General features: G+C 34.2%; 1 pseudogene; it reads left to right on the top strand.

Moving 5' to 3' along the window:
• The first annotated feature begins 782 nt into the window (after positions 1 to 782).
• On the top strand, positions 783 to 58555 carry LOC114038423 (annotated as a pseudogene).
• Positions 58556 to 72089: the final 13534 nt, after the last annotated feature.

A 72089-nucleotide genomic window follows, 5' to 3' on the forward strand; every position in this document is an offset into this window, starting at 1 on the left:
ACAGCATCTTCCTGACAAATTTTCTCCAAAATATCCAGTTGGCCTCCTCAAACTCTTTCTCCTTTCATACAGCTGACCCCCACTGCTTTCTCCTTTTTGCATACTAACCTTTTTCTCTATTTTTTCTGGCTTAGCTTGCTAAGCCCTTGGCAGGGCTGGGGAATATGATGTCATTGCTGAAGCTTCACAGTTCTTAAGGTCAACCTCATTCCACTCAGTTTCTTGCTCACAAACTGTGTTTTCCTCTTTAAGAACTCTGAGGTAAAACTCAATTCTATCTTTTGTCTAAAATACACTGATAATGCCAAATGTCTCTCAAAGCTGAGAGGGAAAGATTGATCCTTTTCAACTACGAATCTCAAAGTTTCAGTCAATTTTCAAACCCTGTTATGCATACATATTCATTATAATAAGTACCATTGGTGAGATATTACCACTCCTATTTTATAGATGAAGGAATGGAAGCTCAAAGACATAGCTAATAAATATAAAAAGTAGGATTTAAACAAAGACTTCCTTAAGTAGTATTCTATTCTCTATGGCATGCTTACTTAGAAATAACCCTTACTTCTCAAATTTGGAATAGCTAAGGGAAAAATCTAATAGCTTCTACTAAGATGAAAAGTCTAGTTCTCCAGTGACCTGACAAAGATGTTTCTCCTGCTTTTCCTGTAGACCTTCTGGTGAATTTTACATCAACCTCAGTAAACTCTGCCTGATTGTATACCAGCTGCATGCTCTGTAACCCAGCTTCAGCAAGAACTTCCACCCTGTGAGAGGTGATGTACTTCACAGCCAAGGAGTCATGTTTGAGTGAAGAGCCCAACAACTGGAGGTAAGTTCCATGCACAAGGTCAATGTGTGGTTCTCTGGCTCAATGATGTTCTCATCTGCTTCACTGTATCCCTGAACCTCTGCCAGCAGGTCAAGATCATAATCTCAGTCTTCTCCAGCTACAGACTGTTCTGACCTAGAGATGCCTCTTACAAACTCCCCCCAATAAAGGAGGTGCCTAGCCCATGGATTTGGTCCATAAGGAGGCAGAGACAACCCCCAGGAGTGAATTCCTGGAGGCTGCAATATAAACAAGGTGCAGTATGGAGCTGGCTCTGCATGGACGCAATGCTTTATTTATTTATTTGTTTGTTTGTTTATTCATTTATTTATTTCCCTCATGGCCAGAGAAGCCCTCTCTGCCAGCCTATTAGAGTTGCATGAATGATAATGAACGTTTGAAAAGTGGGTGTGAGGCCAGAATAGGACCTGAAGGGAACTCTTCAGGTACAGCTGCATTTGGTGATGGAGGCCAGTGCTAGGGAGCTCTGTGCCACCAGAGACTGAGGACGGATATTGTGAAAATAGGAATCCAAAGGTTGAGGCTGAACTGAAGCCAGAGGGCCAGTCCTATATTACTAGCCATAGCTTTCTGGCATGTTGATGACCCAAAAGGAAGGAGAAGCACAGACAATTCTAGTTCTATTCCCTACTCCTTAACACCAGAGCTTCCCTGAAAACCCCAGAACCATGGGGATAGCACTACAAACTGGGATTGTACAGGGAAGAGCTGAGAGTGGTGACACAGCATGTAAAGTGGTAGCTGTCTGTGACTGAGAATGTTGTTTTGTAAAGGTATCAGTCATTCACTAAGATATAAAGAGTCAAAATGCCCCCCCGGAAAAAAAAATCTTGTCTAGTAACAAATCATGCATGTGTTTTGCAAGAACCAGTCTAATTATAAAGCAGATACTCCACAAAATGCTTCTGACCAAGTAATTACTTGTTTTTGGGCACCCTAACTCTTGAAATGGTTGTTGTTTTTCAGTCCTTCAATCATGTCTGACTCTTTGACCCCATGGACCAAAGCACACCAGGACCTTTTAACCTTCACTATCTCTGGAAATACATTCTATCTTTCCCAATACCAGGTTCTTTTCCAATAAGTCTTGTTTTCTCATTATGTGGCTAAAGTATTTAAACTTCAGTTTCAGTATTTGATCTTCATGTGAATAGTCTGAATTAATTTCTTTTAAAAATATTTATTTTGTTCTGAACTTGAGAAATAAAACAAGTGTTCCAATAAAATAGAACAGGAAAAAAATGGTTGTGCATGAAACTGCAAATCTATTATGTACAACTTGCTATTTCTAAATCAATTTCTTCAAGTATTGACTGATTTGATCTCCTTGCTGTCTAAGGGACTCTCAAAAAGCTTCTCCAACACCATAATTTGAAAGCATCAATTCCATAGCACTCCATTTCCTCAAAGCTCAACTCTCACATTCATACATTGCTACTGGAAAAGCCGTAGCTTTGATTATATATTATAAATCAAATGAGCAGATTTAACAAAGTTACACCTAAGCAAAAGCACAAGTAAAAGTTTCTCCATGGAAAGGCAAATAAAGGAATGAGGAGATTTGGTTTTATCATACATAGAAAAGTAACAGGAAATGTACAAAATTTCTAATTTAGAAGAGACATCTATAGTGCCATCTTATTCAACCCTCACTAGTATAAGAGCTGCCTAGATAAAATTGCGGAATCATAGAATTGAAGCCTGAAGGGACCTTAGATGAGTAGTAATGGCCATAATATTTAAGGAGTCAGCCTGGGCAGAATCACCAAGGAAATAAGTAGTAGAGATAAGATTGGAAACCCACTTCTTCACCTCCTTTTTCCTGCCCCATGCTGCCTCCTAGTGGTAATTGCCAATTGATAACTCCACTCTGCTTAACGAGAAATATGGAGAAAATCCACTATCTCACTTAGGCAGCTCCTTTCACCTTAGGCCAGATCTAATTTGGGGGAAGGTTGTTGTCATTCCAAGAAAGAATGCAGTAGCATGATTCCACTTTATTCATCCTGCACAGTCTACCTCTTGCATTATCTTAATACAGCCTCATTTGTTTGCTATGTCACAGTATTACATATCTTGGGTTTGCTGATCACTAAACCTGAGATTTTCTCTTTTTCATTTATTTTTACAGCAATAATTTCTCTGCCTTTTAGTTGTGTTACTAATATGTTTAACTATAGTGTAAGTTTTTATATGCATCTTTGTTAAAGTTCTTCTTCTTAGATTCAGATGACCTTTCTAGCCTAACGAGATATATTTCAGATTCTTTCTTTCATCCTATATGTTAGCTCTCCCTGTCAAGTGTGTCACTGGATAATTTAATAAGCATATCACCTATGACTACTCTCTGGTTATCATCATTGACCTGGATTTTAATCCACCTAACTGCATTATCCCCTAGGACACATTTCCCCATCTTATCTTAAAGAATAGCATGAGAGATTTTGTCAAATACTTTCCTATAAACTAGAGAGAGTTTATTTGATTTCTCTTTTCTCCAGGTTAGTAACCTTTCCAGGGAAGAAAATGAGGCTAGCCTGTCCTGACCTGTTCTTGATAACTGCTTTCCTTTTTAGATATTCACCAGGCATCTCTCAATTTTAGAGTAATTTTAGCAATGGAAATCAAATAAACTGGCTGATTTCAATACATATTTGATACCCAGTGACTTCAGTATAGATGTTAAAAACTATATTAGAACACGTCAGAATCAAAAAATCAAAGATTTAAAAAACTCATGAATTTACTTCATGAATGTTTTACTTAGAAACAGGATCCTGGATGAGGTGGAAACAAAATGATATCACTAAAATAGAATTTATTTTAACAGAATGAAATGATTGGTAACAAATATGGCAGTCGTTTAAGAATCAGCTGTCTCTGAATGATGAGATAATAAAATGATTCTAAAGCAAAGGCTAATATTAATGCAAAATTAGAAGAAATGATAAATACGAGAAGATACCACTGTGATTACATCAATTCATAGCCATTTTGTTTTAGCTGGCTTTCAATTTTCCAAAATATGGAAGAGAAGAAACATTTATTTAACAATGACTAGAATTTAAACCATGATAAATATTTTTTTTATATGAGGCAATCGGGGTTATGTGACTTGCCCAGAGTCACACAACTAGTGAGTGTTATGTGTCTGAGGCCGGAGTTGAACTCAGGTCCTCCTGACTCCAGGGCCAGCACTCTATCCACTGCACCACCTAGCTGCCCCCTATAAATATTTTATATCACTCATTTTTTTTTGAGATTTGCAATGCAAAGTGTAGTGTAGTTGATGCTATTCATCAGAATAGTAGAGAACTTCCAGAAGTAACAGATACCTAGGTTGTTGGATAAAACTCTGGTCTTGGAATCTACAGAGAAGGTTACAGTGACACTAGTGTTATGTCAGTAAAAGAGAACCAAGTCTGTAACTATTATCAATTTCTTTCATCCTGTGGAGATGTCCATGCAAAAGGTGCATATCCTCTTGTTTTACAACAAAAAGACAGTAAGGACAGATGAACTCGGCCAAGTGGCAAAGTGTTACTTAGTGAAAGCAGTAAGAAGATGGTCTAGTCATGCTTTCTACAATTTTCTATATTAGGAAGGAAGGAAGGAAGAAAAGAAGGGAGAGAATGCTCTTCAGTGACAGCTGGATAACATATTAAAAGTCAAACATTAGCCATCAATAATATCTCTGAAAATTAAGTTGCTAACGTGAGATTGTCCATGTGGCAAATCAAAGTGACAAACAAACATTATTGAAGTCACAGATGGTCATCATGTCAAAATGTGTGGTGATTGTGACGCTATAAAAGTGGTAGAACAGGACAACAAATATATGAATTTCATTTGAAAACAGACAAGCAAACAAACCTGTTTCCATGAAATACCTGAGTAAGTGTGCAAAATGTGATTCCTAAATAAATTAATTCAAAGAAATATATATATATACATATATATGAAAATATTTTATTTTTCCTTTCTGTGCAAATATATTTTATATGCAAATAACCAAAAATGGCATTATAATTTTACTATGAAATAAAGATTTTGATCCTATTATCTCTACCTTCTTTGGCTTATAAAAAGAGAAAAAAAGACACTGCATCAATTGACATTGTTTGATCTTTTTGAGTGTTCTTAAATTTAGGTTCTATAAGCACCTATTATGTGTCAAGTACCAAAACAATTCCTGACCTAGAGAAACTTACATTTTACAGGGGGAATAAAAAAATTCATGGAGTTTAGTGAAATTCAGCATAAATAATTAATGATGAAAGATTGATTTATTCAGAGAAAGTAGTATAATTTTGAAGGTATAACTTGTATGAATACTTCCTATAGAATTATACCATAATAGGTAACAAGAAACCACAGTGGAGGTGAATTAGGCAATGGATTCAGCAATCCAATTGAGAGGTGATAAAGGCATAAAGCAAGGGGGCAGGAGCTACAAAAAAATCTATTAAGGAATAATCTTTAGGGAAAAATGAGGAAGCAGATTCCTCATACTTGAATTTATACTTGCAAAAAAATCTATTAAGGCTAATTCTGGATTACATCAATAGTTCACTGAAGTGGACACATTATCTTTCCTCCTTTACAGCAAAATCAAGCACAATTGATGGCTGGCTAAGAACTAGTTTTTACTTATCTTGATATAAAAGACACTGGAATGAAAACTAAGGTGATATAAAAGGACAATTGTAATTTCTTTGGTTAGTTAAATCTAAGTTACAAGTTGTTTCTTTCTCTTTTTTTTTTTTACTAATTTTCAGTATTTAACCCAACCAGCTTCAAGTAAGAGATGTGCTCAGCACCAATTTTCAATTTGTAGCAGACAAAAAAAAAAAAAAAGCTGGGGAGGAGGAATATCTAGGGGTTGGAGAATTCTGCATAGAAACTGACTCTGTGGAAGTGACAGAATAGAGAGAATAAGGATGAAAGACAGAAATGGAAATCAATGCAGTTACCAAATAAATCTGACTTTCCTTGAGTTTGAATCTTTTCAAGTTCAGTCTCTACCCTGAAATTCTCTTCTTCCTTTCTCTTCCCCTCTTAGCCTTTGTAGAGCATTAAAGTCAGACTAGGTTCGAGGTGCGAGTGACATCTTTTAGTACTGCCAGCCTAGAAGGGTTTCATTCAAATTAAGCTGGTGATTTACTGGGTATTTCATGGTTTTGAGGGAGCTTATCATTGATAGGCTCCTGAGAATTTTTTTTCCTATTAAGTCAATGACATCTTCAGAAGAAGTTTCTTATATAATCTTTCATTTTCCTCTACTATGTAGACTTTTGTGCTGTTCAAGGATAGTTCTGCTAAAGAAATGTTATAATAAAATTCCACCACATTACAACAAACATTTAATAAGGGCCTAGGAAGGACAAAGCACTGTGTTAACTACTGCCAATAAAGGGCGCCTCAAAGAGCTTATCTTTATTGAAAGAGTATACTATGTATACATATTAGTAAAAAATAAGAATTTTTTGGGGAGGAGAGAAAACACACATATCTGGGAAATAAGGATAAAAGGTGGCCCTTATTTGCAGCTTCAGTGGAGCTAGGAATTTTATAAAACAGGGGAAAGAGAAAATGTATTCTACATAGAGGATAGCCTATGGAATAGCCCATAGATAAGAGGAGGAATATAATTTTTAGGACAACTAATAGGATATTAATCTGGAATTTAGAAAAGATGGAGAATAATGTTAGATAAACCTAGACAAGTGGGCTGAAGACAGATTATAGAAGGCTTTAAAAAGTAGAGAAGTTAATATTTGACCCTTGATATAACAAGGAATCTCTGAATGCTTTTGAGTGTACTGTGACATAGTCACACCTGTGTTTTGCAAATATTAATTCAGCAGCTGTGAAGAGAATTGATTGCAGAGAAGAGAGACTAGAGGCAGGGAGAACAATTGGGAAACTTTCAGTAATGAAAGTGAGAAGTGGTAAAGGCACAAACTGTTACTGACCTTGTGAATAGAGAAAAAAAGGGCAGCTTCAGGAGATACTGTGAAAGTAGAATTGACAAGGCTTGGCAACTAATTGGATTGGAAGGAGGCAAGAGAAATGAGGGTGTTGAACATGGTTCTGAGAAAAAGCTGAATGTATTGTAAAGAGGGTTCTTCTTCAATGATGGTTTGAGCTAAATGGTGACAAAGATCAGTTGCAACTCTGAAATGTCTTGAAAGAAAAAATATCTAGAGAACAGGTGTTTGAAGGAGAATGTAATGAGATGTCTGCATTACAAATGCCAACGGAGTATCCATTTGCAAATGTCTAACAATCAGTTGGTGATGCACAACCAATGTTTAGGAGAGATCATGGATTAGATTCATCCACAACTGTTCACTTTCACTATCCCACATATCTTATCAGTTGCCAAATATTGTCATTTCTAGCATCACAAAATCAATTATATGTACCCGTTTTTCCCCATTTACAAAGCAACCATCCTAATTTAGTGCTTTATTGCCTGGATTATTGAAATATCCTTTTAACTAGTTTATTTTCCTCAAGTCTCTGCTCACTACAATGCCTCCTCCATACAGTCACCAAAGTGATTTTTCCTAAAGCACAGGTGTCACAATTTCAAGCCTTACTCAACTCCCAGAGACTTCACATTACTTCTTGGATCACAAAAAAACTCTACAATTTAAAATTATTCATAACCTGGCTCTTCCCAACCTTTCTGACCTTTTGCACATTATTCCCTCCATGAATTCTGCAGTCCAGTTATATTCATCCTGCTCTTCCTCATACATAATCTCCATCTTCATTATGTGTACCTTTGTCCAAACTACTGGCCATGTCTAAAGTGCTTTCCTTCATTACCACCACCTCTTAGTACCTTTGGTTTCCTTTAATATCAAGCTGTATCATCATGTTTAGCATGCAGCCTCTTCTGATCTCCCCAGCTACCAGAGCCTTCCCCACAAGGTTGCCTTGTGTCTACTTTGTATTTCTTTTATTTATTATTTATATTTATTTATATTATTATATTATTTATATTATATATAATATATTATACATATTATATTATTTATAATATAAGCTCTTTGTATATAGGGAATGCTTTGCCTTTGTCTTTGTATCCCAATACCTAGCTGGCACATAGAAATAACATATTCTGGTTAATGAGTCAACACATGATGTTGTGAAAAGAATATTGGAGTAAAAGTCAGGAATGAGTGTTCTATTTCTAGTTGTACTTTAACTGTCTACAAAGGGAGAGGAATGGACTAAATGGGTAGCTAGTTGGCATAATGGATAGAGTACCAGTCCTGAAGTCAGGGAGATCTGATTATATATCTAGACTCAGACATTCAGTATCGTGTGACTCTGGGAAAGACACTTAACTTCTGTTTGCCTCAATTTTCTCATTTGTAAAGTGGAAATAATAATAGTATCTAGTTCCCGTGGTTGTTGTAAAGATCAAATGAGATAATAATTGTAAAGTGCTTAACATAGTGTCTAGCATATAATAAGGTTAATATAAATGTTCTTGCTATTATTACATTGTTTTAATGTTCTTGACATCTGTAAGGATCTACATGATTCTAAATATGAAAATATATCCATTATATTGAGGTCAGAGGTGAAAATTTCATTTTTTCTTTATATTGCCAGCACTTATTCTGCACAATGCTTGCATGTAGTAGGCACTTTATAATTGCTTGTTGACATATACCCCAAGTATCAATCTTGGGCCCTCTTCTTTCTCAGACCTCTCTCTTGGGAAACTCAAGATCTCATCAGCTCTCATGAGTCAATTAACATCTCTATCTGGATGACTCACACAACCATATATCCCACTCTGGAGCTCTAGTTGTTTATTTTTTCCTTTCTTCAAGAGTCAGTGTCTCTCTCTCTCTCTCTCTCTCTCTCTCTCTCTCTCTCTCTCTCTCTGTCTCTTTCTCTCTCTGTCTCTCTGTTTCTCTGTCTGTTTCTGTCTCTCTGTCTCTGTTTCTGTCTCTGTCTCTCTCTCTCTCCCATGCATGCATGCATACCAACATATATACATTGAAGAGTCAGGAATGTGAATAATTCTGAAGGGAGAGTTCCTTAGTGGGTGCTCAGTTCCACCCTGCAGCTCTTTGAAATTGTTTCCATCTTTTTCCCTGATTACTTCATTTTATGACTATCCTCTTTCAATATGGTATTGTTTGCTTCACTATACCATTAGTTTCTGTTTTCTGTATTGGGCTCTGGATATTTTGACCACATTAAGAAACTGTATACCAAGAAATTCTTATACATACAAAGCAATGACCTCACCTTTTTTGCTTAACTTTTGTTTTTTGCTTAGATTTACTTACATGAAAATCTGAAGAGAATTTGGGAACTGACACAGGATTTGTAAGCCCAGCCGAAAGTTTTCCTTATTATTTTTATTTTCATAGAATCACTTTTTTTTCTTTTTCATGTTTTTCTCTCTTAAGGTAGTTGATTACACTTTGAATAAAGTACTGAGCCTGGAGTTAGGAAGAAAAACCTGAGTTCAAATCCAACCTCAAACACTTAGTAGCTATGTGGCCCTTGGTAAGTTACTTAATATGTGTTTGTCTGTCTCCTTATCTGTAAAATGAGAATAATAATGATTCCTCCCAGGGTTGTTGTGAGGATCAAATGTAAAAAGTTCTGAGCACAGTGCTTCTCACAAGTTAGGTGCTATATAAATTCTTATTCCCTTTTTTCTCTACCTTTTGTTTGTCTCTTTCTTTCAGGAGACACAGAATAATTTTCAAGGACTTCAAGACAGTTATATGACATTTTAAAAAAAAATAATTGTCTGAAATAATGCAAAATGAATCACTACTAAACACAGGATATTAAAATCATAGACCTGATCTTATTCCATAAGTACTTTGGCTGACTTGTATTCAGTTGTCCTCAGCTAAGTATGGTGACTCATAACCTAGGCTATGGACAAAAGAACTTTCAGCCCATCATTATCAGGAAGAGACTTTCTAGTCTCTTACACATTAGGAGTTGAGGTCAAGATGTCCATTGAATGGCCCTGAAGATAGGAAATCTAGAAGCTACTAAAAGAGAGAGTGTAAGTGTCCAAAAGACCAGTCTTCTAATAGAGTGATATACCAAAATGACAGCAGAAATCTGATGTGACATGTGAATAGGAGACATTCAAAGAATAAGAGGTATGAAATACCTTAGTCTTATGACCCCTATGTATACCTCCCTCCATATATGTTCTCTAACCACACATTTTCCAGATTTGAGTGTCTTCATGCATGTACCCCAGCCACGTGTTCAAAATAAGTGGTACTCCATGTGTGTGCCTTGGACAAGTATATTCTTTGCCTATATGCCTTCCTCCACTGATGCTACGGCAGGCTGTAGGAGAGTTTATTTCATGTGTGCATTGGGCCAATATTTTCTTGTCATGCTATTCATTATCCTATCTGATTAAATGAGACAGATAGTTGGTACAGTGGATAAAGCCCTGGGCCTGGAGTATGAATACTTGAGTTTAAGTTCAGCCTCAGACACTTACTAGCTGCTCCTGATAGGCCAACATGAGTATTCTCTAAAAACCCCTCAGGCTTTATTGGTCTGAGGAGAGAAGGTGCCCCATGGACACCACAATCCCCACTGAAGTGCCCAGTTTCACTAGAGCCTACAAGCCTGTTTCCAAAATTCTCCCTGACCACTTAAATTTTATGAGTATCTCCTCTTAATAAAGTTTCCTTGCTTTCCTCTCTTGTAAGGTGGTGCAGTGTGTAGAGAGCTGGACCTGGAGTCAGGAAGAATCATCTTCCTGAGTTCAGAGCTGGCCTCAGACACTTACTAGCTGTGTGACTCTAGGCAAGTCACTTAACCCTGTTTGCCTCAGTTCCTTATCTGTAAAATGAGCTGGAGAAGTAAATGCTCTTCAATGGGGGAATGACTGAACAAGTTGTGGTATATGAATATAATAGGATACAATTGTGCTATTAGAAATGATAAGCAGGCAGATTTCAGAAAAACCTGCAAAGACTTTAGGGTCTGATGCTGAGTGAAGTGAGCAGAACCAGAAGAATGTTATTCTCAGTAACAGCCATGCTGTGCGATGACTAATATTGGTAGACTTAGCCCTTCTCAGCAATGCAAGGATCTAAGACATCTCCAATGGCCTTATGTTGGAAAATGCTATCCACATCCAAAGAAAGAAGTATGGAGTTTGAATGCAGATAGAAGCATACTATCTGAGTTTTTTTTTTTTCTTCTATTGTGTTTTGTTTCCTCTTTCTGGAGGTTACTCTTATTGTTTCTAATTCTTACTTACAACATCACTAATGTAAAAATATGTTTAATAGGAATGTATGTGTATAGCCTATATCAGATTGCATGCTCTGGGGAAGAAGGTGGGGAGGGAGTGGGAGAAAAATTTAAACTTCAAAAGCTTATGGAAGTGATTGTGGATAAATTAAAATTTAATAAAAAATAGGTACCTACCACTTATGGGGGAAATAGATATCACTGATTCAGGACTTTATTTCATTGATACATTCTAATTTTTTCGGAATGATGATACTGTAATGACAGTAGTATTATATGAAAATAACCATAGTACAATGGCTATAGCCATCATGCTGTTAGTAGTGAGGCTAGCAAATATTTTTAATTTTTTTTCAAAGGGTATGAACATTTTAGCCACTTTATTTGAATAATTTCAAATTGCTTTCCACAATGGTTGTACTATTTCATAGCTTCACCAATAATGTTGTTGTGTGTCTATCATTCCACAACCTGACCAACATTGACTATTGAAATTTTTTTTATTTTTACATGTTAATTTTTATATTAAACATTAATTAATGTATTTATTTTTAGTTCTCAACATTCACTTCCACAAAATTTTGAGTTCCAAATTTCCTGCCCATCTAGTCCCTCCCCCACCCCAAGATGGCATGCATTCTGAATACTCTTTCCCCTAAACTTCCCTCCCTTCTATCCTCCCCCCTTATCCCTTTCCCCTTCAATTTTTTTTAGGGCAGGGTAGATTTCTATACCCTATTACCTGTATATCTTATTTCCCAGTTGCATGTGAAAACAACTTTTAACTTTGGGTTCCAAATTTTCTCCCTTCCTCCCTCCCCACCAAATCTCATTGAGAAGGGAAGCAACTCGATACGAGTTGTATATGTGTAGTCATGCAAAACACTTCCATAGTAGTCATGTTGTGAAAAACTGACTGTATTTCCCTTCATCCTATCCTGCCTCCCATTTATTCTATTCTCTCTTCTGACCCTATCCCTGCTCAGAAGTGTTTGCTTCCGATTACCCCCTCCCCCAATCTACCATCCCTTGTATCATACTCCCACTCTTTTATGCCATTCCCCCCATTTTCTGGTAGGGTAAAATAGATTTCAATACCCAAATGAGTGTGTATGTTATTTCCTCCTTAAGCCAAATCTGATGAGAATAAGATACACTCATTCCCTCTCACCTTCCCCCACTTCTCCTCCAATGTAAAAGCTTTTTCTTGTCTGTTTTATATGAGATAATTTACCCCATTCTGCCTTTCCTTTTCTCCTTCTCCCAGTAAAATCCTCTCTCAACCCTTAATTTTATTCTCCAGATGTGACCCCTTCATCTTCAACTCACCCTGTGCCCTCTATCTATCTATCTACCTATCTATCTGTGTGTATGTATATGTCTATATGTATATCTGGACATATATATCTAGATAGATATATATGTACATATATACATACATACATACATGCATGCATGCATGCATATAACTTAATACTGACAAAGGTCTCATAAGTTATGAATATCATATTTCCATGTAGGAATGTAAACAGTTCAACTTCAATAAGCCCCTTATGATTTCTCTTTCCTGTTGACCTTTTCGTACTTCTCTTGAGTCTTGTATTTGATAGTCACATTTTCTATTCAGCTCAGGTATTTTCATCAAAAATGCTTGAAAATCCTCCATTTCACTGAAAATCCATTTTTTCCCCTGAAGGATTATACTCAGTTTTGCTGGATAAGTCATTCTTGGTTGTAATCCTATCTCCTTTCACCTCTGGAGTCTTATATTCCAAGCCCTCTGGTCCCTTAATGTAGAAGCTGTTAAATCTTGGGTTATCCTGATTGTGTTTCCACAATATTTGAATTGTTCCTTTCTGGCTGCTTGCAATATTTTCTCCTTGACCTGGGAACTCTGAAATTTGGGTGCCATATTCCTTGGACTTTTCCTTTGGGGATCTTTTTCAGGAGGTGATCAGTGGGTTCTTTCAATTTCTATTTTACCCTCTGGTTCTAGAATCTCAGGGCAGTTTTCCTTGATAATTTCTTGAAAGATGATGTCTAGGCTCTTTTTTTGATCATGGCTTTCAGATAGTTTAATAATTTTAAAATTCTCTATCCTGGATCTATTTTCCAGGTTAGTTTTTTTTTTTTTTTCCAATGAGATATTTCACATTGTTTTCTATTTATTTTCATTCTTTTAGTTTTGCTTTACAATTTCTTGATTTCTCATGAAGTCACTAGTTTCCAATTGCTCCATTCTATTTTTTAAGGAAGTATTTTCTTTAGTGAGCTTTTTGACTTCCTTTTCCATTTGGCCAATTTTACTTTTTAAAGCATTCTTCTCCTCATTGGCTTTTTGGATATCTTTTGCCATTTGAGTTAGGCTATTTTTAAGGTGTTATTTTCTTCAGTATTTTTTTGGGTCTCCTTTAGCAAGCTGTTGACTAGTTTTTCATGATTTTCTTATGTCACTATCATTTCTCTTCCCAACTTTTCCTCTACTTCTCTTATTTTTTTCTCAAAATCCTTTTTAAGCTCTTCCATGGCCTGGGACCAATGCATATTTTTCTTGGAGGCTTTGGATGTAAGAGCTTTGACTTTCTTGTCTGCTTCTGGTTGTATGTTTTGATCTTCTTTGTCATCAAAGAAAGATTCTGTGGTCTGACTTTTTTTTGCACAGTTTGTTAATGATCCCAGCCAATTTCTTGAGTTTTAATCTCTTTGTTAAAATAGGGTTGTGCTTCCAGTGTGGAGAATGTACTGTCCCAAGGATCCTGCCTCAGCACCAGCAAACAGATCCTGCAAGGCCCCTCTGATCAGCTCAATTCCCCCTCAGTCTGTGGCCCTAGAGCTCTGGAACCAGCCACTGGCCCAGGGCTGTGCAGGGACTAGGCCCAGACCAAGCTCCTCTCTCATCACAGTCAGGTAAACCTTTCCTACTGACCTTCTAAGTTGTCTTTGGTGTTTGTTCATTGAGAAGTCTGGAAACCACCATAGCTTCTCTTGATTCAATACCCTGAGGACTGCTCCAAGTTCACTGAGGCCCGGTCTTTGCCTTCATGGTCTGCTCTTAACTGTGCTCTTCTCCCAGACTGGCACAATAGCCCTTTCCTATCAACCATCTAGGTTATTTTAGGCTATAAATTTGTTTCATCTGTCTTTTTGTGGGTTGTGTTGCTCTAGAATTTGTTTAGAGTTACTTTTATAGGTATTTGGAGGGGGTTGGGGGCAAGCTGAAGAAGTCAATGCTTTTACTTCACCGTCTTGGCTCCACCCCTAGAAAATCTTTTTACCTAGTACTTTTCATAATACTAGCAAAATGCTGCTCTGAACTTATATAGAATATGTGCTTTTGTCAGGTAAGGATATTCAAGTCAAGATATGCATGGTATCATGGGGAGGTCTGGCTGCTGGAGCATGCCTGCCAACCTGGTGTTGTGTCAGCACATGTGGTTGTTCTTGGAGCTGGAGCCTGCTTATTCCTCTGGCTATGCTAAGGCAAGTGGGGGTGTTGGTGTTGGTATTTGCCTGCCCCACCAGCCTGTGGCTCAGGATCTCCCACTTGTTTGCTGTGGTGGTGTTTGTTGCTGGCTTTTTGGGATGCTTCCTGTCCTGGAATGTTCTCCCCTTTTACTTGGGTGAGGGAGAGCTTTCTTGCTGATAATCCAAGTTTCCTTGGTTACAAGACTACTCCACCTCATTCCCCCACTGACTCTGCTATTCCAGGATTTTTTCTGGGGCCCTATTTTTTGTTTTTTGTTTGTTTGTTTTTTTTTAATGGTGATTTATTGTTTACACCACCATCTTGGCTCTCAGAAGTCTTTGAAATACTTTTTAATGGGAAACTTCTGTCATTGATGAAAATAATATTTTAAGCAGGTTTTATTATATAAAATTTATAAAATGGATTTTGTTTCTTTTCAAAGCAACACACTGTAACTATGAATCAGTGATAGTTATATGATAAAAACCAAATATTTTATGTCAAAATAATATATTGAATAAGATAATGAAAATTTCTTATACATTAAATCATTCAGAGTTATGCTTCCTAGGCTATGAAGGGCAGAGAATGACTTTATTTTTTTTTGTTTGGTTTATGTTATATTTCAACTTCAATCATTTCGAAAACTCTCAAAGCAAACTAATTTGAATTTTTCTTCTTTCCCAAATAACACTTTTTATACTTACTTATACTTCTACACCCCCAGATGACCTTTCTGATGCAATCTAAGACCTTTTAAAATTGTGTTTAATGAATTGTTTATAACCTTAATTGAGCATCCTTCTACTTTAGTACTTTAAAATCTATTCACTTGAATAAATCTTCAAACTGGCTAAGCAAGCCCATGTAGAGCAAGACAATTGTATAACTTAAGAAATGTATCAGCAAGTTAAAGGAAAATTATGGTTGGTACTGAATTGAAAATTGGGCACTACACATGAAATGGCCCTTTTCCTAGAATTATTATCTACATTTGAATTTATAGTATGTTAATTTTCTTAACTTTACATTTTATTACATTTTTGGTGTCATATTTACATTGACAAGGTGTACTTGGTAACAATTCAAACAGACGTTTTTGCTCAGATGCCTATAATATGCTTGGAAACTATTATAGAAATTAACTTACACTTAAATTCAGCCAAATAGATACTGTCATGGGACTAAAAGGGAACATTTTACCAAGACATCTCATTTATTTCAATAAGTTAATGTTCTCTATCCAACTGTCTTTCATATGTCAAGGGATATCATCGTCATGGAATTAAGATTTGTATTATATTTAGTCACCCAGTAGGTATAGTGAATTTATTTAAATGCTACCCATTACTGATTGAAATTCAATGAAGAACCACAAGAGGAGGAAAAAGCAATTTCAAAAGGCAGTTCCAGAAGAAATTATACTAGAAATGCCACAAGTGAAATTAATCCTAAGGTTGAAAACTCAGATGAACTTCGTTTATCCTTCCCTTTGTTCTTCCCATTGTTTCTGACAAAGTTAAAGGATTCAGGTCTAGTATGAGGTGTGTGTATACACACACATATGTATGCATAAACATATGAATATATATACTTTGTCTACTTTTAGGAAATGTATTCAAGAGGTTAATAGCCATATGGATTTCAGTTTTAATAGTTAATAGTAATATAGTCATAGTAAATAGTAAATAGTTAACAACTAATTGAAATATTAATTCTTTACCTCAGAAGCCATCTATTTCAGCCCCCTCATTTTATACTGGAGAAAATGGGACCCAGCAATGAGTGTGTGTGTGTGTGTGTGTGTATGTGTGTGTGTGTGGTGTAAAAGTAGTAAGTCATGAAGATAAAATTCTAACCCAGGTCTTCTAATCCAAATTTCACCACGATTTTTAGTGCACTATGCTGACTCTCACTATAGTGACCTGGCTAGAACACTAGAACTGAAGACCAGGACTAAGATTATGCCCATCAATCTGAAGGGCTATCTGAAGTGTAAGTGAATTCTGGGCTCTCACCCAAGCATATCATCATTTGAAAGTAGACCTTGCTTATTTTTCAGTCATTAGGGATGTAAGGACAATTTTTTCCCCTAGAATATCCTTCAAAATAGCACTTATTTCTTGGTTACTGGAGTCCCCTTTTTCCTTCTCTAGCCAAGATCTGGGTAAAATTTATTATTATTTTAGATTAGATTTCATTGATAAAGTAATTTGGAAGGATAATAATTCTGACAGAAGTAGTTACTTTATCCTATATGACCTTGTTATACACAAATAGGACTTGGAAATGTTTACTTTGACTATTATCCAAAAGCAATCCAGAGATAACAGACTGGGGCACAATACCATGTTAAGGGGATAAAAATGAGACCCTGGTATAAACAATAAATATCTGTGTTCTGTTTTCAACCTATTTAGAGAGACCAATATGCACAATAGAGAGTCTGGGAGGAGGAACCATTGTACACTCTACAAGAGTAGAAAATCCTTGTCAGGGCTGATCTTGCTGCCAAATACAGATGAATTGCCTCTTCCTAAGTGTAATTTATTAGTCTTCTTTTTCCTCCTAAAATTCTAACTTGCTATAAAGAAGAAATGAATCTACATTTTTCAACTATGCATTTTCCTAAAATTCACATGGAGGACAGATATACTAAAAGCAACATTTACTAAAACGTGATAAAAAAAAATCCAAAAGCAGAAAATTGGGCAGGGGGGGGGGGAGATTCGCAACAAGTATCTCTGATAAAGGCCTCATTTCTCAAATACGCAGAGTACTGAGTAAAATTTATAAAAATACAAGTCTTCTCCAACATTTATCATTTTCCTGTTTTGTCATGTTGGTCAATCTGATAGGTGTAATGTGGTACCTCAGAGTTGTTTTGATTTGCATTTCTGTAATCAATAGTGATTTAGACCATTTTTTCATATGACTATAGATGACTTTAATTTCTTCATCTGAGACCTGCCTGTTCATATCCTTTGACCATTTATCAATTGGGGAATGACTTGTATTCTTATAAATTTGACTTAATGTTCGAGAGCATGTGGGAAAATTGGAACACTAATGCATTGTTGGTGGAGTTGTGAAATGATCCAATCATTTTGGAAAGCAATTTGGAACTATGTCCAAAGGGCTATAAAAATGTACATACCCTTTGACCCAGCAATAGCACTTCTAGGGCTGTATCTCAAAAAGATCATAAAAATGGGAAAAGGACTCACATGTACAAAATATTTATAGCAGCTCTTTTTGTGGTGGCAAAGAATTGGAAATTAAAGGGGATGCCCATCAACTGGGGAATAGCTGAACAACTTGTGGTGTATAACTATGATAGGATACTGTTGTGCTATAAGAAATGATGAGCAGGCAGACTTCAGAAAAAAAAAAAAAAAACCTGGAAAGACTTGTATGGACTGATGCTGAGTGAAGTGAGCAGAACCAGGAGAACATTGTACACAGTAACAGCCAAGTTGTTTTATTACTAACATTGATAGACTTAGCCCTTCTCAGGAATGCAAGGATCTAAACATCTCCAAAAGTCTTATGAAAATGTTATCCACATCCAAAGAAAGAACTATGAAGTTTGAATGAAGAGTGAAGCATACTATTTGCTATTTTTTTCTTTTGTTGTGTTCAGTTACATATTTTTGGTGGTTCCTCCTATTGGTTCTAATTCTTCCTTACAACACTAATGTGAAAATATATTTAATAGGAATGTATATTTATAGCCTACATCAGATTGCACCTTTTCTTGGGGAGGGAGGTGAGGAGGGAGGGGGAGAAAAATGTAAAATTCAAAAGTTTATGGAAGTGATTGTTGATAAATCAAAATAAATTAATAAAAAATTGAATAGAAAGATAAATAAATAAAATTGCAAGTGATTCTCCAGTTGATAAATGCTCAAATGATATGAACAGGCAGTTTTTAGACAAAGAAATCAAAGCTATCAATAAACATGAAAAAATACTCTAAATCACTGTTGATCAGAGAAATGCAAATTAAAGCAACTCTGAGGTACCCCTCACACCTCTCAACGTGGCTAAAATGACAGAAAAAGAAAATGTTGGATTTTGGAGATGAGGTGGGAAAACTGGAACACTAATGAACTATTGGTGGAGCTGTGAACTTATCCAAATATTCTGGTGAGCAATTTTGAACTATGCCCAAAAGGCTATAAATCTGTGCATGTCCTTTGATCCATCAATGCCACTACTTGGTCTATATTCCAAAGACATTCAAAACATGGAAAAGGGTCAATTTTTACAAAAAAATATTTATAGTAGCTCTTTCTATGGTGGCTAAGAATTGGAAAACAGAAGGAAACCTATCAATTGGGGGATGGTGAAATAAGCTATGGTATATGATTGTAATGGAATATTACTATGCTATAAGAAATGCCAAAAAGGATGATTTCACAAAAACCTGGAAAAAACTTACATGAACTGATTCATAGTGAAGTGAACACAATCAGAAGAAAGTTGTACACAGTAACAGCAATAATGTTTGATGAAAAACTCTGAATGACTTAGCTATTCTCAACAATACAATGATCAAGATAATCACAAAGGAGTAAAGATGAAACATACTTTCTGCTTTCGGAGAAAGAACTGATATTGATTGAATGCAGATTAAAGAATGCATTTTTCACTTTATTTTTTTATTCAAGTCTTCTTGTACAAAATGACTAATATGGAAATGTTTTACATAATTGCATATGAATATGTTGTATCAGCTTGCTTGCCATCTTAGGATTGGCAGATGGGAGGGAGGCATAAAGGTTAGGATTTGGAACTCAACTTTAAATAAAAATGTTAAAAACAAATTAAAAAAAAATAACGATCCAACTGGGGAAGCAATAAAATAGTGGTAAATGAGATAAAAATCACCACAGCCAAAAGAATAGAGTATTAAATCACTTGGATTTACCATGAAATGTACTAATCGATGTATACTATGCTCCTGATCTAGACGTAATAGGAGTTTCAAAGGCAGGTGAGTCACTAAGCTATACAAAGTGAAATCTGAATGGGAAATTAAAACATAATAACATGAAATCTAAACAAAAATATGGACAATATATGATACTTTTGAAGTCATTGATACTGAATGTGAGTTTGCTTTCAAAAGTCCACTTTGCATCTACTGCCCTGCCTGATTTCATTGCCACAGAAAAAAATGATTCTCACAGGATAAGCTCATCACTTCTAAACTCACCACTCCACTGCTTACATAAACCTTGTTTGAAACTGCCTCCCTTAGCCTCCTCTCCACTCTGGAACAAATCATCCCTGTGACTTTCTTTATACAGGAAAAATAAAACTAGATTTTCAACTCACTCCACTTTGCATTTACTACTTTGCCTGGTTTCAACTCAACTGAACAAGATACCCCCATGCCAGATACCGTCTGGTTCCTGTCCCTTCCCAAAGTCCTGCCCCTGCCACTTCTGGGAGCCAAGAGGTGAAGTAAGAAGTAAGTCACTCTTACCATCCCTTATTAACTTCTGAAAACCCAGAAAATATCACCCCAGGAAAAGCTCTGGAACAGCTGAACAAGAGATTTCCCATCAAGCTAGCAAAAAATCCCACCTCAGCATACCATGGGAAGATTCTGAACCCCAGGTGGTAGAGCAGGCAAACACCAACACCGGGACCCCTGAGTGCCTCATAACAGGCAGGGGAACCGGTGGAAACCAACTAGGAAAATCACCACTTGCCTTGGTGTTCTACAGCAGTCAAGTCTCCCAATGCCTCAGCAAAACTCTGGAAAGTGCTCCAAGGGGGAAAGCCTCAGGTGGAGAAATATCCTGCAACAAGAAAACATCCATTTGAAAGGAGCAGAAGAAAGCGAACAGAGGTAAAGGAAAGGCCTGGGTGATTAGGCAACCTCCAGGGGCCAGATTACCCAATCCTACCCCTAGAGTTCTAGTGTTGCTGATTCCAGCCCCAAACCAGGTAACCTGCCAGAACCCTACAGTCTCTAACTACCAGCAGTTGAGGCCCTAGAACACAAGATGCTTGGGTCAGTGCCCCCAGCAGGAGAGATCAATTTTTTTATAGGTTAGGAAACAAGCAAACACCATGACCAAATTCCTGCCCCCTTTTGCCTTTTGTCACCTCCTTTAGATTGTGCAAGGACTGCATTGATTATATTCCCAGTGCTTAAGAATGCAGATATGGTAGGATTTGTAATTTTGAATTTCCTAGAGAATAGTTGAACATTCTTTGAAATGTATTATTTCTATCAGATGCTTTCCTTTGATTTATAAATTGTCATTGATTAGATGTCCTTGAAAAAATAACAGTGCCTGGAACATAGTAGGCACTCAAGAAGTATTTATTGGCTTAGAGAGATCAAATAATGAATAGAAAACTAGTCATATAATAAATTCTAAACTCTTACTGGATATCTGTTTTTCTCCTCCATTGATTGAAGGCTTTGGGAGCTAAAGAAAGAAAATAAATTATTAGAAGAGGTTATTTGAACTAGATCTTGATATAGCCAGGGTGTATCTACATGAAAATACTCCATTAAAGTGATAGCTCATATTGGAGCTGAGAAACTGTTTTAGTGTGAGAAAAGGTACCAAGGCAGTGATGCAGATGGCAGATACACTGAATGACCAGTCTAACAGTAGCAGTCCTTTCATGTAGGAGAATACTGAGAGACAAATTTGTAACAGTAGAACCACAGTTCAAGGGGTAAAATAGGCAGCTTGAGATGGAAGTCTGAAGATCAGGAGATAAGAGAATGGAGTGTATTATTATCCTTGCAGAATAAATGCATGTCATTATTTTGATCCCTCACTTCATATTCTAGGTTCCTAATAATCTGAAATACTGTTCTTCAAATTCAACATTCCAACTTCTGCTCCTCTATGTTTTCATGGACTGTTTCCTCATACCTTAAAATTCACCATCTCCCTGGACTTAGCCCATGGGACACCTCATGCATAAATTTTTTCTAATTCCCCAAAATGCAAATGTACTTGTTATTGTTCAATCATTTTTCAGTCATTGTCTGACTGTGACACCATTTGGGGTTTTCTTGGCAAAGATACTGGAATGATTTGCTATTTCTTTCTCCAATTCATTTTACAGGTGAGGAAACTGAGGCAAATGGGGTTAAATGATTTGTCCAGGGTCACACAACTAGTAACTCTCTGAGGCCAGATTTGAATTCAGGAAGATGAGTCTTCCTCACTCCTGGTCTGGTACTCTAACCAACTGTATAAGTTAATTACAAATGTCATATCACTCCTCAATTTCCTCTTGGTCTCTTTGGACAGATCTCTCCTTTGTCCCAATTATTTTCAACTTTGTGTTATAGTTATCTGGACACATGCATATTCTCCTCAATGAAATGTAAATTTCTTCATTGCTGGCACTGTGTCATTTACATCTGTGTATTGTTAGCATATACCACAATGCCTTGCTTGATAAATATTTGTTGAATTGAATTGGTTAGTATTGATTGATCATTTTACTATGTGACATTTAGAGGTTCACAATCTGGTTAGATTAAATGGCATACTGTGAAAGTTAACTAATTCTAATTTAAATATTAAATCACAGTAGTATAAGAAGTTTCACAAGTGTTCACTAAGTGATATTATTTCTTATAGTATTCAGGAAAAGATTTTTTTAAAAAAACCTATTCTAAATTTTCTTAAGCATTTATGGCTTAACATGACTTACCTTTAACCTTCCCTCATAAAATAAGCCATTATTTTGTCTCTATCTGTTGTATTCAAAGTTTGTGAAATCAGAGTCTCAAAGTTCATTTGTATGAGTGTCCATGTTGGGGGAGATTGATTACTCAATGCTTTATGTCTGTGAAGGGAGGAGTTAGCAAGTCTTAGAAAGCAGAGATCTATTTTTTTTTCTGGCTTCCAGCTTTGGGAGAAAAATATGTGATTTAAAATAGTCTTCTAACATAGGTCTCTGAAGGTAATGAAATACTCTGGGAAGAAGCTAACATGTAGAGGAGTTGGCTTCTCAATCATATCCCATATTACAATAGAGACGTCAAATAATTTTTCTCTTGAGTAAGAGTGAGACTATCTTGCTTGGATGAGTTGAGATGTCTGGATCCTAATGGTAAAATTAATTTACTCTGTGTTTTTTATGGTATATACTCATGTACATATGTGCTCTTGGAAAAAAAATTGGTTAATTTGCTATTCACTGTGTATGTCTTTGTGTAACTGACATTTATTGAGAAAAAAAAATTAAGCCTTGAGAATATATTCAATTACTTAGGTCCTCCATTAAAGGATAATGAGGGTAAAGCTTGAACCTAAAAATTATTTCTCCCAGGCTAATTATATTTGGATAGGTAGTAAGATATAATTCTATCCTAGTACCCTTTCTCTTAGGAGAATTATATGGTGAACCCCAAGTACCAATCTCCTCTTTCTTCTCCTCGCAGGAATCAAATTTTCCCTTGGAGAAGAGTGCACAGAGAATGTTCTAGAAATATCTGTTCATGCCTCCTAGAGATATATCTAGAAAGACTCATATGAACAGAAATAATCTACCTGGGTGATACACACAGACACATACCTAAAATTGGTTCTATTCATAGTAATATTATATTTTAAAATTAGCCAAACTTGAATTTTTAACTCACTTTGTTACTTTGATAAATATTGTATTTTCATTTTAATGTAATGAATACACTATTTTTCTTTAAGTTTCATTTGTAGCTTTTTCCCCTGATTTATAATTTAAGTATCAATATCTATAGAGATAATAAAAGTTTCATGAAGTCCTCATTTAATTCTCTCAATTCTGAAAATAACTTTAAGGTTATAGAGTAATATAATCCACTCCAATAACTTCAGACTTCAGATTTCCCATATGCCGTAATTCTTGGAAAAAATAGAAGGAAAATAAAAAATCCTCAATCTGGGTTCCCCTAATAAAAAGAGAAGCATAGAGACATTCTTTTTTTTCAAAGTTAACAAAAATTTTATTGCAAAAATTTGAACACATTTCTAAAGCACTTCTACAAATGACCAAATTTTACAAAAAAAGATGAAGAAGGAGAAAGAATAGGCCTCAATGATATAGGGAATTTGTGGAATGTTAAGGGTAATTTTAGGCTGTAGCGACATCTATTTACACAAAGAAGGAAAATGCAGACCAAGGATCTAAATTGAATGCCCTATATGACCATAAACTGTATGAACTAAAAGGCTCAATGGTGTTCTGGAATGGTATTACCACACTCTTGTAAGAATATTTCCCATTTAACAGTTTTGATCATATATAGTAGGAATTAAATTTGCGTCAAAAATAAACTAATACCGATTTTTAGACATTGGTGAAAGAGAAAGCCAGTTATAACCAGTGGCAAGTGCTGTTACTGAAATCTTATGTGTCAGGCATTGTGTCAAATAATTCTGGGGGAAAAATCATAGATTGATCTGGAAGGACTTCAGAGGACATCTAGTCAACCATTTTTTTTCCTTTTTTCTTTTTAATTAATGTTTATTTTAAAATTTATGAAACTCAAATAGCTACTATGAACAGCTTGCTTTTCTTTTAAAGTGTGTAAAAAGATCAAGTAGTAACTTTCAAAACAGTCCTGCTAATCTAGTCTTCTTTCTTGGCTTCCTTTTATATATTTTTTTCTCATTTAAAAAAGCCACAAAGATTCCTTCTTTCCTTCCTTCTTTCCTTCCTTTTTTCCTTCCTTCCTTCCATCGATCGTTCCTTCCTTCCTTCCTTCCACTTTTTTCTTCTTTCTTTCTTATCTCTCTCCTCTCTTTTTTTTTCTTTTTCTGTCTTTTGCTTTTCTCTGTCTCTGTCTCCCTCTGTCTCTGTCTCTGTCTCTCTGTCTCTCTGTCTCTGTCTCTGTCTCTCTCTCTCTCTCTCTCTCTCTCTCTCTCTCTCTATATATATATATATATATATATGTCCTTTCGTCTTTCTTTCCACTCTAGCGCCTTTCACTACCAACATGCTTCTGAAATTTGTAAAAGAAAAATGTGAAGAAAGAATGCCTTATATATCTCTTGTCAAGAGGTAGAAAGTAACTTTCATCATCAGACACTGTGAATTATTATTGGTCCTTTCATTATCAGATACTTCAAGCTACTCAAAATATTTTGTCTGCATAATATTGTGATTGTATTAATTATTCTGTTGTTTCTGCTCACTTCTACATTAGTTTATACAGGTCTTTCCAATTTTATCTGAAATGATCCATTTCATCATTTGTTATAGAGAAGTAATATCCCATTATATTTGTAGATGAAAATTTGCTTATTCATTCAAAAAATTGGTAATCTTTTAGATTTCAGTTCTTTGCCATTAAAAATCAAAGAGCACATGCACATATACATATATATTACACATAGTTACATATGTATGCATATGTATGTTACATGATTCCTTTTTCTCCTTTTACAATCTCTTTGGGACATAGACCTAGTAGTGTTATTACATCAAAGGATATGCACAGTTTAGTGACTTTTGTGGAATAATTCCAAATTGCTTTCCACTACAGTTGGATCAATTCCCAATTCAACCAGGAGCATATTAATTTGACTATTCAAAGCCTGTCTTAAAATAGTCATTTTCCTTTTTTTGTCATTTTTAACAATCTGAATTGTTTGAAGTATAATCTCAGATTTACATTGATTTGAATTTCTCCAATTGTTCATTGTAACCCAGGCTCAAGACTAGAAATCTTCTGGGAGAGGGAATAATGTCAATGCTTCATGCTAGCATGAGGGGCAGAGTTGGTGAAAAAACTAGGGGAGGAAGAGAACTTTTTCTTCCTTCCTGCTTTGAAGACACATTCAGTTTCAGACTTTCCTAAGGATTGACTTGGGGGAAAGAAAAAAAAAAAACTTTGTAAAGCAGTAATTATGTATTGGAGGCAGCATCTCAGCATGTTCTCCCTAGAGACTTAGAGGAAATTCCTTTTGGGTGAGATCCAGGCCACTCTCTGATTGGGAGTGCAAATAATCAGTTCATGCAAGAGATAAGTTTCAATTTCACCCAATCAGGAAATTTTCTATGTAGTTAATAAGGGAAATATTGAGTCATTGACTCCTGTACAAGTCTACCTGATCCCATTTGCATTTTTCCCTCTTTCATCCTGGAATTGTTCCTAAAAAGAGTCTGAAAATGTATATGTCCCCTACTGAAACAGAAAATAAGAATTCTACTATACCAAGATGTCTCATTCTGATTCAGGAATAGAGCAGCACCAAGTCATTTTGATAATTGCCATTTTGTAGTTGAGTTTGATATGTGGTTCCACCAGGCACCCTTTCTTCACACTACTTTTATTTGTGTCCCTAAAGATTGGTTACCTCTTGTTCCTCTAGATGAATTTTGTCATTTTTTTTTAGCTTTATAAAATAAATAATCTATCTGTAGTTTAGTTGATATGACAGAAAAATAAATTAATTTAGATAATATTGCCATTTGTATTATACTGTCCCCACTTAACCATAAGTAATTACTTTCTATGTATATCTGTCTTTCTTTTTATATAAAAAGTATTTTTATTTGCATTCATATGGTTCTTATATGTCAATAGACTCTCAAGATATGTTCTCAATGGAATTTCTCTTTCCATCTCTTCATGTTGGGTTTTCTTAGTGAATGTTGAATTTTTTTGTGAAATAATTTTATATCTCATAAGTTTATTATACTTAATTATTTTAATTATTTTCTTTGTTAATTCTCTAGAATTTCTCTAGAGATACCATCATATCACATAAAAAGGTATCTTTGTTTTTCTCCTTTGCATATGTTATTTCCTCAATTTCTTGTTGTTGCTTTATTCCTATACCTGACACTTTTAGTACTGGATATTTAATAATTAATACATTAGGTATACTTGATATGATTGATCTTACGGGAAAGGCCTCAAAGCATTATCTATTATATGTAAAATTTATTTTTGTTTTAGATAAATATGACATGTTAAGAAAAGTCTGTTTTTTTCTCCTTATGTTATCTTCTATTTTAACAAAAATGTGATGGTTTAATCAAAAGTTTTTCAACATATATTTAAAAACAAATTTGATATTTTCATGTTCTACTAAGTTCATTGTTTTACTGATACTGTATCAACTTTATACTCCTGGTATAAATCAAATCTCCTAAGAAATCTTGTTTTATTATTTTAACAATAAAGAAAATGATGTACAGAGAAGAATAAGTGTGAGATTTAGGACTAAGAAGTAAATATCCACAGTCCTTGTTCCTTGTTGGTTTCTCTATAAAAAGACACATGTAGCAAAGTTTTGAAAGTTGGAAAAGCCAGAGATAGTTGTATGGTGACTAAAGGAAGATAGTGATATTTTCAGAAAATAAATCCTGAATATTAACTGCCAAAAATAAAACAAAAATAATTTTTCATGTAGTTTTATTCTTTCCTTCCCACATTTGTCTCCTTAAATTACTTATTTTGTGAGTAGGCAGAGTTAAGATGATGGAGTAAAGTTAGGTACTCATCTTAGCTCTTCCTCAAACTCCTCCAAATATATTTTAAACTGAGTCTAAACAAATTATAGAGTAGCAGAACCCACAAAAAGATGGAGAAAAACAAATTCCCAGCCCAATGCAACTAAAAAGATCAGTAAGAAAGGTCTGTCTCAGCAGGGTAACAGTGGAATATAGTCCAGCACAAGGTGTGACAGCACAACCCTGGCCACAGCAAACCAGGAGCAAGCCTTAGGAGTGAATGAATCAACAGCAACAGAGGCAGGGGCTTCTAACAAAGTTCTTAGCTCACAGATGGCAAGGGGGTCAAACAAGTGATAAGAAGGAGATTACAGTCATCTTTTGCTAGCACTGGGCCAGGACTCTGTTGCTTTGCCCATACTTGGATCATCTTTCAAGAAATTATCAAGGAAAACTGTTCTGATATTCTAGAACCAGAGGGAAAAATAGAAATTGAAAGAATCTACCAATCACTTCCTGAAAGAGATTCCAAGATGAAAACTATCAGGAATATTATTACCAAATTCTAGAGTTCCCTGGCCAAGGAGAAAATGTCACAAATATTCAGAGAGAAACAATTCAAGTATCGTGGAGCCACAGTCATTATAACAAAAGATTTAGCAACTTCTACATTGATGGTTCAAAGGGCTTGGAATATGATATGCTGGAGGGCAAAGGATCTAGGATTACAACTGGGGATCACCTACCATCACCTACCCAGAAAACTGAGTATACCCCTTCAGGGGAAAAATGGAAATTCAATATTATAGAGGACTTTCAAGCATTCTTGATGAAAAGACTGGAGCTGAATAGAAAATTTGACTTTGAAATAAAAGTCTCAAGAGAAGTATAAAAAAGTCAATAAGAAAGGGAAATCATAAGGGACTAACTAAGGTTAAATTGTTTACATTCCTAAATGGGAAGATGATATTTGTAACTCATAATACCTTTGTCATTATTAAGGTAGTTAGAAGTAGTACATATGTGTGTATGTATACATGTATACACATGCACATATTCACACACATATATACATACACATATATAGATATGTATGTATACAAATATGAATATGAAGACATGATATCTAAAAAATAAAATTAAAGGGTGAGAGAGGAATGTGCTGGGAGAAAGAGAAAGGGATAAGTAGAATGGGGTAAATTCTCTCACATAAAAGAGGCAAGAAAAAGCTTTTACATTGAAGGAAAAGAGGAGGGAGGTGAAGGCGAGTGAATGAAACTTACTCTCATCAGAATTGGCTCAAAAAGGGAATAACATGCATACTCAATTGGGTATAGAAATGTCTCTTACCCTGCAAGAAAGTAGGAGGGGAAGGGGATATGAAAATGGATGGTGATAAAAAGGAGGGCAGATTCGGGGTCGAGGTAGTCAGAAGCAAAACAATTTTGAGAAGGGACAGATTGAAAGGAGAGATAGAATAGAATAAATGGAAGGGGGATAGGATGAAGGGAAATAATTAGAAAAAAAGAAATTTCTCTGATAATGGCCTCATTTCTCAAATATATAGATAATTGAGTCAAATTTGTAAAAAATAAGAGTCACTCCCCAATTGATAAATAATTAAAATATATGATCATTTTTCAGATGAAGTAATCAAAACTATCTGTAGCCATGTGAAAAAAAATATTCTAACTCACTATTGACTGGAGAAATGCAAATTAAGATAATTCTGAGGTACTATTTCATACCTATTAGATTGACTAATAGGACAGAACAGGCAAATGACAAATGTTGAAGGGGATGTGGGAAAAATGAGACATTAATGCACTGTTGGTGGAGTTGTGAACTGCTTCAACTACTCTGTAGAGCAATTTGGAGCTATGCCCAAAGGGATATAAAACCATGCATACCATTGGACCTAGCAATACCACTACTAGGTCTGTATCTCAAAAGAGAGGAAAAGGTCCTTTATGTACAAAAATATTCATGGCAGCTCTTTAATGGTGGCAAAGAATTGGAAATTGAGGGGATGCCCATTAATTGAGGAATGTCTGAAGAAATTGTGGCATGTGATTATAATGGAATACTACTGTACTATAAGAAATGATGAGCTCTTAGAAAAATATGGAAAGGCTTAATTTGATGCAAAGTGAAATGTACTGTGTACAAAATAACAGCAATATTTTAAGATTATGAGTTGTAAATGACTTAGCTATTCTCAGTAATACACCCATCCAAGACAACTCTGAATGACTTATGATGAAAAATCCTATCTATCCTCAGAGAAAAAACTGATGGTTTTTGAATACAGATTGAAGCCTACTTTTTTTCCCACTTTATTTTTCTTGAGTTTTTTTTTTTTGTTTATGTTTTCCTCTGCAACATGACTATTATGGATATGTTTTGCATAACTACACATGTATAACCTGTATAGAATTGCTTGCCTTCTCATTGAGGGGAAGGTGGGTGGAAAGGGAGGGAGAGAATTTGAAACTTAAATTTTTAAAAACATATTAAAATTGTTTTTACATGTAACTAGGGAAAATAAAATATTAAGTAAAAATAGAACAAAATATTTTGTGAATGAATTCTGACAGCTTAACAAAAAAAGAAAAGAAAATACTGAAATGTTTGGGGAAGTAATCTTTTTAAAAATCTAAAATCTTTACTTGAGAACATTTTACATATTTTCTGGCATGAATTAAAAATTAATGTTTTGAAAATTGAAAATCAACCAAGATCAATTATAATATTTATAAATCCATTTAGGAACCACTAGTTCTCTACTACTTCCAGCTTCTACATGAAATTTTAGTTTTAATTTTGTGTCATCCCTCTGGAGTAAAATAAAATAACAACTCTACATAAATTGCTTTCTTCTTGGTATTTTGATAGTGTATTGGTCATGAACATTTCAATGGGTTTTTTTTCATAATTGTTTTAATGTCTATTTCACTAAATTTAATTTTAAATGTTATTCATTCTGACTTGAAGTGGGAAGTTTTAACCTACCAACAAATAGTAATTTCCTTACTATGATTAATTGGAAGTCTGTCTCTCTAATTTTCCATTAGAACTTTTGTCTCAATTTTCTGCATTTCTCCCTCCTTTCTATTTTAAATAAGCAAATGGAAACATAAACCTTGTACACTTCTCATAGCACAAAGGAGAAAGACTTACATAAATGATAGAGGAATTAAACAATGTACAAATAATTAACATGAGACAAAGAATAAATGAGGCATTTAGCTATTATAGATGAATAATACAGTATATGATTCCAGAGACATCAATCATCTTCTTTTTCAATGTAGAAAACCCCTAGAAAATTTAACTTAACTGACTTTATAATTAGAAAATGGATAGCTTTATTGAAAATGTATAATTATTGCTTCTTCAAAGTCAAAATAACCAGTTCAAAAATATAAAATGTCAAAAGGACTAAAAACTAATTTAGCTAATTCTTTTCACTTTATAAGGAATAAAATACAACAAAACTTGAAGGATAGATATTTTGGACATATTTTTAAAATATTCCCATGTTAGTTTAATGTAAATATGGATAACCACTCCTCATCTTATGGCTAGGTTACACGGTAAAATTAAAAGCATTTAACTTAAGAATTTAAGTGGGAACAAACAAACTTCCCTATTAATTGTTTACCTAATTGACACAGCTCTCCAAAGTGTTATGGAGAATCTAGAAATTTTCAACTACCAATCCTTCTTATTCAGTTTTAGAGCAACTGAGAGCTTGGTAATTTTATCAATCATAGTCTTAGGTGTGAAAGAAAACTTAGACATGATTTAAATCAACCATCTCATTTTCAAGATGAGGAAACAGACCCAGAGAGGAAATGTGACTTGCCCAAAAATAAAAAAAAGTAGTGAATACTTAAACTGTGATACAAAACTAGGATATATGCTTCCAAATCCATTTTTTCTAATGTATCTAATGAGGGCATGTAAAAAATGTTGTTACTCTACTTCATATTAGAAAAATAGTTCTATTAACCCAACATCAGACACTCTTTCCTTTGAAGAATTTATGAGTTTTGCCATTTGCCCTTATATCATAAACCAAGGACCATAAGGTCATCTCTCTATCATCATATTGTTGAACACTCATGTGTATCTTGTCTCCTCCAATTAGAATTGAGCTCCTTGTGATCAAAGCACCTCATGTTTTTTCTATTTGTATTTCCCACACACAATGTTTGGCACATAGGAGAAGCTTAATAAATGCTTGTTTCATTAATTGATTGAATAACTAATTGATCTGGAGACTGTGTGCTTTATCCTTGACCCCTACTGACCAGGTTTGGGAAATAATTTCCATGGATCTACCCACCCTTTCTCACATTCATTTTTGTAACCACTAAGACATTTTCGATATTCCTCTCTAGAATCAAGGTTATACAGTGACCATTGATCAGAGAAAAGGCATATGGCAAGAATTAAGTATTTACAAGTGCTTAAATGAGGCAAAAATAAGTTCTTTTTATGTAATTTCTAAGAGGCTAAAATTATAATGATAATTTATGGATATTGAATAGTTTCATCAACAACAATATTTTTTGACAATAAAACAATTGTTAAACAATGGTATTTCATTGATTTAATCACTTCAAGTAAGGGCAGGAACTATTTCCCTAATATTTTTATTTTTCCAATGTCTATAACAGTCTCTGAAACATAGTAGGTGATTTTTCTTATTGGTTTTGAATCAGTAACTAGCAAGAGCTGGCAAATCACTTCATACTTTTGTGTGAACAAAAATGATTGAAATTTTTGACTGATTTTGCATTTAAAATATATTTCTTAATAGCTAACACAATATTGATCACAGTTGAAAATATATTTTATTCACTTCACAAATTCATTTCTAATCATGTAACCTATTATTGAGAAAACCATCAGCTGCTTCACCATGGTCAAAAACTTCATTACCTGGAAGTACATCACCTCAAGTTAACCTTCTCTGAACTTAACTTGTCAGAGCACATGGCAACAGATAGACTTTATTTGCAAAATACTGCATCTTTGTGGGATTTGCCAGAATTTGTATTTTCTTCTTAGCACACATCTCTTTATACAGAAAGGAAGGTAGAAGTTTCTTGTTAAATTATTGAAACATAATGACTTATTCTACTCCTCAATTTGTAATATATATGATATATTTAGTCCTTTTTATCTTGATATCATTGTAAGAGCTTGTTCCTTTATTATTCCGTGTGTGTGTGAGTGTGCGTATGTGTGTGTGTGTGTTTACACTAGCCCTGTACTTTGAAGAAAATTGACTCTTGGTAAATTTATCAATAATGATGGTGCCAGTGATGACTGAGGATATGGAGTCACAACATATATATTTTTCCAGATTCAAAGGTTTATCATTCTATAAGATTTAATGTGCTAAAGAATAAAGCTTTTTCATATGTTGACTATCTTGTAGCATTATGTTCTTTTGCAATAGTCTTGGTTAAGTTCTGTGGAATTAAGGAGTGATTTCAATCACATAGGAATTTCAAAATGTAACTGTGTGATTTCCAATCCCAAGGCTTTTGTTAGACTTACTTAAAGTTTATTACTTACTTAAAATTACCAACATATATAGTAAGCAATTGAAGTTATTTTACTTTTCAGTGTAAGAGCAATCATCATGAGAGTTCATATTTACCTTCATTAGAACATCATTGCTATTCCTTAAGTAGACAACTGTTTACTTGAGATATAAACAACCTTGGGAAATAAGTACTAATATTAACCTAATTTTACAGAAGAGGAAACTGAGACAAACAGAGGTTAAGTGACTTGCCTAGGGTCACACATCTAGTAAGTGTCTGAAGCTGGATTTGAATGCAGGTCTTTCTACTCAGGCCCAACAATCTCTTAATTGGGCCACCTAGCATTTTTACCACCTATTAAGTTTATAGTAGCATATGAAAATATGCTTCTGGAGGATAATGCAGTTGGGATCCAGGAAAATAATCATGCATATATTTTATGGTCATAAAATGTAATAGATGATACAATGCCATTTAATCTCCAGCATGATATCTTGGTTAAATCTTTGAGTTGAAATGTAAACTTATCTTAGTGCAGCTCAGCTCATCTCAGCCCCCAGCTCCTCAAGTCAGCTTTTCCAAGTAGTAAGTGGCAGTGTGGGCTTGGAGTTTTCCCTTCAGGTCCACCTGAATGTCTCCAGGGATTCTTCTCAGACTCAGCTTTGAAGTATTTTAGGACTGACTCTTCAATCTTGCATTGATAGACTCCAGTGCTCCAAATCAGGATCTCTTCCATGAAATAGCCCATCTCCATTTCATCATGAGGAATAAATGCTCATTTTTGACAAACAAGTCACAGTTAGCCAATAGACATTCATTCTACACTTAAAAGTTTTAGATATTAAGATTGCTTTACCTACTAACTTCAAAGTCCTCTTATAAGTCATATGCAAATTAGACTGAAAACTGGACACTGAATATCTTTACTCGTCCCGTCTTTTCTTTCTGGAATGCTTTCTAAATATTCCTTCCTTCTTTCCTTCCTTCCTTCCTTCCTTCCTTCCTTCCTTCCTTCCTTCCTTCATTCCTTCCTTCCTTCCTTCATTCCTTCCTTCCTTTCATTCTTTCTTTCCTTCTCACTATTTCCTTTATTTCTACCTCTTCTAATTAATAAAGTTGCCTAAATCAGAATGAGGAATTATTTTACACATAAAAAAATGTATCAGATTGAAGGTGGTACATGATGCAATTTTTTTTACATTTATTGGGGTTCAAACTTTTACCCTAGCCATCTTCTTATCTTCTCTCTCTCTCTGAGCCAATCAAAACTGCCCTGAGCTAACTAGACTCCAAGAGGTCAAGTATACTGTGGTTAGTATGTAACTAAATCTTTTCTGTAAGAATGATCTATAGCAGGCATCCCAGGACTTCTGCAGTGTGCAAAAAAAAAAAAAAGACAAACCCAAAAAAAACAAACAAAAAAAGCAAACTTTTTTTTTCTTGGAACCTGCAGAAATAACCACAATGGGAAATGTGGGCTGCCTAGTAGCATGCCAGAGGACATTTATACAACCTGGCAATTCACCAGCCTCCTGAAAATCAATGGTGGTTTAGGCATTGCTTACTTTTTAGGGAATCTGGGATATGAAACGTTTACTATAAAATACACTGGGATCTTTTCATATTATGTTTCATTTCTTGCATATCTGTTTTTCCTAAGGAAATACAAACAATTTCTACGTAAGTATTTTTCAATATGTTTCCCTCTGGATAATTAGCCTTTCACATTTTAGTCAATTGAAATGATAACTTATTATTTCCCCAATATCCTTATAAATATAAATTCCAAATAAAGTAAAATATAACAGTAAAAGTATATGTGTATGCATATACATATACATGTATATATACACACATATATATACATGTATGACACATATATTTATACTTATATATACATATGTGTGTCTACATACATAATATGTGTGTGTGTTTAGTGGATATTTTTAAATTTATAAAATTATAGTGTCCCAAAATTCAAAGTATAGCAAGTCAAAATTACCTTACTCTGATCTGAAGGTAAATCAAATGTGGTGTACTTCTTGATGAGAGAAATTTATACTGTATTATAGACACAAAGAGACCTGAGCGAATCAATAAGGGCTTTGACCATTGAAATAAATCATTAGCTTCTAGAGGACAAGGATGTGACATGCAGTTAAAATGTTTTTTCAACTCCCAGCACCCCCAGGCAGATAGAATCATCATCATAAAAAAAAGCATTTAAATGTTTAAGTAAGAGCAAGTATGACCTCTAGCCCCTATCCCTAATTCATAATTTTGGTACTTTTTGAGGAATTAGGGGAAAGAGTTTGAACTGTTATACTCTTTTGAAAAATATAATTTACAATAATTGCAATAGAAAAATAGAGCTAGCTGAAAGGGCAAAAAAATGGGATGAGAAGTAGAAGAGTTGAAAGTCTAGAGAATTCTGAGGATAATTAATTCAGAAAACTCAATCCAAATCCCAAATTTGCAAAGTTAATGCAAATATCTTTCTTCCTGGAGCTCTGAATAATATTATAGAAAGGGAATAGGACAAGTTTTTGATAGAATTTTATCCAAGGTTGATAATGAAGCAACACATTAGAGCAAATGAATATTGGACTCATTGTCAGACCTGAGATTCTTTTACCAGCATTGACACTTGATAACTATGAATGGGTTAGAGATAAAGAGACACAGCTATAGATAGATAAATAGATAGTAGATAAACAAATAGGTGTATAGATAGATATAGAGTGTTCTATGTTTATATCTAAAATTCTCTATGTTTCTTTTATATTAATATCAACATTGACATATATATCATCTATGCTGATATTGCATCTACATCTACATCAATATAGATATGTATATACTGAGATATATCATATATGCATATAAACACATCTATCTGTATATCTATGTATCTATATATCAGTGTATGCCTGTATGTATAAGTATGTATGTATTTACAGAAATATAACCAATGTATTGAGAATTCAAAGATGATCAATACCTTGCTGTCTTTTAATTACTAGCTAAGGTCACAATAATTAATGCCCTGCTCCACTTGGGACCAAATAGAACAAGGGGCTAGATAATATCTATTTTTTTTAGTTCTAAACCTATTGCTAACTTAGCAGAATAATTTTGATTAAATAATTACTTCCACTTTAAATAAGTGTAAATCTCCCTGTATACTGACATACTTGGTACAGAGCTAGTAATACTGAAGTCATGATTTCACCTTTATCTTTTGGAGTAGGATGGAGAGGGAGTAGGGAGGCTTAGGGAATAGAGGTCTGAGTAGAGGTAGAGAAGTAAAGAGAAAGATGAGGGAACTTGGGAATATAGATTTAGATTTATCAACATCCTTAGAGTTCATTTAGTCAACATCTTCATTTTGCAGATGAGGAAATTTAGACTCAGATGTAAAGTAATTTTGTACAATTGCACAAACAGTGATAGGTCTTATATTCTCCTCATTTCTTTTCTACTTTTCTCATCTCAGGCGGTCAATCTGAGGAAGCAGATGTGATGCCTTTCTATGGTGTGTCTAGATATATCCTTTTACCTTAAGACTAGGATATATCAATTACACAGTTTAAGGTTGCTGACATGGTTTAAGGGTGCTGAGACCCCTAAAATGTCAAGGTACAGGGAGGTGACATCTGGAACACTCAAACTTTCTTCCAGTCAAGTGGCAAAGTTTATTGTGATGCCATTAGATGACAAAGTTCCTTAGGGAACTTGCAACCTGATAGAAATGGTGCTAAAGCTTATATGGAAAAAGGGACAGGGAAAAGAATGCCAAGTATGCTAATTAGGTGAGGTGAGGGTAGGATTAGGCAGTGGTCAGTAACTGAAAGTAGTCTGGGTGCTAGGCTGCTGGAATGTATGAGAAAATTCTGGAAGTCAACAGAGATAGCTTTGTTGAGGGGACAAGATAGAAGAGTTGCTGGAGCATGGTCCATGGGGATCTGGTGGCAGGGAAACAGTCATTGGGCCAGCACCCCTGCTCCTGGACTAATAACTTTTATCTGAGGAATTACAGGATCAGGTCTGTAACAGGTGTGTCTGTAACAGAGACAGATTTTCTCATAGGGGTGGAAGGGGTGGATTACTTCCAGAGACATGGTCTTTGCCTTTTTGGGTGCTGGTCCCATCACCCCCTCATAATCTATTACTGTACAATTTTCAAGCAAGTTTATTTTTAATTTTAAGACTATTAAATTTAAGACTATAGCTGATTATGTAATTTTAATAGATTTTGATGTTTGTATTGAGCCATAAATTTTCCTGAAATCCACATGCCTGCAAATTTTCATTAAATATCTGCTATTTTGAAAACCATTTATTTACTGATTCAAGTTAAGTGTACCACACATCTTACTTTAAAAGACACTACAAATTTTGTTTCAGAACAGGAGCCAATTATAACCCCCCTCCCAACCTGTATGAAGCCAGGAAAATGGATGGAAGAGTAAAAAGAAAGGATACTGAAAGAAAAGTGACAACAGAACCTTGGAAATTACCAATATTTAAGGGCTAAATGAAATTGCAAAGGAATAGCCTTTGTATAGGTATAAGGACAGATAATATAATGAAAAGGCAGTTTAACCAAAACAGGTGATAATCGGGCATGATGGGGAAGAGTCAAGAGTGTTAAAAAGCTACAAAGGATTTAGGTGGATAATACCTACAAAAAATAGAATTGGCAGAAGGGATTCATTCAAAACTTTAGAGAGAGCAGTTTTAGCAGTGTAGTGTTTAGCATTCAACTTCCAGTGCCCTCTGTTTTATGTAGACTTGGCATGACTATTCCAGTGGTATAAGTGACTCCATTTTTAAGAAAACAAATCAATTTATACCCCCTTGATATTATTATTATTCCCTTCTAATTGAGCGAGATATCTGGTGAATTTGTTGGCAGGTAATCTGTGTATTTCAGGACAAAGGTTTTTGGCCTAATTATGCTGGGAATCCAAGCAAGGCAAGTATTTTGATGCTTGACATAAACATTTCATGTAGACCTAACTTTAAATGATTTTACCACATAAATGACAATCATAGGATCATAGGATTTAGAGCTGGAAGGAATCACAATTATGTATCTTCATTATGGAGGAAAATATTATCTACTAAATGATTCCTGAACTGAGTGCATAATTTGCACAGCCATCCTGTCTAATTGAGGCAATAGTGAAAGGACTTAGAAGCATTTGTTTGGGAACCAAAAGCTAATATGGACCCCTGTCATTGAGAAAAGCTTGGTGATGAATACATGCTGTTACTCGTCATAAGAAAATAAGTCATGAAACTGGAAAGAACTGATTCTGACAAGAAAATTATACCATAAAAGAATATCTAGTACTAATATTTATTCATCCAGTTGATGAATGAAATATCATGGAATTAGCATATTTTATAACATATTGAATTCAAAAATAACTATCAAGTAGGTGGGAGTGGAATTTAAGTAATATATTTAAAAAGTTTGCAAAACACTGGTGAATGGGCATTTTTACATTCTTCTGAATCTTCAGATAGCTACAAATAAAGCTGCTTTGGTCTGAAACATTGCTATCTTTTATATAAAGAGACAGATTGTTTTTGACAGCTATAGGTAGGTATCAGGTGAAGAAATTTGTAAAATGTTAATATTCCCCAGGTGTGTGGCTGCTGAACAATGCCTTAACTAATGCATTTCAATCTGCAATCTATGCAAGCTCTTTCACCACAGGAGATGTGATAAGGTTCCTCCAAATCCAGCATATGCTATAGTAAGAAATTGTGTGTAGTGCATTGTATATTTAGGCACCATGACATGCAATGAACGCATCAAGGCCAAATATGTAACCTCAAATGAATAACTTCAAATCTACTAATATAATCACCAGAAATCTTAGAGACTAATACTCATCTGGAAATAATCCTAAAGCAATTCCAATATTGATCACAGTGTCAGTTTTTTCACATTCATAATGAAGTTACTAAATGTCCTCTTCTTCTTGGGAAGGAATATGTATTACTTCATTATATATAAAAACAGACTTCTAAATCTGTGTTTTACATTTCCAATATTTGTTTATTGTACATTATTTCCACAACTGGCTCTGTTGTTGTAGTAAATTCTGTATCCTCCACAGCACCTGGAAAAAGTTTTGCAAGTAAATCATGTCCAATAAACATTTATTGAATGAAACTATTATTAATAAAATTTATGAGATTCACCATTTACAAGAAAACAATGAGCTAGATATTTGACAGTGAATATGTAATAAAATGGTTATTGAATTGACACTGCAAAGAAATAAAAAGTTCTTTCTATTCCAAATATTTACATTAGAAAATACTCCAAATGATAATTTTACAATTGCAAATAATCAGTTTTTGTGCCAAAACATGCTTTTTTTCTCCTCTATCTCTACCTTATAAAAATAAGTTGATTTGATTGAACTTCAGGGAAATGCTATGAAACTATTTTGTTATATCCATTTTGTGTATAAAGTCATTGTCATTTTAATAGAAAATAACATATACTTCTATTAGAAGGAAAATATCAGAGTGATTTCAGCAATCCGATACCTCAAATGCTAGCTGATGCACATATAATTAAATGTGTATGTGTATACATACATACATACATACATATAAATGGTTGTTGTCCTTTGTTCTCAAAGAGAATCAAAATGACATCACTGTGCTAGAGTCAAGTTTCAGTGTGTGGTGGGCCAAGGAATAGTGGGTCAGAAATTAAACCCAGCCTGTAACTGTAGAATGGGCAGAAGAGAATGGAACCAAGATTGTAAAGTGATAGGAAACAATGTAATGGGAAAATCTAGATTAAAAAGTCACAATGAGTACTTTGTTCAGCCTGACTGGATAGAAACAGACAGACAGAGAAGGATGAAGCACACACCAGAACACTGGGAGAGACTGTGCTCCTGGGAACAAGGAAGTCTAATACATAAAACTAGGGCACCCCCAGACCCACAGCAGGGCACAGCAAGGGGGTTAGGTACCAGCTGACAGCTTTGTTGCTTACTACCTGTCCAGAGTCATAGATCTATTGCCAAGTCAGGAGAAGGTCTAATGGTCAATGTACAGGTCAAAAGAAAGTGCAGAAGCCAACAACAATAGTAACAGTGGTGTGACTCATATCTCAGTGTCAAAGCACGGTCTCATTTTTAATATTTAGCCCAGACTTTAGAGAAATAATTAAAGCAAAAATACCTAACCAAAAATGAACCTACAATTCTGCTTCTCTGAGCCACAAAGTTTACAAGGTGGCTGATAGAAATGGAGTCAAGCAAGTTTATTCTTGCTGAGATCCAAACAGAGTTCAAGAAATTGCATAGCTCAGATGACAGGGAAAGCAATCAGACTTTATCCTTGTTCAAAACACTCTGAGAGAACTAAACACTTGCAGGGCCCTAGCTTGTCCATGAGATCCTAGAATAATACAACAATCAATCCCCCAAGACAGCAGCAACAGGTCCAGTTCAGACTTTCCTTCCAGTAAAGGGCAGTCCTAATTTTAAGTATGAATAATAGAAGCAAGTTGGAAGAATAGACAGACATAAAAAGAAAAAAAAACCCACTATAATTAGCTATTAAGGTAGAAGAGACACTCAAGACAAATGGGTAGAAGAGAATTACTCCAAAACATATGGAATAATTGTCTGAGAGAAAAATACAGTCTGGGCAAAATGTCTACTAGAATCCCTGGAAGAAATGAAGCAAGTATTTAAAAGTGAGGTGTTGAAAATAGTGGAGAGAAGCCAGGAAGGTGCCCGAGTTCTCCCCCACTTTCTGTTGGAAACACTAAATCAAGCCTTTAAATGGATTCTGGAGTGATAGAACCCACAAAAAGATGGAGAGAAACAATTTTCCAGCTTAAAATAACTTTGAAGGTTTTTTAGGAAAAGTCTGTCTCACTAGGGCAAAGGGAGAGTGCAGCCTATCACAGACAGAGTACAGGAAAGCCAGTGGGGGAATCTTAGCCACAATAGAGATCAGTAACTGAGGGTGCTGGATTCTGGATCAGCAGGCCAGTGGCAAAATAGGCCAGATGGAAGCCTCCAGTCCCAGCACTGAAGGCAAATTACTAACCCTGGAAACCAGGTAACAACAGGTGCAACTAGGCTGGGCCACCACAGTGCAGTGACCATGCCACCAGCACCTGAAGCCCAAGTTAACAAAGCCAGTGACCAGGCCCCTGGCTTCCAGCACAATAAGATTGGGACAGTGCCCCTAGAACCCCAGGAGTAGAGCTCAACTTTAAAAGCAATGTAAAACACCAAAGACAACTTAGAAGGTCAGTAGGAAAGGTCTGCCTGACTATTGAGAGAGGAGCTTGGTCTGGGCCTAGTCCCAGCACAGACCTGGGCCAGTGGCTGGTTCCATAGCTCTAGAGCCACAGATTGAGAGGAATTGAGTGGCTGACCAGAGGAGGATTGTAGGGATCTCTTTGCTGGTGCTGAGGCAGTATTCTCTTACTTTGCTCATGCTTGGCATGCTTGGATCTGTGTCACAGTTCTGGGTGGCAGTACTGGGGTGAGGGGTTAAGTACTTATTGATCTCCCTTTGCCCTAGTGAGACAGACTTTTCCTAAAAAACCTTCAAAGTTATTTTAAGCTGGAAAATTGTTTCTCTCCATCTTTTTGTGGGTTCTATCACTCCAGAATCCATTTAAAGGCTTGATTTAATGTTTCCAACAGAAAGTGGGGGAGAACTCGGGCACCTTCCTGGCTTCTCTCCACTATTTTCAACACCTCACTTTTAAATACTTGCTTCATTTCTTCCAGGGATTCTAGTAGACATTTTGCCCAGACTGTATTTTTCTCTCAGACAATTATTCCATATGTTTTGGAGTAATTCTCTTCTACCCATTTGTCTTGAGTGTCTCTTCTACCTTAATAGCTAATTATAGTGGGTTTTTTTTTCTTTTTATGTCTGTCTATTCTTCCAACTTGCTTCTATTATTCATACTTAAAATTAGGACTGCCCTTTACTGGAAGGAAAGTCTGAACTGGACCTGTTGCTGCTGTCTTGGGGGATTGATTGTTGTATTATTCTAGGATCTCATGGACAAGCTAGGGCCCTGCAAGAATGCTTGCAAGCATTCTTGATGAAAAGACCAGAGCTGAATGGAAAATTTGACTTTCAGATATAAGATTCAAGTGAAACATGAAGAGGTAAACAGGAAAGAGAAATCATATGGGACTTATTAATGTTGAAATCTTTACATTCCTGCATGGAAAGATGATATTTGTAACTCATGAGACCTTTGTCAGGATTAGGGGAGTTGGAGGGGAAAACTTATTTGTGTATATATATAGATACAGATTAGATAGATAGATAGATAGATAGATAGATAGATAGATAGATAGATAGAGAAATAGATTAGATAGATAGATAGACAGATAGAAGGTACAGGGTGAGTTGAAGGTGAAGGGGTGATATCTAAAAATAAAATTAAGGATTTAGAGAGGATTATACTGAGAGAATGAGAAAGGGAGAGGTAGAATGGTGGTAAATTATCTCACATGAAACAAACAAGAAAAAGCTGTTACAGTGGAGAGGAAGTAGGGAAGGTGAGAGGGAATGACTGAATCTTATTCTCATCAAATTTGGCTTAAGGAGGGAATAACATACACACTCAATTGGATATGGAAATCTGTCTTACCCTACAGGAAAATAGGGGGTAAGGGAATGAGAGAGCAGGGGGGATGATAAAAGGGAGGGCAGATAGGAGGAGGGGTTAATCAGAAGCAAACACTTCTGAGAAGCAACAGGGTTAAAAGAGAGAACAGAATAAAATGGGGTGGGACAGGATGAAGGGAAATATAGTTAGTTTTTCACAACATGACTACTATGGAAATGTGTTGCATGACTACACATGTATAACCTGTATCCAGTTGCTTGTATTCTCAATAAGGGTGGGTAGAGAGGGAGGAAAGGAGAAAATTTGGAACCCAAAGTTTTAAAAACGATGTTAAAAATTGTTGTTACATGCAACTGAGAAATAAGATATACAGGCAATGGGGTATAGAAATCTATCTTGTCCTAAAGGAAAATAGAAGGGGAGGGGGTTAAGGGGGGAATAGAAGAAAGGAAATTAGCAGAATGGGTATTCAGAAGGGTGGGGGGAGGGGCAAGATAGGGAGAAAATTTGGAACTCAGAATTTTGTGGAAGTGAATGTTGAAAACTAAAAATAAATTAATAGAAATAAAGAACATTATAAATAAAAAATTATAATTGGTCAGGTAAAAGCAAATTACTCTATGAGACATCAAGAAGAAGTCAAACAAAATCAAAAGAATAGAAAAAAATAGAAGAAAATGTAAAATACCTCATTGGAAAAACAACTGACCTGGAAAACAGTTCCAGGAGAGATCATTTAAACCTTATTGATCTCCCTAAAAGCCATGGTTTAAAAAAAAAAAGAAAAACAAAAAAAGATCATGGACAGCATCTTTCAAGAAGTTATCAAGGAAAACTGCTCTGATATCCTAGAACTAGAGGTAAAATAGTCGTTGAAAGAATCCAACCATCACCTCCTGAAAGAGAACTCACATTGAAAACTCCAAGGAATATACCGCAAGCAGTCAGAAAGAAATAATTGAGATATCAAGAAGCCACAATCAGAATTACTTAAAAATGATTTAAGAGTGTTTACATTAAAAGAGTGGAGGGCTTGTAATAGGATAATCCAAAAGGCAAAGGAGCTAAAGCATGAGTGGGTAAAGCAGCAAATAGTGGAAATAATCAATAATTTCATCAAAGAAAATGACAATGATGAGACAACATACCAAATTATGGGATGTGGCCAAAGGAGTGGGGGAAATTTGATATCTCTAAGTGCTTACATGAGTAAAATAGAGAAAGGGGAGATAAGTGAATTGGATGTGCACTTAAAAAATGCTAGAAAAAGAGGAAATTAAAAATCCCCAATTAAATACCAAATTAGAAATTCTGAACATCAAAGGAGAGCTTAATAAAATTGAAAAAAAGAAAAATATTGAACAAATAAATAAAACTAAGAGATAGTTTTATGAAAAAAGACAATGAGCAGATACATTTTTGCTTAATTTGATTTTTTAAAAAAGAAGAAAACCAAATCACCAACGTAAAAAATGAAAAAAATGAATTCACCACCAATGAAGAGGAAATTAAAACAATAATTAAAAACTATTTTGGCCAATTAAGTGCCAATAAATTTGAAAATCTAAGTGAAATGGATTAATATTTAAATAATAATTGAATAAAATTAAACATTTAAAATAAATTATATATTTTATATTAAATATATTATTTCATATATACTTATGTAGTATTTAAAATATGATATATTAAATATATTATATATAAATACATATGTAAATTATATGTTAAAATTAAATTAACTGAAATTTTAAAATAATTAAAAATAATTTTAAAAAAACCTGTGAAAATATCTCCAGGGATACATGAATTTACAAGGGAATTCTATGAAACATTAAAAAAAGCAAGTAATTCCAACACTCTACAAACTTTTTGGAAAAATAGGTGAAGCAAGAATCCTGCCAAATTCTTTTTATGACACAGATATGGCGCTGATACTTAAACAAGGAAGAGCTAAAACAGAAAAATAAAATTATAGACCAATTAACCTAATGAATTTTGATGCAAAAAATTTAAATAAAGCATTAGCAAAGAGATTATCACAATTGATCACCATGATAACACACTATGAATAGGTGGGCTTCTTAAAAGGAATGCAAAGTTGCTCCAGTATTAGGAAAACTATTAGCATAATTGACCGTATTAATAATAAAACTAATAGAAATCATATGATTATCTCCATAGATATGGAAAATGCTTTTGACAAAATACAGCACTCATTCTTATTAAAAACACTAGAGAATATAGGAATAAACGTAGTTTTCCTTAAAATAAGTAGCATTTATATGAAATGAACATAATATCAGGGTTGAAGCACGGATGCCAAATAACAGTTCCATTATTTAGGGTTGTACTAGAAATGTTAGCTTTAGCAATAAGATAAGAAAAAGGAATTGAAGGAATTAAAATAGACAAAGAAAAAAAAACCAAAGCTATCAGTCTTTGCAAATTTTATAATGGTATACTTGGAGAATCCTTGAGAATTAAATAAAAAAATTGAAATAATTAACAACCTTAGCAAAGTTTCAGAATGTAAAATATAATCACATAAATCATTGACTTTTCTATGTATTACTAAAAGAAACAAATGAACAAAAAACCTCAGCAAGAAAGAGAAATTCCATTTAAAATAATTGTAGATAATATAAAGTATCTGGGAGTCTGATTACATTGAATTTAAAAAAAGTTTTTGCACAAATAAAGCCAATGCAACTAAGATTAGAAGGAAACAGAAAGTTGGAAACAATTTTTACTACCATTGTTTCTGATAATGGCTTCATTTCTCAAATTATATAGAGAACTGAGAAAAATTTATAAGAATACAAGTCATTCCCCAATTGATAAATGGTCAAAGTATATGAAGAGGCAGTTTTCAGACTAAAAAAAAAATAAAGCTATCTATGGTCATATGAAAAAATGCTCTAAATCACTATTGATCAGAGAAATTAAAATTAAAACAAATATAAGGTACCTATCATACTGGCCAATATGTCAGAAAATGAAAATGATAAATGTTGGAGAGATGTGGGAAAGTTGGAACAGTAATGCATTGTTTGTGGAGTTGTGAACTGATGCAACTATTCTGGAGAGGAATTTGGAACTATGCCCAAATGGCTATAAAACTGTGCATACCCTTTGATCCAGTAATACCTCTACTAGGTCTGTATCTCAAAAAGATCATAATAAAGGGGAAAAGACCCACACACATAAAAATATTTTTAACAGCTCTATTTGTGGAGGCAAAGAATTGGAAATGGAGGGGATATTCATCAATTGGAGAACGGCTGGACAAAGTGTCATATGTGAATATAATGGAATAATACTATACTATGAGAAATGATGAGCAAGCTGACTTCAGAAAAACCTGGCAAGACTTAACACGAACTGATGCTTAGTGACATGAGCAGAACCAGCAGAACATTGTAAACAGTAACAGCAGCATTGTGCCATCATCAACTTTGATAGACTTGGCTCTTCTCAGTAATACAACAATCTAAGACAATTCCAAAAGACTCATGATGGAACATACTATCCACATCTGGTGAAAAAACTATGGAATCTGAATGCAGATAAAGGTATATTATTTTCACTTTTCCCCTCTTTCTAGTGGTTTTTCCCTTTTGTTCTGATTCTACTTTCACAACATGACCAATGTGTAAATATGATTATTATGATTGTACATATATAACCTATATCAAATTACTTGCTGTCTTAAGGAAAGACAGAAAAGGAGAAAAAATGTATCTCAAAATATTATAAATGTGAATGTTAAAAACTATAATTACGTGTAATTGGAAAAAGTAAAATGCTATTAAATGGAGAAATTTAAAAAATCAAATATTTTTAAGATTTTTATTAAAAAAATTCCACAATATTCATATTGTGAAAGAAGAATCAGAAGAAAATGGAAAAAGCATGAGAAAGAAAAAAAAACAACAAAAAAGGAGAAAATAATATGCTTTGATCTGCATTCAGACTCCATAGTTCTATCTTTGGATGTGGATAGCATTTTTTAACTACTGTGTCTTGTACTAAACCACTGATCCACCACTCTATTTCTTAGCCACTACCAAGTAGTTATGATGAAGTCTGATTTATAATACAGTTTTAGATTTGGTACAGTTAGTCCATCTTGCTTTGCATTTGTTCTAATTAATTAGTTTGATATTCTGTACCTTTTGTTCTTCTAGATGAGTCCTGTTACTATTTTTTAAGCTCAACAACTTTTTTTGGTATTTGATTGATATTTGATTTGTATGTCTATGCCACCTCCCTTTATATTTTTTTCATTAATTCCATTAACATTCTTGAACTTTTATTCTTCCAGATTAATTTTGGGTTTTTGGGGGGCCAAAAAATATTTTTGGTAGATTAATTGGTATGATACTGAGTAAGTTAATTAATTTAGGTAGAATTTTCCTTTTTATTATATTAGCTCTGCCTACTCATGAATAATTGATATTTTTCAACTTGTTTACATCTGATTTTATTTGTGTGAAATGTGTTTTGTAATTGTATTCACATAGTTTCCAGATTTATCTAGGTAGGTGGATTCCCACATTTTTAATTTTGTCTTCAGTTACTTTAAATGGAATTTCTCTTTGTATCTATTGCTGCCAAGCTTTGTTAGTAATAGACAGAATAGTAGATGATTTAAAATGATAGATAAAATGAACCCACAACTTTGATAAAGTTGTTCATTATTTTAAGTAGTTTTTTTTAGGTGATTCTCTAGGATTCTCCAAGTATGCAATCATATCATCTGCAAAGAATGATAGTTTTATTTCTTCATCGCCTATTCTAATTCATTCAATTTATTTTTCTTCTCTTATTGCTAATGCTAAGATTTCTAGTAGAATATTGAATAACAATGGTGATAATGGACATAATTGTTTCACCCCTGATCTTACTGGAAATTCTTCTAGCTTATCCTCACTACATAGAATGCTTGCTCATGGTTTTAGATAGATGCTACTTAACATTTTAAGGAAAACTCCATTTACTCCTATGCTCTGTAGTGTTTTTTAATAGGAATGAGTATTGCATTTGTCAAAAGCTTTTTCTGCATCTATTGAGATAATCATATGCTTTGTTAATTTTGTTATGGATGTGGTGAATTATGCGGATAGTTTTCCTCATATTGAACCAGCCCTGTATTCCCAGTATAAATCCCACCTGGTCAAAATATATTATTCTCACAAAAAAGTTGCTGTAATATCTTTGCTAATATTTTATTTTAAATACTTTATCAATATCCATTAGGGAAATTGGTCTATAATTTTTTCTCTGTTTTGGCTCTTCCCATTTTAGGTATCAGCACCATTTCTATATAATAAAAGGAATATGGTAGGATACCTTCTTTGCCTATTTTCCCAAATAGTCTATACAGCATTGGCAGTAATTTTTTCTTCAGTATTTGGTAGGATTCACTTGTAAATCCATCTGACCCTGAAGTTTTTTTTCTGAGAGAGTTCACTGATGGCTTGTTTGACTTCTTTTTCTAAAATGTGGTTATTTAAGTATTTTATTTCCTCATCTGTTAATCTGGGAAATTTATATTTTTGTAAATATTCATCCATTTTACTAAGATCATCAAATTCATTGGCATACAGTTGGGCAAAATAATTCCTATTTATTGTTTTGATTTATTCTTCATTGGTGATGAATTCACCCTTTTCATTTTTGATGCTGATAATTTCTTTTTTTTAATCAAATAAGATTTATATATTTTATTGTGTTTTTTTATAAAACCAGCTCTTAGTTTTATTTATTTCTTGAATAGTTTTCTTTATTTCAATTTTATTAATCTTTCTTTTGGTTTTCAGAATTTCTAATTTGGCATTTAATTGAGGATTTTTAATTTGTTCTTTTTCTAGAATTTTTTAATTTCATGTGCAATTCATTCATCTCTTCTGTTTTATTCATGTGAGCATTTAGAGATAGCAAATTTCCCCTAGGAACTTCTTTGGCTACATCCCATAAGTTTTGGTATGTTGTCTTATTATTCACATTCTCTTGGATGAAGTTATTGATTGTTTCTATGATTTGTTGTTTGACCCACTCATTCTTTAGGATTTGATTATTTAGTTTCCAATTAATTTTTAATCTGTATTTCCATGGCCCTTTATTACATATAATTTTTATTGCATCATGACCTGAAAAGGATACATATAATATTTCTGCCTTTCGCATTGGATTGTGAGGGTTTTTTTTTTAAGCAGGATGTTGTTTCCTTCCTTTTCTTTTAATTAGATCTACTGTTGCTTTTGCTTTATCTGAGATCAGATTGCTACACCTGTTTTTTGTTTTTTTTTAGTTCAGTTGAAGCATAATATACTTTACTTCAGCCTTCTACCTTTACTCTGTGTGTATCTCTCTGCTTCAGATATGTTTTTTATAGGCAACATATTGTAGGATTCTGGCTTTTAACCCATTCTGCTATATGCTTCCATTTTATGGGAGAGTTCATCCCATTCACATTCACAGTTATGATTATTAATTGTCTTTCTCTCCATCCTATCCCCTCATTTGTATGCTTTTCTGTCTCCTTTTACCCTTTCCCTCCTCACTAGTGTTTTGTTCTGACCACTGCCTCCCTCCTTCTATCAATCCCCTCCATTTCCCCCCTACTGCTTCTGTCCCCCTTTCTATCCACACCTCTTCCTTTTCTTTCCCCTTTTCCCTTTTACTTCAGATAAGATAAGATTTATCTTTATACCTGAGTGTGTATGTTATTCCCTCTTTGAACCAAATCCAATGAAATTAAGGCTCAAACAATGCTTGTCTCCCTCCCTTCTTTCCCTCTACTGTAATTGGTGCTTGTGCCTCTTTATGTGATGTATTTTACCCTTTTATGCCTCCTCCTTTCCTCTTTCCCCAGTACAATCTTTTTTATTCACCCCTTAAATAATTATTTTTATCATCAAATCAAAGTCAACTTATATCCACACCCTCTGTGTGTGTGTTTGTGTGTATCCCTTCTAAATGCTGTAATAAAGATACAGTTCTCAAGAGTCACAAGACCAAGTATCATCTTCCCATGTTGGGATGTAAATAAATTAATCTTATTGAATAACAGGCTTTTTTATTCTGATGTTTACCTTTTTTATGCTTCTCTTGAGTCTTACATTTGAAGATCAAATTTTCTGTTCAGTTCTTTTTTGATTTTGTTTGTAATCAGGTAAAATTTAAATTTATCTATTTCATTGAATGACCATCTTCTCCCCTGAAAGATTATGCTCAATTTTGCTGGGAAGCTGATTCTTGGTTGTAATCCAAACTCCTTTTCCTTCCAGAATATCATATTCCAAACCCTCTCATCCTTTAATATCAAAGCTGCTAAATCTTATGTAATCCTGACTGTGGTTCCATGATGTTAAAATTGTTTCTTTCTGGTTACTTGCAATATTTTCTCCTTCACCTCAGAGTTCTGGAATTTGGCTACACTATTCCTTGGAGTTTTCATTTTGTGATCTCTTTCAGGATGTGATGGGTGATTCTTTCAGTGATTATTTTACCCTCCGGTTCTAGGATATGAGGGAAGTTTTCCTTGATAATTTCTTGAAAGATGTTGTCTTTTTTTTTCATGGCTTTTAGGCAGACCAATATTTTTCATATTATCTCTCCTGGAGCTCTTTTCCTAGTCAGTTGTTTTTCCAATGAGTTATCTTACATTTTTTCTATTTTTTTTATTGTTTTGATTTTGTTTTACTGATTCTTGATGTCTCCCAAAGTCATACATTTCCATTTACCCAATTCTAATTTTTATGGAATTGTTTTCTTTAGTTAGCTTTTGTTCTTCCTTTTGCATTTGGCCAATTCTACTTTTAAAGGAGTTTTCTTTAGTGAACTTTTGTATCTCCTTTTTCATTTGGCCCCTTGTACTTTTTTAAGGAATTGTTTTCTTCAATCATTTTTGTTGTCCTTCTTTTTCCAAGCTGTTGACTCTCTTGCATACTTCTCACTTCTTTTCCCAATTTTATTCTACTTGTCTTATTTGACTTTTAAAATCCTTCTTGAGCTCTTCCAAGAAGGCTTTTTGGGCTTCATTCCAATTCATATTCCACTTTGAGTTTTCAGATGTAGGTGTACTGACAATGTTACCTTCTGAGTTTATGTTTTGATCATTTCTGTCACCATACTAATTTTCTATGGTCAATATTTGTTTTTGATTTTTACTCACCATGTTTGTTTATTTCCTGGGTTTTGAAGTTGACCTCTCCTTCTGCAACACAGGGAACTCTACCCCAAGCTTCTTTTATTGGGGACCAGGGTTCTGGTCACTGGCTTTGTGTGTTGGGGCTTCAGGTGCTAGCAGCTGGAGGCTGTAGGGGTCTGGCATCTTACCTGCTGCTGAGCTATTGTCCTAATGGTGGTGTCTGTCATGTAGTGAGGCTGGATGGGTTTTTTCTGCATTTCCACATACTGTACTGAAGCATATGGAAGTTTAGCTGCTAGAGGATTCTTGCTCACCTTGGACTGCACTGAGGCACATGGATGTCCAGCTGCTAGAAGATGATTGCCTGCCTGTTGCTGCCCTGAAGCAAATTGTGATTCTTAGAATTGGAGTCTGTCTCTTCCCCTGGCTATGTTAAGGCACATGGGGAATCCTGGTATTGGTGCTTGCCTGCTCCATTACACTGAGTTTCAGGACTTCTTGCTAGTTTGCTGAGGTGGAGCTTTTTGCTGGCTTTCTGCTGTGCTTCCTATCTTGGAAGGAACTCTCCTTTTCTCTGAGTGAGGGGGACATTTCTTGCTGATTCTCCACATTTCATGAGCTAAAACACTACTGTATTCTGTCTTTCTGCTGGCTCTGTTGTTTCAGGATTTTTTTCTGGTTGTTTTGAGGTTAATATGGTAGAGTGACAATGATTTACTGCTTACTCCACCATCTTGGCTCCCAAACATTATTTTTAAATAAATGGAATGAGAGTGCTTCAGAAAAAAAAATGAAAAAGAAATGAGAATTGTGGAAGAATGAATGAGAAAAAAAAACGAATAGCTTAGTACAAGAAGTGCAAAATCTTATCTAAATAAAAAAGAAAAAAAAACTCTGAAGATTTGAATGGATAAAATAGAAGTCAACGAATACATGAGACAGCAAGAAATAGTAAAACAAACTCAAAAGGCTAAGGAAATTAAATTAAACATAAAGTATCTCATAGTAAACACATCTGATCTGGACAAGTGAGGACAAAAAATTAATCATTATTGGTCTATCTGAATGTTATGATAAAACAGAGCCAGACATTCTATTTAAAAAAAATCTTAAAAGAAAACCACCCATGTCTTTTAGAACTGTAGGACAAAGTGGATATAGAAGGAATCCATCAATTGCCTCCTGAAAGAAAACCTTAAATGAAAATTCCAACAAAAATCGCAGATAACTTCCAGGTCAAAGAAAAATTACTAGATGGAGTGGAAAACAAACAAATAAACAAACAATTCAGTTACTGAGGTGTCACAATCAGGATCAAAGAATTTATCATCTGGCAATATAAAGGAGTGGAGAACTTGAAATACAATATTACCAAGGCAAAAGATGCATGTTTGTTGCCAAGAATAACTTACCCAGCACTTAGAAAAGTGGCTTGCATAGAGGAGGCATTTAATATTTATTGATTGACTGGTCCAGCAAAACTCTGTATAATGCTACAAGACAAAAATGGACTTTAACAAACTAGGACAATGAATGAATATCAATAATTTGAATAGACATTCCAAATATAACACAATTTCAGGATATAATGATATAGAGCATTGTGCAGGGGAAAAACCAAATGAAATGAAACTTTTACACTTTGCCTATGCACATATCTTACTTTATTTATTTATTTTTTTTTTACAATATGTATTTGGGTACATTTTCTCAGAACTTCTGTTCTTCATTTCCTTTCAATATCTTGTCCCCACTGTCACTTGTTTTAATAATATATGCTCCTATACCTGGAATCTTTTGACCTTCCATTATCCTATTCTTACTAATTCCCAAGCTTTGAAAACTTTAATAATTTTCCTTCTCCACTGTTATTCTTCTACATTTATGTACTTTTAGATCATTGTTTCTTAGCTTTTTCTGTGTGTCATTAAGTTCTTTAACAGTCTTGGGAGGCCCATTGACTCTTGCTCAGAATAATGTTTTCAAATGAAAAAAATTCAATAAAATGAATGCAATTGAAAAGAAAGCCAATTATTTTCAGATAGTTATAAATATATTAATACAAATATTGATATAAGTGCAATTTTGTTGACCCTAATTTAAGAACCACTAAAGGAAGACAAAATCATACTAATGAGGTCATTATAAATTTAACTAATCTTATTTTAGTTTATTTTAGTATTTATTTATTTAGTATTTATTTTTTTTATTTTAGTATTTTATTTTAGTATTTATTTTATTTTATTTATTTAGTATTTATTTTATTTTAGTATTTATTTATTTTATTTAGTATTTAGTTTATTTTAGTATAATTATGATTTTTATTTATTTTTTATGAACTGCATATCTATATTATGTCAAATCATCTTCTCTTAATCTCCCAACTTTACCACTAACAAGCTCATTATCATCATATCATATATTATCATATACGACTGTACTGTCAACCATTGAGGTAATAAAGTGAATTTTGTCATCTTTTTTTCACCTTTTGGAATTTCTCTATGTCTCTCTGGATTCTCTTTCCTTCATTTGGGTTTCAGAAGATGAGTGGTGGCTCTTGCCCTTGCCAAAGCTAACACTTCAAACTCTTTATGCATATTATTCTCAAATTGATATCTCATATCCCCCTCACTAAGCTCATGTTTTGAATGTTTACTGTCTGATGTATACCTTTACTTGAATGTCTTGACAAAACCTCAAATACCTCATGCCCTTAATTAAATTTGTCATCTCCCTTGCCAAACCTACCCATTCTTCTTAACTCCTCTATTTTAGCTTGTGGCCCCATCATTCTCCTAGTCACCAGCATCAGAGAATACAAAGTCTTCAACCTCTCTCTCTCTCTCTCTCTCTCTCTCTCTTTCTCTTTCTCTATCTCTCTCACTCTCTCACTCTCTCGCTCTCTCTCTTTCACACACACACACACACACACACACACATACACACACCATATCTGATTACATACAAAGCCTTGTTGATTCAATCATTATAATATATCTGTCATCTCTTTCCCTCCTTGACATTCTCACCACTGCCAGCATCCTCATATTTCTGCTAACCTAGACTATGTCCACAGACTCCTAATTGGTCTTTCTGTCTCTAGTCTCTTCCCTCACCAAACTATTTTTCACAAAGTTCTCAAAATATTGTTTTATTGAACAAAATAAAGTGTCACTTTTATCCTCAAACTCTCTGTTGCCTACAGGGAAAAAAAAGATAAACTTTTTATGCTAGGATATAAGTAATTGAATATGATCCTTCTATCTCCAAATCTCATGTCTCTCTGATGTTTCTTGTGTACATATCTTTTTTTTAACTTTTACTCTAAATATTTGACACATCTAATGCCCAGATTAGATTGAAAGCCCTTAGTGGAGAGGAAAATGCTAGATTTCTAAATCCTTCTTCCTAGCAAAATGCTTTATGCATAATAGACATGTAAGATGTTTGTAAAACTGAAATAAATTGGTGTGTTGTGTCCTAATAATAGGTTAAAAACTAGTTATGAGCTGACTAAAGTAGAGTACAATGGTATTGTTGTTCCAAGTAATATATATATCTTTTAATGTAGCCTCTATTTATATTAACTTACATGGATTCCCAGATATGCTTCCAGTAATAAAATTCAAGCTTATCTGCCCACATTTTGGGGTATACCCTATTCCTCTTTTGAAAATGGGAAGCAACATTTGCCCTTCTCTCAGCCTGAGGAATGCCTCCTGTTCTTCATGATTTTCCAAAAACAAATGACTATGGTTTAGCAATGAAATTACCAGCTTTTTGAGTGAAGTGAGCAGAACCAAGAGAAGCTTGTCCACAATAACAGCCATGTTGTATGATGACTAATATTGATAAACTTAACCCTTTCTGGCAATACAAGGATATAAGACATCTCCAGAGGCCTTGTGATGGAAAATGCTATCCACACCCAAAGAAAGAACTATGGAAGCCGAATTGCTATTTTTTTTTCTTTTCTATTGAGTTTTGTTTTCTCTTTCTGATGGTTCCTCCTATTGGTTTTAATTTCTACTTACAACATCACTAATGTGAAAATGTGTTTAATATGAATGTAAATGTATAGCCTATATCAGATTGTGTGCCATCTTGGAGAGGATGGTGGGGAGGAAGGGGGAGAAAAATTTTAAACTCAAAAGCATATGGAAGTGATTGTTGATAAATCAAAATAAATTAATATAAAAAAGAAATTATCAGCTTTTTTCAGAACTCTTGTATATGTGTATGTGTCTTTGTGGTATACATATATACATCACATATAAATATTATACATATATACACATATACATACATACATATATACATATATATAATATGTGTGTGTGTGTGTGTGTGTATATATACATATATATATATATTAGAAATACAAGCATGTATGTGTGTATGTAGTTCCAAGGCTTGATGATGTGAAGTCTTAGAAGACAGTATGATGCTTTCTTTTGACTTTAACTTTTTGTTTGAAATATATAAAACAAAACAAACAAAAACATGTTCAACATTGGAAACACCCTTGATTCTATAAGGAAAAAGGCAAGATTGCAGAGTAGTAAAAATATTGAATATGAAATTAAAAGACTCTGAATTTAAATCCTAAATATTCTATGAACTATCTATGTAACATTGAGAATGCTGTTTCATTTATTATGATCATCAGTTTCCTGACCAGTGAAGTGACTATATGACTACAAGGTTCCATTCATGTTTAATTATTGTTCTGGAATGCTCATCAGAGAACAAAATTAAGGTCTTTGAATTCTGTAATCTATTTGTCAGATAAAGTTTATATGGAAATATATTTAAAGTAGAATATGAATGTACTTAGAATCTTAAAAAAATAATTTTCATGCCCAGAACAAGCAGTATGAAACATGGACAAAAATAATCTTTTAACATATATTTGAGTAAGGACACAATGAGAGGAACATTGCCCCTTCAAAGGTAAATAATGACCTTGAAATAATATGAGGCCATTGAAAGATATGTTGTTCTCTTCTTTGGACTATAGGGTAGGTCTAACCCTTGAAGAAGCTTACATAAGGAGCAAGTTGGTTTTGCAATTTGGGAGCTTCTTATTTCACTAATAATTATGGCTAAGTGCTAAGTTCAGGAGTAAAAATGTTGACAGTGTCATCTACATCTCTGTGTCTCAGGGCATAAACTCAATGCCCTGACCTTTGTTCCAGCTTTGCTTATTTCAAAAGAAATACATCTGTAAAAATCTAAGGGCTGTCTAAAATTTTGATATCAAATTATCTCATCATCTTTTATTTGTGCAGAATTTATAGTGGAGCAGAGTGGAATTCCCAACAAAAAGTCAAAACAAAAGGTCTATAATTTTCTAAAAGATTTTTATTTAAAATTAAATGTTTGTTTGTTTTTGACTCATAATTTAAGGTGTTAGTGTAATTACATGGAAATGTTCGTATTTTCTGCATTTAGAAGAAAATAACATTTCATCTTTTTGACAGCCTCAAACATCTCTTAAATCTTTTAAAAGTATTTTAAAGTAATTTTAAAATAAACAAATTCAGAGAAATAGAAATATGCAAAAAGTGTAAAATCATTAAAGGAATAATTAAACACTAAGAATAAACTTCCATCTCAGGTCCAAGAGTGTGATAGAAAATCAAAATACCACTATTAGCAGCTTCTCTCCAGACATATAACTATTGGAGAGCTACTTAGAGACACTTAGCAATAACCTACACATCTTTGGAGAAGGACAATTGAGGTACCTTGTATGCTGATGGAACCATCATATGGAAAGCAGGGACAATGCCAGTTTTAAATACAGTAGAATAGGTATAATCTTCACCTTATATTTATTTTTATTTTTCTTAAACCTCCCTTTACAGGACTTGAAGAACACTGGAAAATGCCAGTTTAGAAAACACTCACTAAAGAGAATAGAATAAATGGGGGGTAGGATAGGATGAAGGGAAATATACTACTCTGGAAGTGTCTTGCATGACTACACATCTATAACCTGTACTGAGATGCTTGCCTTTTCAATGAAGGAGGGTGAGGAGAGTGGAAGAGAGAGAATTTGTAACCCAAAGTTTTAAAAACACATGTTAAAAATAAAAAAAAAAATTAAATTGAAAAAAGGAAATGAGGCCTTTATCAGAGAGAGAAGAAAAAGAAAACACTCACCAATAACTTTTTAGTCAATTTCATAGGCCATTCCTTCTTACAAATATCCCAGAGAAATCTACATTTTGTTCCCTTCCCTTGCTCCTTATAAATTCACCCTACTTGAAAAACTCTCTGAAATTTTAAGAAATTATCATACACAATTTCTTTCTTATTTGCCAATCTGACTCTGCACCAAGGGTATGATGGTAAATATTTTACAACCAACTCCCTGGTCATAAGGGGGGAAAACATTTACAATTTAAACTTTTATCAGCATAACTAACATTTCATACATAATTTTATTAAATTTAGACAATCAAGAAAACAATAAATCAAGCCTTGATTTGTAGCATTTACTAATTTATAAAGTGTAAATACTCACATTGAAAATTTAACAATTTACTCACCAGCCAGTACAAGCTGGCTTCAATAGATTTCATTAGTCCATATCCATGTAAAATGAAATAGAATTACTCTTGTTTATCCTTTTCTAATGAAACAAACTTTAATAAAGATGGGGAAGCTGAGGGAATAAAACTTTATTAAGTGTTTGCTATGTGCCAGACACTGTGCTAAGCATTTTATAAATACTATCTCATTCAATCCTCACAACAACCCAATGGGGTAGGTGTCACTGTGATTCTCATTTACACTTGAGGAAATTGAGACAAGCAATTGACTTGCCCTGGATCAGCAGTTAGTGTCTGAGGACAAATTTGAACTCAGATATTCCTGATTCCAGGTCCAGGCCCAAGATACACACACACTCACACACACACACACACACACACACATATATATGTATAGATATATGTATAGATATATTTATATGTTTGCATATGTGTGTGTGTGTGTGTGTGTGTGTGTGTGTGTGTGTATCTTAGGAATTTAGTTGACTGCATGATTAGTAAGAACCATCAGTGTAGCCTAAGAAGTTGATGTTATCTTATGCTGCACTTAGACATAGTTTTGAAGAATAAAGATGTGACAGATATTTTTTCTCCCCTAACTTAACCACATATGGAGTATGCATTATTCACAATAGACTTTTTAGTTCTAGTAACCACATATTTAATTATGAAGATTAACTGATTGCTAGGGTTAGCCTTTGCTGACAAGAGTGACTCCATGTCTGACCACTGATTGACCCACCTATGTATCCTGAAATTCCTATGTGAACCATATTGTTTTAATCAGCTATATTTAGCAAATAATTGCAAGATTCTTCTGAATATAATCCATTTATCTAATGATATGCAAAGTTGGCAAATTTTCCTAACCACAATGCACTTTTAGTCAGTAGATGGGAGGAAGTCTCAGTCTAGACTACTGATCTACTGCCCCTGAGATTTGCCTGCCCATTGAAGATGACACTGAAGTTTCGATCTTCAGTTACTGGAAGCGTGGGGATATCCTTCAGATAATGAGATATTCAGAAAAAGGAGGGCTTTGAAAAAAAATAATGAGCTCTGATTTGGACATTTTGCATTGGAGAAGCCTATGAGACATTTGATTTGACAGGGAGTCCCTGATGCCTGCACCTAGAGATTAGGGGAGATATTAACACTGGATCTATAAACCTGGAATTATCTGTAAAAAAAAAAATGATAGTTGAGACAACTTAGAAGTGTGTGAGATTGAGGCAGCTGAGGGAGAGGGCTATTGGTAGGAGTATAACCTTTATGGGAGCTGGAGCCATAGCCTGTCTGCCGTGAGGAGCCATGACGATCTACAGAAGGACCGGAACTTCATGGCTGAGTCCATGTGGGAGAAGCCCATGGGGAGCCTGGTTGGTATCAGAGAAGTGCTGGGCAAGAATCTCAAAGGCAAGGACTTAAACAAGGCCTAGGTGGTTCTGGGCCAGTTTCTGGTGCTGAAAGAAAACTTCTTCTGGGAGTGGCTCAAAGACACCTGTGGGGCTAATAGCAAGCAGTCTAGGGATTGCTGTGTCTGCCTTTGAGAATGGCACCACAACTTCTTGTAAGCCCCGTGCCTGGGGACCGACCCTTTAACCCACTCTGATGGGTCTTCACAGTTAGCACCACCAAGTGGGAAATCCCATCCCTGCCTCCATTCCCAACTCCCAACAAAAGGAAAAATTTTTGCTGTTGCCTGCACCTGGGACACTTTCTCCTCTCCACTATCATTTTAACTCAAGCCTCCTTGTACACACCTCAGCATGCCCCCTGTTGCCTATATTCCAGTGGTGATAGTTATTAGCTTTTCTGTGTGGGTCTCTGGAGTGGTTTCCCCAACCCCTAAGTCCCCACTTTTGATACATTTAGAAGGGATATAAACAGACAGAGGGTGTGGGTTAAAATTGACTTTGATGTGATGATAAAAAACCTAATGAAGTGGTGAAAATGAATTATAATTTGAGAAGAGGAAAGAAGGAGGCAGAAAAGGGTAAATTGCATCATATGAAGAGTCACAAAGACATATTACAGTAGATGGAAAGAAGGGAGGAAGATGAGCATTGTTTGAACTTTACTCTCCAAAGAGTTGGCTCAAAGAGGTAATAACACAGTCAGTTAAGTATAGAAATCTAACTTGTCATATAGGCAGTAGGAGGGGAAAGGGGAAAAAAAGGGAGGGGGCAAATAGAAGGGAGGGCAGATTAAGAGAAGTGGTGGTCAAAAGCAAAACTCCAGTGAGTCCCTCATAGAGTGAAGAAGGAAAGGGAGAAAAGGAGAAAGAAAAGTATAAACTAGGCAAGGGGGATAAGATAGGATGGAGAGAAAGACACAGATAGTAATCATAATTGTAAATGTGAATGGGATGAGCTCTCCCATAAAAGAGAAACAGATAGCAGAAAGGATTAAAAACCATAATCTTACAGTATGTTGTTTAAAAGAAACACATTTGAAACAGAGGGACACACACAGGGTAAAGGTAAATGGCTGGAGTAGCATATATTATGCATCACCAGAAGTAAAAACAAAAACAAAAAACAAAACAAAACAAACAGAAAAAAAGAGGTAGCAATCCTGATCTCAGACAAAACAAAAGCAAAAATAGATCTAATTAAAAGAGATAATGAAGGAAATTACATCCTGCTAAAAGGCACCATAGACAAAGAAGTAATATCATTACTAAACATATATGCACCAAGTGGTATAGCATCCAGATTCTTAGAAGAGAACTTAAGGGAGTTACAGGAAGAAATAGGCAACAAAACTATACTAGTGGGGGATGTCAACCTCTCCCTCCTTGAACTAGATAAATCTAACCACAAAATAAACAAGAAAGAAGTTAAGGTGAATAGAATTTAAGAAAAGTTAGATTTGTATGGTAGATTTCTGGAGAAAGTTGAATGGGGATGGAAAGGAATATACTTTTTTTTTCTCAGTGGTACATGACACCTAAGCAAAAATTAACCATATATCAGGTCATAAAAAAATAGGAATATTAAATGCATTCTTTTAAGATCAAGATGCAATAAAAATTATGTGTAATAAAGGGCCAAGGAAAGATAGACTAAAAATTAATTGGAAACTAAATAATCTAATCCTAAAGAATGAATGGGTAAAAAAAAACAAATCATATAAACAATCAATAACTTCATCCAAGAGAATGACAGTAATGAGACAACATACTGAAACTTATGGGATGCAGCAAAAGCAATCCTTAAGGGAATTATTCTATCTCTAAATGCTTACATGAATAAAATAGAGAAAGATGACATCAATGAATCAGGCATGCAACTAAAGAAATAAAAAAAATTGAAAAAGAACAAATTAAAAATCCCCAAATAAATACCAAATTAAAAACACTGAAAACCTAAAGAAAGACTAAGAAAATTGAAATTAAGAAAATTATTGAACTAATAAATAAAACTAAGAGCTGGTTTTTATTGAAAAAAAAACAAAAAATAGATAAAACATTGATTTATTAGATTAAAAATAAAAAAGAATAAAAATAAGTTACCAGTATCAAAAATGAAAAGGGTGAATGCACCACTACTGAAGAGGAAATTAAAACAATAAGTAGGAAGTATTTTGCTCAACTGTATGCCAATAAGTTTGACAATCTTAGTGAAATTATTACAAAAATATAAGTAGCCCAGCTTAACAGAAGAGGAAGTAAAATACTTAAACACCCCCATCTCAGAAAAATAAAGTGAACAAGCTATTAATGAATTCCCTAGGAAAAAATCTACAGGGGCAGATGGATTTACAAGCATATTCTATCAAACATGTAAAGAACAAATAATTTCAATACTGTATAGACTATTTGGGAAAATAAGCAAAGAAGGAGACCTAGCAAATCCTTTTTATGATACAAACATGGTGCCGATACCTAAACCGGGAGGAGTCAAAACAGAGAAAGAAAAGTATAGCCCAATTTCCCTAATGAATAATAGATGCAAAAATTTTAAATAAAATATTGGCAAAATATTTAAGCATTATGATGAGAATAATATACCATGACCAGGGAGTATTCATACCAGGAATGCAGGTATGGTTCAATATTAGAAAAACTTTCAGCATACTTAATCATATCAACAACAAAACTAAGAAAAACCACATGATCATCTTAATTGATGCAGAAAAAAGCTTTTGACAAAATACAACACCCATTCCTATTAAAAACGCTAGAGAACATAGAAATAAATGTAGTCTTCCTTAAAATGATAAGTAGCATCTACCTAAAACCTTCAGCAAGCATCATATATAATGGGGACAAGCTAGAAGCATTTGCAATAAGATCAGGCATAAAACAAGGATGTCCATTATCAGCAATGTTATTCAATATGGTACTAGAAAGAGTAGCTTTAGTAATAAAAAGGAGTAAAATGAATTGAAAGAATTAGAATAGGCAAAGAAGAAACAAAGCTGTCACTCTTTGCAGATGATATGATGGTATACTTAAAGAATCCTAGAGAATCAAGTAAAAATCTACTTGAAATAATACACAACTTTAATAAAGTTGCAGGATATAAGATAATCCCACATAAATCATCTGCATTTCCATATATTACTAACAAAACCCAACAGCAAGAGATAGAGAAATTCCATTGAAGTTATTGTGGACATTATAAAATATTTGGGAGTCTACCTGGAGAAACAAACCCAGAAACTATGTATATGAATACAATTACAAAATACTTTTCACACAAATAAAGTCTGATCTAAATAATTGGAAAAAACTTCAGTTGCTCATGGGTAGGCTGAACTAATACAATAAAGATGATAATTCTACCTAAACTAATTTACTTATTCAGTGCCATACCAATCAAATTACCAAAAATTTATTTTATAGAGCTAGAATAAATAATAACAAAAATCATCTGGTAGAACAAGAGATCCAGAATATCAAGAGAACTAATGAAAAAAAAATGATAGGGAAGGTGACCTAGCCATACCAAATCTTAAATTGTACTCTAAAGCAGCAGTCATCAAAACTACTTGGTACTGGCTAAGAAATAGAGTGGTGAATCAGTGGAATAGGTTAAGTACACAAGATGGTAGTCAATGACTACAGTAATCTACTGTTTGATAAACTCAAAGACCCCAATTTCTGGGATAAGAACTCACTGTCCCACAAAAACTGCTAGGAAAACTTAAGAATAGTATGGCAGAAATAGGGCATAGATCAACATCTTACACTATGTTCCAAAATAAAGTCAAAATGAGTTCATGATTTAGATATAAAGGCTAATACCATAAGCAAAGTAGGAGAGCAAGTAATAGTTTACCTGTCAGATTTATGGAGAACAGAAGAATTCATGACCAAACAAGTGATAGAGAACATCATGAAATGCAAAATGGATAATTTTGATAACATTAAATTGAAAAGGTTTTGCACAAACAAAGCCAATGCAACCAAGATTAGGAGGGAAGCAGAAAACTGGGAAAGAATTTTTAAAATCAGTGTCTCTGATAAAGGCCTCATTTCTAAAATATATAGAGAACTAATTCAAATTTATAAGAATATAAGTCACTCCTCAATCGATAAATGGTCAAAGCATGTGAACAGGCAGTTTTCAGAGGAAGAACCTAAAGCTAGCTATATTCATATAAAAATGCACTAAATCACTATTGATCAGAGAAATGCAAATCAAAATGAATCTGAGGTACCACATCATACCTATTAGATTGACTAACATGACAAAACAGGAAGATGATAAATATGGGAGAAGATGTAGGAAAATTGGAACACTAATGCGTTGTTGGTGGAGTTGTGAACTGATTCAACAATTTTGGAGAGCAATTTGAAACTATGCCCAAAGGGCTACAAAAATGTGCATGCTCTTTGAACCAGCAATACCACTTCTAAGGCTATATCTCAAAAGGATTATAAGAATGGAATAAGGAACCACGTGTACAGAAATATTTGTAGCAGCTCTTTTTGTGGTGACAAAGAATTGGAAATTGAGGGGATACCCATCAATTGGGGAGTGAATGAACAAGTTGTTTTATATAAATGTAATGGAATACTAATGTTATATAAAATGATGAGCAGGTGGACTTCAGAAAAACCTGGAAAGACTTGCATGAACTGATGCTGAGTGAAGTGAGTAGCACCAGGAGAACATTATACATAGTAACAGCCACACGATGAAAAGATTAACTTTGATAGACTTATCTCTTCTCAGCAATGGAACAATCTAAGACATCTCCAAAACACTCTTGATGGAAAATGTTATCCACATCCAGAGAAAGGACTATGGAGTCTGAATACAGATCGAACGATACTATTAGCTTTTTTTTCTCTCCTGTTTTATTTTGTTTCTTCTTTCTCCTGGTTCCTCCTATTGATTCTAATTCTTTATAACATGATTAATGTGAAAATATGTTTAATAAGAATGAATATGTAGAGCCTATATCAGATTGCACACTGTCCTGGGAAGGGAGAAGAGGAGGGAGGGGGAGAAAATTTAATACTCCAAAGCTTATGGAAGTGAATGTTGAAAGCTAAAAATATATAAATTAATAAGAAATGATAGTTGAAATCATAAAAATTAATGAGATCATGAAACATAGAAGTAAAGAGGAAAATATATTTGTGTCCCTACTAAAAATCAAGATCTATCCTCACCAGGCTTTTAAAATCTGAAACTAACCTGGTTATGTTCCTCTATTACCTACATTTTTTTTTCATCACCTACAAAATTTAGTTCAAACTCCTTACTTTGGTTCTTCCAAGCTAATCTTCAACATGCCTTTATCACACACTTTTATCCTGCCAAAGTTTCTCATTTTCTTGACTTTTTTCATACTTTTGCCTAAATCTAAAATGGTCTTACTGGATACTCTGCTCTTCTATTTCAAATCCTACCCCCATTATCCCATCTTAACATTTCTCCCCTACCTACCTCCCTTCTCCAAGCACCCTGCCTGATTCATTCCCCTTAAAAAAATGTACTTCCATAGGAAATTATACTGTGTTATTTCTTCCTCAAAAACCAAGCCTGAAACCCAATTCACTCTGGACCTCATGGATTGAACAACAATAGGTCCCTGACAAAGCACCACTTAATGGGTATTTTTGGGCTCTCTAGACTCAGACTGCAAATAGTAACTTTCTCTTTTGGCAAGCAACCCTGAGGATCTTCCACTCCCAGTTTGATTTCTTTTTTTATTAGAGGGGCCATTCCTTGATTCACTTCTTAATGAGACCTATTCACTGAATGGTCATTGCCTCACTCAAAGTGAGAACCTTAAAAGGGCTAAGGTTTCCCACTGCATCCTAAGTCATCTCTAGTCCTTTGATCGATATCTGGCCACTGGACCCAGATGGCTCTAGATGAGAAAGTGAGGCTGGTGACTTTGCACAGCCCTCCCTCAATCAAAGCAAAGCCAATTGTAAGTCATGTCATCATCTCCTTGATGTCATGGTCCTCTTTGAGAACAAAGAACAAACCACACAATGCTGTGTGGAAAACATTCTTTGTCCTTTTCAGATAAAAAGAGCAGAAAAGCTAAATGTTGTAGTTATATGCTATGTTGATTTCATCTATGATTTGATGTGTCACAATGAACTTGTAGACAGCAAGAAATCATATGAATTGGATAATAGTTTAGTGATATGAATCATATCAGTTTTAATATATGCTGCTAGATGAATATATATCATAGTATGTCATATTCTACTACTCTTTCCCCCATGTTTGTATACTTTTTTTCCCAAATACATCCAAATTATGCCAAGTTAAAAGTTTTGCCCACTTCTATGTACTAGTATTTTCCTTTTACCTTGACATTTCTGACCCCTCTTCAATCTCAGCACCAAATCAATTCAACTCTATGTTCTCAAGTTTTCTTCTTTCCATATACTTTGAGGTCATTAAGGTTATGAAGGGACACTTATTTCTTCTCTCCTATTTGAATATTAGCATTACATCACTAAAAAACCCCTCTCATTGCTCAGATTTTCATTTTTAGGTTTTTCTTAGCTTTCATGTTTGTACTTACGGTTCTTAGTTTTGGTATTTTCATCAAAACTGTTTTAGAGTCATTTATTTTATTATTTTGTAATTTTTGAATAATTTATTAGGACTATACCCTGTTTTGCTGCCAAAAAATATTCTTTTATCCATTACATCATGTTACCATTTTGTTGTTGTTGTTGTTTGCTTATTTGTTTTTACTGGGGTCTTCAACATGCTTTTTTTTTTTTTGGTTTTGTTTTGTTTTGCTTTGCTTTCTCTTGTTAATGCAGGGATACCAATGTGACATATGAGTTGCCCATTGGCTAAATGTGTCCTCTATACCCCTGCTTACAGAAAACTTTTATATTTCCAGACATTTTTTCCTGGTCATCTATTTCTCTGATGAAATCCTTTACACTAGTAATGTCAAGTCAAATTCAAATAGAAACACATCCCTGTATATTGATTTAGGTTGCACATCAACTTAGAACACAATTCAATTTTAATATGATTCTGATGGCTCTTGAGATTTTTTTTTTTGTCAAAAAAGCTGTTGTAGGACCTGAGTATGACACCTTTGCTTTACATGATTTCTCAAAATATTTATGTGTTTTAGGTTGTCCCCACATATCATGGACCTCTCTGACCCTTGAGAATCTTAAACTTCTGTTATTTATTAGATGGTAGTATTCTATGATGGGCAACTAGGTGACAGTAGATAGACTGCTGGGCCTGGAATAAGGAAGAGTCATCTTCCTGAGTTCAAATCTGGCCTCAGATACTTACTGTATAACCCTGGGCAAGTCATTTAACTCTGTTTGACTTAGTTTCTTAATTGTAAAATAAGTTTGAGAAGGAAATGGCAAACTGTCCCAGTCCACTTTGCTAAGATAACTCCAAATGGAATCATGAAAAGTTGGATGTGGCTGAAAAACAACTGAACTACAACAGTGTATTACATGACTCACAACTGTACAACATCACAAGAAGAATATTGATTTAAAAAGATAGACATTTTTCTTTCCAGGAAGTAACTTAGCATTTTTGAAATAGCTGAATTTTTTCCCAAAGACAATAAAACTTGCTCTCCTCCATCAGTTCAATTTTGGCCTTTGCTCACTGTCCACTTTGACTTCTATTTCCAAGACATGATGAAAGTAGTTTTGGGCTTAAAAGGGGAGCAAAACTTATTTCTGTCTTTGAAAGCTATTATGTCCGTATCCTTCCAGTATTACTGACATCATTTTCACAGGGAGAGACATAGCATGTGTATCTTCTGTCTTTCATTTTTTCTTCTGTGCTTCCCTCTCTCAATTTCCTGGCACCTATGAAGTCCTGCCTATTGACCTCTACCACTCTAAAGGATCTTAGCTCATTTTATTATAGATGAAGCCTCAAGTACTCTCCTGAGATAGACAGGTAGAGGCAGCACTGCCACAATCTAATAAAAAGATAACAATAACATAGATGTCTTGAATTTGTTCCCAGGATTCAATCTCTTACAAACTCCCAGTGGTTTGTTCCATGTAGAGAGTTTCCTTTGACTTTAATGAGAATCTGAGCTTCAAGAGAACTATTCAGTCATGCAGAAATGATTGTAGATTTTCAGACAAGCAGCAGATAATTCTCAAGAGTTTAACCCTGTAGATATTGGCAGTACAATCTGCTGAAATGTCAAGTTGAAAATATAATGGTTATCCTTTTAGTTTGCTGAAATATCACTGGATGACAATAGTCTGGGAGAACCTGAGAAGCAGCCTCATATGGATTTAAACAATCTCAGACTAACAAAAGACATTGTGTACATTAGTATGAAATGATGGCTCCAATTCATAGGTCCTGGAAAGCCTGAGGATAATTAATACAATGTAATCATATTTTATTGAGTTATTCGAATGACAGAAAAGGTGAATATGGTAGTTATACTATATCTTCACTTCATTAATGATTTAACAGTCTCTCTCAACAATATTGTAAATTATGTGGAATCATGCGACCTCAATGACAGTTTCATTATTTGGATTATGTCTGTTTTAAAATATGCTACATGAATGATACCTTGAGTTGCCTTTAAAGTTTAATTGCTGTGTTTCAAATTGTAAATATATATATATATATATTCCTCCTTGCCATTTTGTAGCTTTTAATGTTATAGAATCATCCAGGAACTCAATCTCTCTAAATAAGAAATAATTGGGATGGGTGAATTGTTTATAATTTTCTCAGACTATTGATGAGAATGAAGGTGAATAGTGCTAGATATTTCTCCATATATTGCTAGAAACAACTTTACTTAACTCACTTATTGTGGAGATATCTTGTGAATTATGTAAGTCACTTTTTTTTTTCTTTTCTTACTGTTACATTTCAATTAGGCATTCTTGTGCTTATTTGAGTCTTCTCTCACTTACCTCTGCTTTTTAAAATATACATATGTAAATGCAGGTACACATCCTTTAGTCATAAATTATACCTGAGGGGATAAAGAAAAAAACAAACTACCATAGAATCTAGAATATGAGATTTAGAAGGAGTCATTTTTTTAATGATCACCTCCTCTAAACACCATCTGAAATGACCTTTATTATAGTGTAAAGTGTTCTCAATCTTGTTCTAGGGGCCAAATTAAGTCATATGCAGTTCACCCAAAGGGACAATTATATGAGGTATTAGTGGATGCTAGAGATAAAATATAACATTCCCTAAAAATTATCGTATTGGGTATCTGTGACAAATGAGAACGATCAGATGAGGAACATTAAAAATATTCAGACCTCATGGTCAACTTTTGAAAATTCAAGCTTTGAACAATGGGGAAAATGGTTATATAAGATGATGGAGTAGAAATGGACCCCAGTGGAAGATAATGAGTAAAGATCCAGGAAGACAGACAGTAAGGATCATACTATCAATTCTAGATAGTATGTGGATAGCCCCACTGAGTGGATACATTCCATCAAATTTATTGGCTATAAAACAAACAAGTAGGTAGTTGGTGTCAGAAAGAGCTGTAGCTTAGCTTTAAGGTATTCAATTGACAAAAATAAGGCATGGCCCACTGTAGGAAGAACTGGCACAGAAAGTCAGTATGTATACTTTGTAAGTACATAAAGACTTAGACCTGGAGAAAAATTGTTACATACTTGATCAAAATGTAAAGAACATTTTTTTAAACTAAAACCAATGTAACAGACCAAGATATTGAACTATCTAACCTGTGGATTTATGATTTCTCTTTTTTATTTTGTCTCAAGGCATCAGGTGTTAGCCCTACCTGAAAATGGAAGCTTAAGTGGATCCAGATGGAAGTTTATGGGTATAGGGAATGGAATTAAACTTATTATTATAGGAGTCTGCTCAGATATGTGCCATCAAAATTTGAATAATCTTCTAACATCAACCATGTCTAGTAAAATAGAACAATCTTAAAAAAATACTTTTTTTCTAATTCTTGTCTGCTTTTCTTTTGCTCTTCCTTATTTCAAACTATTGTTTCATAAACATTCTCTCAAATTTCTTATATTTATCATCTTCTATTGTGCAATATTGCATTTAGATATTGCACTTGAGATTGCCTTTTCCCAGTTGTTGCACGATTACTTTATTTCTAGTTCTTTACTACCATCAAAAATGCTGCCATGAATAATTTAGTATGTAATACACTTGCCCTTCAGGTTTTGACATTTAAGTGCTTTAGACACAGTGCAAGGTGGCTGAGTTAAAGGAGGAGGGAATAAGCATTTATTAAACACCCACCACATGCCAGGCACTGGACTAAGTGTCTTACAAATATTATCACATTTTGTCTTCAAAACAAGCCTGAGAGGTAGGTGGTATTACTATCTTCACTTTAGAATTGATAAATTGAGGCAGACAGGTTAAGTAATTCACCCAGGATTACTGAGACAGTTAAGTGTCTGAGCCTGGATTTGAACTCAGGTCTTCCTGACTTGTGTCCAGCAATCTAACAAATGCAGCACTTAATTGTCTAAGGTAAAAATTTTTTTTGACAATTACTCACAACATCCTAATTTGTTTCCTTGAATGCCTGGAACAATTTACAGAACCACTAATAGTGTATATAATGTGTCTACCTTCCTACATTTCCTTTTGTAGAAATGATAATTTAAATAAATATTTTTCACAATTCTTAAAGAAAATGTGCCAATTTTTAAAGAAAGGTAGTAGTATAGGTCTGTCATAATGGTTCAAAATTAGAAGGATTAATAGATATTTTAAGGCATCTTAATTAAAGGAAAAGTTAAATTGTGTTGAACAGAGATTTTTAAGGACAATAGAGTTTGCAACAGAGTGTGCTAGATTTAGTTTAAATTTGGCACATTCAAACATTTGCAAATTTAAGATGTACCCTGAGGAATAAAATTGTTAACATAATATTCCAAGATTTTATACAATTTCAATTAGCATTAATGACAGGGAGCAGCTGAATTCTCACATATTGTTTTGAAAATTTTCCCATTTTTGCTTCCTTAAGGTAATTTGGTATATGTTTGAAATACAGGAAATATCAAGGCCATAGATTACAGAGATCCTATAGAAGAAAGTGCTGTAGATATTAAAAAATCCTCACTTCAAATATTGCATCTTAAATAACATTATTAAATCACAAACATATACACACATGTGGATATAATCTTTGGGGATCTAATATCAAAAGCATAATGTATACTGTATCTCTTGTAAAGTTGTTAACAGTTCAAAATATCAGGAAATCACTTTTAACATATAAATAGACAAATAAAGAAGAAGGAAAAAAAGGAACATTGGTAAAAACAAATATGGAAAGAAAGTCTGGGTAAAAAAAATCACATTAGGAGACCAACAAAAACCAGTCTGAACAACTGGAATGGAATGAAAATAGTAGATAATGCTAATTTCTTGTAATGAGGAAACAATACATTACTTAGAAAATTTGGTGGTAAGCAAAATAACAACAAAACTTGAAATCAATCATTTAACTTAAGGAATTTGTCAATTCAAGTCTTGTCATTTGATGACACTGAATGCCATTTAAGTAATAAAATAAAGAATTTGAGCCATTTAAACTCTTGGCATGTTAGGAGTGCATTTAGAGAAAATCTGTTTCAAAGTAACTATATTTTAACACCTTGTAAACTGTAAAATATGACTTGTTTATGCTGAAAATGAGTGAAAAAAGCATCTGATATTTTATAATGTTCCAGGCACTGTGCTAATCTCTGGAGATATAAATAGAGGGGGAAAAGAAAGATAGTTATTGTCTAAAAGAATTTACATTCTACTTTAAAAAGACAACAAATATATGGAAATATTGATTAGGGAGGGGCGTTTCAGTCAAGGAAATCACAGGTATGGTGAATGCAGTCATAGATTAATTTTCTTAGAAAGTTATTCTAGGAATAACTAGAATAACTAGTTTGATAGGAAACTAGGAAAGGTAATGTTGATTTTTATGGTTAATCTTGAGATAGAGGTGAAAAAAATGGACTTTCGGGAATACATAGAGTTGAAAATGGCCATGAAATAAGCTTTTGAATGTCTGGGTTGTGTCAGAAATAGCATAGGTTCATCAATCAAAAGGAAAAAAAAATGGTCCAAAGATTTATAGGTTATATGGTGACATTGCACCCATAGTTCATAAATGTTTTCTTTGATGGTTCAGAGCCATTAGATAAGTCAAATACCAATCATTCTCTCTCTCACACACACACACACACACACACATACATACACACACACATACACACACATCTATATGTGTACACACACACACATACACACACATACACACATATATCTATGTGTGTACACACACATACACACACATCTGTATGTGTACACACACTCACACACGTAAATGACTCTTCATAAAGAGAAAAGAAAATATTTATCGTGTAGCAGTCCTATTAGTTTCCTCTGTATAGTCAGAGAAAAGATCAAAATAATAATAATAATAATAAAACAATCTTAGAAAAGAATAATGGTGATAGGATATGGTGAAGTATCAAAAGTTCCAAAGATATTAAAGGAGAGGAAAGGGAAATGGATAAAGTAATAGGCACTTGTACAACTAACTTCATTTTTTATATAACAGGGATTCTGATTTGTGCACGTTCATGCATATATGTATGTGTGTGTGTGATGGACCCCTCTACATCTTGGTGAAGCCTAATAATACTTTAAAGGCATAAAATACAATATATAGGATTATAAAGAATCCAATTATGTTGAGGTTTTATCATTATATTGGAATAATATTGGGGTATAGTGTATGTGTGTATATATACCCATATACACATATGTATATTTATATATACCCATATACATATATGTATGTGTATGTATATATATATGTGTGTGTATAAACACATTTGTATATCTGTATGTATGTATGTATGTGTGTATGTGTGTATGTAGTATGCATGCATGCATGCATGCATGGAAACAAGTTCAGACTCCAGGTTAAGAACTCTTACTATAGGAATTTAACAGTCAGAAAATAAGTATTTATTAAGCATCTATTGTGTACTAAATATTAAAGATAGAAAGAAAGGCAAAAGACAGAATATATTCTTGAGAAGCTCATAGTTTTATGAGGAAGACTATATGAGAACATGTAGGTACAAACAAACAGAATAAATTGGAGATTACCAACATAACGAAAGCACTAACATTAAGGGTGGTCAGGAATAGTATCTTAAAGCAACATTTTAGCTGGTGTGTAAAGGAAGTTGGGTAAGAGAGGAGTTGGGGGTGAAGATGAGGTATATAACTCCTGGCATAGGCCAATGAATATGCCTGGAGTCAGGTGATGCAGTCTTTTGTGAGGAACAGCAAGAAGGACCATGTCACTGGATCGCAGAGTATGTAGGATGGGTAACCAAGGTGTGAGAAAACTGGAAAAGTGTCAGAGGCTTGGGTTGTGAAGGGCTTAGATTGCAAAACAGGATTTTATGTTTGATCCTGTAGGCAATAGGCAGTCACTGGATTTTATTGAATAGAAGGGTAACATGGTTTAAAACACTGGATAGGGCAGGAAGACATTAAAAATATTTATGACACCCTCTGCCATCTGTATACAATAATAACAATATTAATTTCAATGATAATTGTATTCATCCATATTATATATAACAAAAAAAGA

The sequence above is a fragment of the Vombatus ursinus genome, unplaced genomic scaffold (genome assembly GCF_900497805.2).
Source record: "Vombatus ursinus unplaced genomic scaffold, bare-nosed wombat genome assembly UNPS02011014.1, whole genome shotgun sequence".
Taxonomy (NCBI): domain Eukaryota; kingdom Metazoa; phylum Chordata; class Mammalia; order Diprotodontia; family Vombatidae; genus Vombatus; species Vombatus ursinus.